At 43.2% G+C, this 72,089-nt stretch overlaps 1 protein-coding gene and 1 pseudogene across 1 annotated transcript; one reads left to right on the top strand and one right to left on the bottom strand.

Moving 5' to 3' along the window:
- Positions 1–19,290: 19,290 nt before the first annotated feature.
- LOC124779255 (piggyBac transposable element-derived protein 4-like) lies at positions 19,291–27,846 on the bottom strand. The gene is made up of 3 exons (XM_047253699.1): positions 27,749–27,846; positions 21,010–21,152; positions 19,291–20,906 (listed from the first exon to the last, which is right to left on the bottom strand). Exons 1-3 carry the CDS (start codon positions 27,844–27,846, stop codon positions 19,291–19,293), a joined length of 1,857 nt encoding a protein of 618 aa, XP_047109655.1.
- Positions 23,620–23,737, top strand: LOC124722668 (annotated as a pseudogene).
- Positions 27,847–72,089: the final 44,243 nt, after the last annotated feature.

A 72,089-nucleotide genomic window follows, 5' to 3' on the forward strand; every position in this document is an offset into this window, starting at 1 on the left:
GAGAGAGAGGCATCATCCCGACACTTCGTCTGAAGGTGATGGATACACAATCCATTGAAACGTTGCGACTAGAAGATGACGCCACTCGGCTGATAACCCGTGAAGATTTCAAAGGGATATCCTTTAAGTAAGAGACGGAACCGTGTTCTGTGTGACATTAAGAAACAACGGTCCTTGTGTCGGTCTTCAAAAACTGTCAGTACTGTTTGATATCGATTTATCGTTTCCGCTAGCTTTCACCGCCGGTGCGCTGGTGTGCCTGTCGCTAGAGGGCAGTTATGTTCGCGCACACATTGTGGACCCATGGTCGGTGTATAAAGAAGCCGCCGCGGCGTGTTTGATTTCTGTTCTGGCGAGATAGTGCGACGGCCTACGCACCTGAAGATGGCGGCCAGGTGGACCTTCGAAATATTGTGTCCACAGGACGATACGTTCCGGCTGGAGACTCGATATGAATACAACCAATTACTACGCCGGGAAAGTTTACCGAGCCACAACAGTCCAACGAAGTTTTGTGAGCTCCTCTCGGCAGCGCAGACTTGTGTGACGCGTTGTATTGTCGTGGAGAAGCAAAACTTCGTTTGCTTTTTATTTTTTTATTTTGGCAGCGAACATGTTCAAGTCGTTTCTTCAATTTCCTGAGGGTAGCATTGCAGGAGACACAGCTGTGTGTGGCCGGACGGTACAAGGGCTATTGGACAGATATGCGTGATCTTACTGCTATGATGACAGACGCCTTGCCCAACGATTCAACGTGCTTTAGTTCACTGCCAGGCATCCGTAGACATTCCGCAAGCGCCCATGGATATCTGCGATGCTATGGTTTTCCGCCAAAAGAAATTCATTGATAGCGCTCCTCTTGGAACGCACCCCCATTACAGACGCCATTTCGAAACGCCGCCATCTATCGGAACCTCGTGTAACTACAGTGACTAAAGCAGGAATATTCCACGACGTCTCCCTACAAATTACACATATTTTTCAACAGAAACTGACGAGAAAAAAACGTGTTGCATTCCTCATGGAATGCCTCTCGTACAGCTAGTATTTTGCATTCTTAAATATCTTCTTTACAAAATAGTATTGTACGCTAGGGTTACAGAGAATGAGTACGTCTCGCGTTAAACAGGCTGCTCCTGTATTCGAGAGGATAGGGCCTCCAACCTCGATCCAGTCATCTAGATTTAGGTCTTCTGTGGTTTCCCTGAATTACTTCAAGCGAATGCTGGGATTTATAAATTCGTCCTTGTCAAACTAAAATTGTAAGTAAATGCCCGTCTATATGCACTTTTTATGGTTCTTGATCTTTAATACCATATCATATCCAACGGCCTTGTAAAAATGATCCACAGATAAGTAAGACTATTATCACTACTACTATTTCTACAAATTAAGGTACTCTGGATTCCCTAAATCGTTCAAGTCGCCTGTGACGAGATTTCTTTTGTCATCATTTTCCAACACATACGTTTACACCGACTGTGATAAACTCGTGGCAATGTTCCTTTCTTTTCTGTTTTCCTGTGCGTATAACCCCAGCCTGAGTGACGAACGCGGGAAAACAGATAGAACGAACAAATCTTAATAATTGATATCTTTACAATGTACACACATCAAAAAAAGTTTTGCATCACCTCAGTTCTGAGAGTTCCGGAACCTGTACAGAAAATTGGAATAGAGATCAACATAAACATCATTTCCGCCCTTTTTATTGCTCAGGAAAACCACACATTGCATGTTGTACCACCATACAGCGAGACCTTCAGAGGTGGTGGTCCAGACATCTGTACTCAATGGTACCTCTAATACCCAGCAGCACGTCTTCTTGCATTCATGCATGCCTGTATTTGTCGTGGTATACTATCCACAAGTTCATCAAGGCACTGTTGGTCCAGAATGTCCCACTCCTCAACGACGATTCGGCGTAGATTCCTCAGAGTGGTTGGTGGGTCACGTCGTCCATAAACAGCCCTTTTCAATTTATCCCATGCATGATCGATAGGGTTCATATCCGGAGAACATACTGGCCACTCTGATCGAGCGATGTCGTTATCCTGAAGCAAGTCAATCACAAGGGGCGCGAATTGTCGTCCAGGAAGACGAATGCCTCGCCAATATACTGCCGATATGGTAGCACTATCGGTCGGAGGACGGCATTTATGTATCGTGCAGCCGTTACCGCGCATTCCATGACCACTATCGGCGTACGTCGGCTCCACGTAATGACTCCCCAAAACAGCAGGGAACCTCCACCTTGCTGCACTCACTGGACAGTGTATCTAAGGCGTTCAGCCTGACCTGGTTGCCTGCAAACACGTCTCTGTCGATTGTCTGATTCAAAGCATATGCAACACTGATCGGTGAAGAGAACGTGATGCCAATCCTGAACGGTCCATTCGCCATGTTGTTGGTCCCATCTGTACCGCGCTGAATGGTGTCGTAGTTGGAAAGATGGACCTCGCCATGGACGTCGGAAGTGAAGTTGCACATCATGCAGCCTATTGCGCACAGTTTGATTCGTAACACGACGTGCTGTGGCTGCACGAAAAGCATTATTCAACATGGTGGCGTTGCTGTTGGGTTCCCTCGAGCCACAATCCGTAGGTAGCGGCCATCCACTGCAGTAGTAGCCCTTGGGCGGCCTGAGCGAGGCATGTCATCGACAATTCCTGTCTCTCTGTATCTCTTCCATGTGCGAATTACGTCGCCTTTGGTTCACTCCGAGACGCCTGAACACTTCCCTTTTTGAGAGCCCTTCCTGGCACAATGTTACAATGCGGACGCGATTGAACTTAGGTATTGACCATCTAGGCATGGTTGAACTACAGACAACAGGAGCCGTGTACCTCCTTCCTGGTAGAATGCTTGGAAATGTTTGGCTGTCGGACCCCCTCCGTCTAATAGGCGCTGCTAAATCATGGTTGTTTACATCTTTGGGCGGGTTTAGTGACATCTCTTAACAGTCAAAGGGACTGTGTCTCTGATACAATATCCACAGTCAACGTCTATCTTGAGGAGTTCTGGGAACCAGACTGATGTAAAACTTTTTTGATGTGTTTATATTCTTTGTGTAGAGATGTTGAGTTTATAAGTGTGACAAATTTAAGTGAAATTGTGGGAAATTTTGTTAAGCGACAAGACTGTAGATGAGCATGATTTTAGTGACCGTTTCATTCCAGTTCTAAGTCGTATGTTGTCTGCGTTGGGAATCTCTAGTAAACCAAGTATTTTCTACTCAGTTGCCTCTGGAGCTTCACAAGCCAACCACTTCACACAACCCCACGGGAAAAAGTTCACTGTGGATATATCACATCTATAGGGGTTGGACAAAAACTTGGAAAGACCAAAAATACAACAATTACCGTACATAACACGGTATAGGAAACCCCTCCGCATTAAAACCCGGCTTCCTGTCTTCGCGGAATGGAGACATATTGGCGCTGTAAGGTTTTCAAGGGAACCTTACATCGTTCTTCCTGCACAAGAGTGTCAAGTTCAGGTAATCGTGATGGAGATTGATCGCAACCACGGGAGCTTCTCATCAATGTAGACCATAAAGGCCCAATAATACTGAGATCTGGTGACTGCGTGGCAAGGGAGATGCGACAATTTATCCTCGTGCTGACAAAACCAGTCTTGGACGATGCAAGTTGTGTCAATAGTGGCCCTGTCGTCCTGGAACATAGTGTAAGTAGGCTGTTTATGTTTTCTTATTGGCAACGTTACGTAGCGCTCTGTATGAAAATCACTGGCTGTGCTGTGTGCAGTCTGTGGCTAGTTTGCATTGTTGTCTAACTTTCGAAGATTTTGTCCCATTTGTTTCTGATTTTGTTCAAGCGTTGTGTCTAACTTTTGTAGCCTTTGTCCCATTTGTTGCATTAACTGTAATAACAATGCACTGGTGTCTGAAACATGTTCCTCCGTGCTTTTCGGCAGTGAAGTTGCACCGGCAACATTCACATTTTGACAAGCAGAAAATGTGTCTTGACTGATTTGAGAAAACGCTGAGGACCCAAAACCTGAATCTATAGTATTTGCAAGATTGTGTCCTGTCATTTCGGATTCCTGAGGCGAACTGTTGCTGACCGATCGATCGATAATGCTTCCCTGTTCACTAATTGTTTCACTGTCTACACCATTATTTGACGCCCGCTCCATTTCCCTATGCACAGTTACCAAATTACTACTTTGAATATTAGTTAATTCATTACATGGTGGCGCTAACACACTGCTTTCGTCTTCACTGTCATTTCTCAGTTTACTTTGGAGCCTAGTATTACGTTTTTCACACGCCATTATTGTCACAATATTTCACACGACAACACAGAAAAACACAATTTGAAGAGCAAAAATAAGAGAACACATTAACATAGCACTGAAAATAATATCTAGTTAATTGCAGCTGCGAAATACTTGGTGCAAATTTATATGCGTGCCACACCGGTTTTACTGTACAACAATGAAAGACTGCAGCTACAAAGGAAATTCGCTCTATAATTACGCGCTAGCAATAAACAATAGCTGCACTAATACACAAACTACAAGAAAAAATCAGAAGATTCCAGTGAGGTATCCTCGGCTAAGGGTCGACATATGAAACGTCCCCTTAGAAAAATTATTTACGAGACTGTGCTTAAACTCACACACAATATTTTTAGCGCAACGCAATCTGACATTCAAAAATCCCTACAAAAGAATGGCCCTGACTAACATTAACCTATACCTTTCACAAATCACTTACCTCACAAAAATCTTCGTTACTCGAACTACTGCAATACAGCGAGCGCCACTACTGCCAGCTAAATAAAAGATTCAAACTACGGAAGGCACTAACTACTGATAGGCATAGTTAGCAGATGAAAGATTTTAATAGAGAACAAACAATGTATTTACCTTAACAGTGTTGAAAAATCATAATATACATAGCAGTTCATGACATCCAGTCTTACAAATTTCAAAACTCCGCCATTTCTCTCCCCACATCCACAACTGCTGGCGGCTCACCTCCAACTGCGCAATGCTACGTGCTGTTAACATCCAGCTGCCCAACACTATAATGGCAGACAACAATGCAAACTAGCCACAGACTGCACACAGCACAGCCAGTGATTTTCATACAGAGCGCTACGTAACGTTGCCAATAAGAAAACATAAACAGCCTACTTACAATAGCACTGTCATTAGGGGAACGAACGTCGTACCACAGGATGGTCCTGATCAGCGAAAATGGTCACATAATCCATGGCAGCAATGCGAATTTGCATAGTAACCATTAGCCCCTTGTAATACCGCGATACGGCTGCCCAAATCAATACGAAACCCTGGGCACGTTTCACTCTCGGGACGTAAACTCGGCCGGCCGAAGTGGCCGAGCTGTTCTAGGCGCTACAGTATGGAACCGCGTGACCACTACGGTCGCAGGTTCGAATCCTGCCTCGGGCGTGGATGTGTGTGATATCCTTAGGTTAGTTAGGTTTAAGTAGTTCTAAGTTCTAGGGGACTGATGACCTCAGATGTTAAGTCCCATACTGCTCAGAGCCATTTAAACCAAACGTAAACTCGGAAGAAAGTTGCGGTCAGTGTGAAACAAGACTCATCCCTCCAAATGACCTTCTTCCATTGCTCCGTTTTCCGGGTACTGTGCTTTCGGCGCCATGTTTCAATGTAACAGCATTAGCGTCCTTCATGAATGGTTTTGGAATTCCACCTCGGTCTGCATTTCCCATCCTATGGGACTCACTTCATGTTGTTTTGTTGCTGTCGGGGTACACGAGTTAACGAGATTCAGCGCAGTGCTTTTGCAGCTATCGTCCTCTTATTTTTCGTCACTATCCTCTTCAGTCACGGTCCAGCACAATTACTCAACACACATGTTCGCCTGCGTTGTTACTTAGTGGAGTTGTCTTTCCGCTTTCCCCGCATGTGGTATAAAACTTCGATACGTTTCTTCTTGAAACAGTAAACATTTCGGCTCATTTGGTTACGGAAGTACCCGCCATAAAAGCACCAACAATTTGGCTACGTTGGAATTAGATCCGACATACTGCAAAAAAAAAAATGGTGCAAATGGCTCTGAGCACTATGGGACTTAACATCTGAGGTCATCAGTCCCCTAGACTTAGAACTACGTAAAGCTAACTAACCTAAGGACATCATACACATCCATGCCCTAGGCAGGATTCGAACCTGCGACCGTAGCAGCAGCGCAGTTCGGGACTGAAGCGCGTAGACCCGCTCGGCCACAGCGGCCGGCGACATACTGCACTCACAACTATACAGAACACTGTTTTGACCACGTCTCACACGTGGAATGTATTGAGGACATTGCAGTTCATCATCAAATACAAAAGCGTAACCTGCAGCATCTGTATTAATTTTACAGCCTAGATTTCTCGCGATGTCTCTATATTTCGTCTAACCCCTAGGCGACTATGGTTTCTCAAGATAGCAACACTGACGTCTATATAAAGCAACATTACGTTTTTTTTAAACTGTTCGTAGATACGTGTCTCATACACGTTGATTTGTAGTGGAGTCAGGATGGCTTGAGTCTTAATGACCTTTCTGTAGGCTGCGACGGGGCGGCAAATAAAGAAGTACGGTTGAAGCAGAGTTCACACGAATGTGCATTTATAAATGTTGGTTAAAAAATGGGATTGCAAATTTTGGCTCTCACATAAGTCTCAGGGAATGATTTCCACACTTGGTGCATTAGTACACTATGCCACACCCGCGCAGTTGTTATAGTTTTTGAATTAATTATTCCCTCAGGCAGGAGTACAGTTTATGCTAGGGAACAAAAATTAGGCGATTATTATTGCAAAATCAGTTTTTCAGGACACAGTTCAATCACTATTTATTGGCGTTTCCTTTTCTTTCACACAATGAAATTAGCACCGGTGAGACGGTTTACAGTTTTACTTTAATAATAATTTGACTCCGAACCCCCAAAAGCAGTAATGTAGGCTGCTATAAACGAAAATTACTCAATCAATTCGAACAGAACCACAAGTCCCACTGTCCTCTTTGTTCTAACAGTTTTGGCGTGAAATCACAGTTCGCCACATGTTCACTTACGACGATGTATACCTCGTAAATCGTACTCACACAAATAATCGTAGTACTTCCAGTTCACCAAATATATGCTTGCACACTTGCACTATTAAACAATACTCTTTGTCGAAATAAATCGGCGCGAAAAAGAATTCTCAAACGACCACATTGGCCACCCTCAAGTGGGGCTTGCTCGGCACCCACCCTCCAAAACGACTGACCAACGACTGACCCCTGGCCAAGATGGCCGCTCGCTTATATAGGCTCGGACGTCAACCCCCTGGTTATGCAAGTACCAATATCACCAGTTAAGGTTACAAATTTTGATACATACATCCCTCGACAGAAATAAGTACACCACCGGAGCCGCGCTAAAAAGTACATCTTATCTACTATGTTATATTAATTTCTAGGATTATTCTATCACCCGTAAATAAAGTTTTAGCATTTGCAAAATTTCGCCCCTTAGTGCAGATTTGTTTGTTCACATCTGTGCTGCAAAGTTTTAACATAGAACTGCATATAGCACCGTTTTTTGACGTAATCTATAGCGATCTACACATTGCGCTGCCCAAAATCTTCATATCAATAGTCATTAATTAACTATGGGCGATAAATGTTAATAATAATTTGCAAACAATGAAAACTATTGCAAGTTACACGTACAGTATAACTTCACTGATGCCACCCAAAATATTGTATAGTGCCGTTCTTTACGTCATGAATTTTCTATTGAATTTTACAAATAATTTTCCCTCAAACTTTATTTATTGCTCTTTACGGGGTTAATTATTTGCGAATCTTAACATATGACTATGGCACTCGATCTGCTATGACGAGACGTTTTTTATGAGTGCTCGCTCATCACTGTAAGTTGTTGTTTAATATTTTTATTAATCTTTCAGTATTCGTGTTATTAACCGATTTTTAGGCTACTATAACTTTTGCGTCTCGTGACTTGAAATAAAGGTCGATCTTTCAGAAGGTGCATATTGCTGACCATAATCCACTGGCGCATCGCTCTTCACCGTGAGTTACATAGTTTTTGCGTAATGCGTGAAAAACCAAACAATGCCCCAAGCTGCAGGCCATGAGGCGGCGGAGACCATCCCACCGACCGTTGCAAATCTCGCGCGGGCGCGCCACGCGCTTCTGCGAATCGCGCACCATGTAGCGTGCTCGCTCTCCACAAAGCAATCCTTGTATACTACGAGGGCAGTTCAATAAGTAATGCAACACATTTTTTTTCTCGGCCAATGTTGGTTGAAAAAACCGGAAATTTCTTGTGGAATATTTTCAAACATTCCCGCTTCGTCTCGTATAGTTTCATTGACTTCCGACAGGTGGCAGCGCTGTACGGAGCTGTTAAAATGGCGTCTGTAACGGATGTGCGTTGCAAACAACGGGCAGTGATCGAGATTCTTTTGGCGGAAAACCAGGGCATCTCAGATATTCATAGGTGCTTGCAGAATGTCTACGGTGATCTGGCAGTGGACAAAAGCACGGTGAGTCGTTGGGCACAGCGTGTGTCATCATCGCCGCAAGGTCAAGCAAGACTGTCTGATCTCCCGCGTGCGGGCCGGCCGTGCACAGCTGTGACTCCTGCAATGGCAGAGCGTGCGAACACACTCGTTCGAGATGATCGACGGATCACCATCAAACAACTCAGTGCTCAACTTGACATCTCTGTTGGTAGTGCTGTCACAATTGTTCACCAGTCGGGATATTCAAAGGTTTGTTCCCGCTGGGTCCCTCGTTGTCTAACCGAACACCATAAAGAGCAAAGGAGAACCATCTATGCAGAATTTCTTGCTCGTCATGTGGCTGAGGGTGACAATTTCTTGTCAAAGATTGTTACAGGCGATGAAACGTGGGTTCATCACTTCGAACCTGAAACAAAACGGCAATCAATGGAGTGGCGCCACACCCACTCCCCTACCAAGAGAAAGTTTAAAGCCATACCCTCAGCCGGTAAAGTCATGGTTACAGTCTTCTGGGACGCTGAAGGGGTTATTCTGTTCGATGTCCTTCCCCATGGTCAAACGATCAACTCTGAAGTGTATTGTGCTACTCTTCAGAAATTGAAGAAACGACTTCAGCGTGTTCGTAGGCACAAAAATCTGAACGAACTTCTCCTTCTTCATGACAACGCAAGACCTCACACAAGTCTTCGCACCCGAGAGGAGCTCACAAAACTTCGGTGGGCTGTTCTTCCTCATGCACCCTACAGCCCCGATCTCGCACCGTCGGATTTCCATATGTTTGGCCCAATGAAGGACGCAATCCGTGGGAGGCACTACGCGGATGATGAAGAAGTTATTGATGCAGTACGACGTTGGCTCCGACATCGACCAGTGGAATGGTACCGTGCAGGCATACAGGCCCTCATTTCAAGGTGGCGTAAGGCCGTAGCATTGAATGGAGATTACGTTGAAAAATAGTGTTGTGTAGCTAAAAGATTGGGGAATAACCTGGTGTATTTCAATGCTGAATAAAACAACCCCTGTTTCAGAAAAAAAATGTGTTGCATTACTTATTGAACTGCCCTCGTAGAAATATTCATCTAGTAACGGGAGTTTGTACCGTCACAAGGCCATGGTGCTGCTGGAAGATGGCTGGTCGGGCAGCAGGTACCTCGAACCAGATGGTCCATCGCAGTGTCATAGAAGCAGGGAGAGAACAATAGCGTATTATCAAATGAAACTATGTGGTTCCAGGGACCTTTTAAGTCTCAAACGTCCAGGATGTGTATACTCAGAGTGAAGCGATGAATGAAAATCTGTGCCACGGTCATGATTCGGGCCTGAATCTCCTGCTCATAAGGCAGATGATCTAACCATTCCGCCTCTCTAGCACAGCTGTTTTGCACAACTGCGCGAACTACCCTAGCAAACATCTGTCTTCAGTCCAACTTCCCAATCGTGCCTCAGCTCCTAAACACGAACACCATTGCAGAGACTCTCCATCTATACAGGAATAGCGTCCCAGCATCGATCGAAATTGGGGATCCTTCCTGAAACCCAGCCAAGGATACTCCGATCAAATGAAACTACACTCATGCTCATAAATTAAGGATAATCCTGATACATGGTGAAACAATGCTCTAGTGCAGGGCTTAACAACTGGCCGGTTTTGAGCGCGAGTACTCGCGTCTGCTCAGGCACGTGCTCGCGAGCAGGTGCAAGGTCCCGGAGTAGGGAGGGAGGGGAGGGAGGGGAAATGCGCGCGCACGTTTGAATGTGATCTCGCGTTCTTAGCAGATTTAACTAGCTATCTGAATGCTTTGAACATTTTACTACAAGGTAAAGATCTGCTAATTACTCATTTCATAGATAGAATACGAGCTTTTAAAATGAAATTGAAACTTTGGGTGAGTCAGCTGGAAACAGGAAACATAGCTCATTTTCCTAAATTATCATTCATGCAAGATGTTCACAAAGACTGTGAACGTTATTCACATAGTTCAGTTGATCAGCGCTTTCAAGATCTGACAGCACTAGACAGTGATTTTGATCTGTTCTCTCCATATTCAGCGAATATTTAAGAGATTCGTCCTGAGCTGCAGCAAGATATTGTTGACCTGCAGTGTTACAGAGAATACAGAGACAAATTTCAGAACAAGAAAAACATTTTGGAATTCTACAGACACTTCGCTCAGGATAGATTTCCTCGTTTGCACAAACTGGCGGCTACAATAATATCAATGTTTGGTTCCACGTATGTTTGTGAGCAACTCTTCTCTGCAATGAAATGTAACAAGACGCGCCTGAGAAACGCATTATCTGATCGAAATTTAAACTGCACGCTGCCCCTAAAATGCACAAGAACAATTACTCCGAACATAGACGCAATTGTAAAGGGCAAAAAGTACAAGATAATCGAGAATCCCACACTTCAGTGACACCTTTTATTGTGTAACAGTTCACAAATTAATGCGAATGTAGAGGCATACACTAAGCCAATAAAATTATGTGGCATGTGTACATTCTCCTTTATTTGTTTCATTTGTCGCAGTAATAATTCGTGAGTGATATCCCTGCAGGTGGCCGCGGATTTACATCGACTGGCGGCAGCTGTTGTGTGCCCCACGTGACTTTCCCCACTCTCCGCTCTGGTCCGGTAGTGGGGGTAGCGTGCTCGCGCTGCTCCGTGCTCGCGCCTTGCTGCTCACAGCTTGTTCCGCGAGCACGTATGTTGTGAAGCCCTGCTCTAGTGGGCGGTTTGCGGGTAGAAATCACCTCAGGGTATGACAATGCGGTGCATTTGACCTTCGGTCGTCGCACAACGGCGCTGGCAGCAGTCCACATATGCAGGGGTGTGTTGGTGCAGGTCAGAGTGTGGTGCAGCGAGTAAGTGTGCAGACGTTTACAGACGTGCTAATGGTGACTGTGTGTCGAAAATGGCTCAAAGAACACATATTGATGACGTTATGAGGGGAGGAATACTAGGGCGACTGGAGGCTGGTCAAACACAGTAGGTCGTAGCACGGGCCCTCCAAGTGCCACAAATTGTGATCTCAGGATTATCGCAACGATTCCAGCAGACAGAAAACGTGTCCATGCGCTACAGCACGGGATTTACACAGTGTACAACACCACAAGAAGACCGATATCTCACCATCAGTGCCCGCGGACGGCCACGGAGTACTCCAGGTAGCCTTGCTCGGGACCTTACCACAGCCACTGGAACAGTTGTCACCAGACACAGAGTCTACAGACGACTTAACAGACATGGTTTATTCGCCCAGAGACCTGCAAGTTGCATTTCACTGACCCCTGGTTACAGGAGAGCCCGTAAAGCCTGGCGTCAAGAACACAGTACATGGTCATTGTAACAGTGGTTCCAGGTTGTGTTCACGCACGAGTCCAGGTATAGTCTGAACAGTGATTCTCGCTGGGTTTTCATCTGGTGTGAACCAGATACCAACCCCTTAACTTCCTTGAAAGGGACCTGGATGGTGGTCGTGGTTTGATGGTGTGGGGTGGGATTATGATTGGTGCACGTACACCCCTGCATGTCTTTGACAGAGAAACCGTAACAGGTCAGGTGTATCGGGACGTCATTTTCCACCAGTATTTCCGCCTTTTCAGAGGTGCAGTGTGATTCACCTTTTCCTGAGGATGATAACGCACTGCCCCACCGAGCTGCCATCGTGGAGGAGTACCTTGAAACAGAAGGTATCAGGTGAATGAAGTGGCCTGCCTGTTCTGTAGACCTAACCCCATCGAGCACGTCTGGGATGCTCTCGGTCGACGTATCGCTGCACGTCTTCAATTCCTTAGGACACTTCAGGAGCTCCGACAGGCAGTGGTGCAAGATTGGGAGGCTATACCCCAGCAGCTGCTCGACCACATGATCCAGAGTATGCCAACACGTTGTGCAGCCTGTGTACGTGTGCATGAAGATCTCAAGATCATATCCCATACTGATGTCTGGGTACATGCGCAGAAAACAGTGGCGTTTTGTAGCACATGTGTTCCGGGACGGTTTTCTCAACTTATCACCAATACCGTGGACTTACAGATCTGTGTCTTGTGTTTTCTGTATGTGCCTATGCTATTAGCGCCAGTTTTGTGTAGTACCACGTTGTGTGCACCACATTCTGCAATTATCCTTAATTTATGCGCATGAGTGTATATAGTTCCAGAAACCTTTTCAAGTCTCAAAGATCTATGATGCATATATGCAGACTGAAGCGACGAATGAAAATTTATAGGAAGGCGAGGATTCGAACCTGGGTCTGTTGTTCACTAGGCAGACGCGCCGCGCATTAAGCTACCCTGGCGCAGTGGCTTTCCACAGCTGCACCAACCACCCCACCACGCCTTCCTCCTCAGTCCAAATTACCGTTAGTTCTGGTCTCTGGAACCACTAGTTTCATTAGATTAAAGCACCCAGGCCTTGGTTTGAGGCAGGATTTCTCATTTCGCTCGGTTCTCGGATGCTATTCCAAGACAGCTGGAGAGCCTCCACAGTGCCGTTCGTGTTTAGAGGGAATACCTTGTGATCTGAGACGTGATTGGGGTTTGGATTGAGAACTGAAGTGTGCAAGGGTAATCCGTGCAGCTGTGCAAAATCATTGTGCCACGGTGGTTTAATGGTTAGGGCGTCAGCCTAATGAGCAGGAGATCCAAGTTCAAATCCGGACTTCAGTACAAATTTTCATTCATCGTTTCGATGTCCATGTACGCAATATGTTATTAGTTTACTCCAATCAACACGTCGACTTACTGCGGTCAGTAACCAGCAGTGCTGGTTGGCAATGGCGGCAGCATTGACGGCAGGAAAAGCAAACGGTGAGAGGCAGTGGCCTTAGTGACCAGGCTGAGCACGACGTGTCGTCGCCATCTTGTGTTTTAACGTGTCCACCGTGCGTCTGTGTCAGACGTTGGGTCAGCACAGCATTATATTTTCTAGATATAGAAGCATGTCACGGCATTGGTGTTACTTCTAGAACATACTGCAGTGACCGGATCTAGAAGCTTTGTGTTCTGGCAAATGTTTCGCTGTAGATACACTGTGAGATCAAAAGTACCCGGACACATGGCTGAAAATTACTTAGTTGGTGGCGCCCTCCATCGGTAATTCTGGAATTCAATGTGTTGTTGGTCCACCCTCAGCCTTGATGACAACTTCCACTCTCGCAGGCATACGTTCAAACAGGTGCTGGAAGCTTTCTTGTGGAATGGCAGCTCATTGTTCACGGAGTGCAGCACTGAGGACAGGTATCGATGCCGGTCGGTTAGGCCCGCCACAAAGTCGGCGTTCCAAAACATCCCAAAGTCTAGGATTCAGGTCAGGACTCTGTGCATGCCATTCCATTACGGGGACGTTATTGTCGTGTAACCACTCCGCCACATGCCGTGCATTATGAACAGATGCTCGATCGTCTTGAAATATGCAATCGCCATCCCCTAATTGCTGTTCAGCAGTGGGAAGCACGACGGTGCTTAAAACATCACTGTAGGCCTGTGTTGTGATACTACCACGCAAAACAACAAGGGGTGCAAACCCCCTCCATGAAAAACACGACCACGCCATAACACCACCGCCTCCGAATTTTACTGTTGGCACTACAAATGCTGGCAGATGCCGTTCACCGGTCATTCGCCACACCCACACCCTGCCATCGGATCGCCACATTGTGTACCGTGATTCGTCACTCCACACAACGTTTTCCACTCTTCAGTCGTCCAGTGATTACGCTCCTTATATCAAGCGAGGCGTCGTTTGGCATTTACCGGCGTGTTGTGTGGCTTACGAGCAGCCGCTTGACCATGAAATCGAAGTTTTCTCACCTCCCGCCTGACTGTCATAGTACTTGCCGCGGATCCTGATGCACTTTCGAATTCCCATGTGATGGTCTGGACAGATGTCTGCCTATTACACATTACGACCCTCTTCAACCGTCAGTCAATAGGCGAGGTCGGCCTGTACGCTTTTGTGCTGTACGTGTCCCTTCACGTTTCCACTTCACTATCACATCGGAAACAGTGGACCTACGGATGTGTAGGAGTGTGGAAACCTCGCGTATTGACGTATGACACAAGTGACACCGTATCACCTTACCACGTTCGAATTCCGTAAGTTCCGCAGAGCGCCCCATTCTGCCCTCTCGCGATGTCTAATGACTACTGAGGTCGCTGGTATGAAGTACGTGGCAGTAAGTGGCAGCACAATGCAGCTAATATGAAAAACGTATGTTTTTGGGGGCGTCCGGATACTTTTGATCACATACTGTAGTTTCGTTAATGTCGCTCGTCTTTCCCAATGTTTCTTTCTCTCACAAAGTAGCGCAAAGTATGAAAATTATATGTGGATCAAAAACAGCGTCTACAAAGACTTCATGGTCTTTTCACGTGCACCGAAAGAAGACAAAAACCTGGTGGTCAGTCTCAGAGGTCCAGTGTTGGCTTTAAATTATTGTATGGCAGCCAAACTTGGTAGAATGGATTTACAAAGGGAAGAAATGATTTTAAATTTTGACCACCAGGCGGAAATCTGCCTTTACGAATGCAGAAAAGACGTATAGAAATGTTTCCATGTTTAAAGAATTAGGAACGAGATGTGGGCAGAAAATGTCAAACAAGAGACGAAGATATAACGTTGATTTTATTAGTAACCGCCGCTTACATAGTTGGTTCAATACGAGCAGCGGAGATATCGACAAGACGCCGCAACCGTAAAACGACGTGATCAGCAGTTGCTCGTAGCAGTCCCGGTGGAAACTGAGCAACGTGTTGTGTTCTTGTATACCGACCTTCAGATCAGATAGAGGTCGAACGTGTCCCTGGGAAACACATTCTTTTAGATATCGCCAAAGCCAAATGACACAAGGTGATTTTTCAGACCATGCGTCTGTGAATCTTTGTGGAAGGTTGCATTAGGCAGATCTTTGACTGGACGAGCTACAAGAGGTGTTCCCCCACCTTGGATTTAAGGGGCTCCGGAAAGGCTCAAAATCATGAAAAGTTCAATTTTTACTTTTTTGCGTTTTCTGAATCTGCAGACTATTACCTTTTAATAGATATATAATTTATTCAATTCCGAAGACTACAACTATTTTTAAATTTTTTTTTGGAATGTGTTCTACATGGGCGTGACCCACTGTGGCGCTGTTAAACTGCTGTCAAATGGTGTTATTATTAACGTCCGTGTTCATCAGGTACATTTTAGTGATGTGAGATAAAGTATGTGTTGTGGCTAACCTGTGATGGTTCAATATATATCGCTGGTGTGATTGTCGATTGTTTCATGTTTTTTTACTCTGTCGTTATCTCGAAAATATTCGTAATTAATTCTGTTTCTTGAGTCTCTGTTTTGTTGAAGTATAATAATGAGTAAAAGTAAAGTTATTAGAAATCTTCTGAAGGCTTTTAAGAAAAGGAGAAATGTTGGAAAGCCAGAGGTATGTGTTATTACTGTAAACAATAAAGACGATAACCAAGTGAGTGAACCTAACCTCTCAAGTACACCTGCCCATAGCAGTCAAAGTGGGAAAGAAAATACTTCACAGAAGAAGCTTGGTTCAATGAGTAAAAACTATGAATGTTTTATGGGCGAATCGGATGTGAATGAAATATTTGATATGTCGGTTCTCAAAGGAATTTTTTCAAACTGTGTAAGATGTATTCATTGTAGTGAAGTTGGTCTGGAACTCTCCATAATAAAGCACGTAGGACTTGCTAGTGAAATACAACTGAAATGTGATAAGTGTTCATACATGACCACCTTTTGGAACAGTGTTGCAGTAACTGCAACTGAAGAAAATGGTGGCAAAATCTACGAACACAACAACGAGCGATGCTTGCTTTAGACAAGGAACGCCTTCGGGCTGCAGACAGGGCTGTAAAGAGTCTAGAAATACAAGCAAGAGTAAACAGGAGGAGGAACAAGAGGAAGCTGGAGGAGGAGTTTGCAGAGGATGAAGATAATCCATCCTATGGACCTGGAATGCACTTAAAAGTTAATCCAATCTTTGTCGCTCGATTCCCAAAACTTTTATTTTCTCATACTAATTACATGTTTTCTAAGGATCTTCCAAACATATTTGTTTCAAACTTTCAGTAAATGTTACACAGTACCTTCTGCATAATTTAACACAGCCTTTTTCCAAAAAACTGTATATTTTTGAATATATAAATAAAAAATTGCAAAAAAATGTTGTGAATTTTCATTACAATTGAAAAAAAAATCATCTTTAATAACTGAACTAAAATTTTGTAAAATCCCTGTCTTAAGTTGTAGCCCATATTCCAATAAATAATCTGTAAAAAGTTCAACTTCCTACCTCAAATACTTTGTGAGGAAAGATGTAATTTATAAGCGTTATTTTAACATTGCAAGTATAGGGCGTTCCGGAGCCCCTTAAGCAGTGGTTTCCATATATTTGCACTCTACCAAAGCAGGAATCACATGTTGTACAAGGTCGTCTCGATAACACGCAAACGTCACGGTACGCCTCACAGGAGCTTTGAGTATTCTCTTCATAGAAGAACGAACCGAGAATAAAGGTGCTTGTGAATCCGCACCACACTGTCACATACGGTGAGCGCAGTGCCTCTTTGTGGGCAACACTCGGTTTAACATTAATCTCGAATTCGCTTGTTCTGTGTATTCACTGCATCCTGTAGTGTAAAATGTGCCGGCCACGGACCATCAACTTCGATTTGTGCCAGAAACCAGAGAGCAAATTCAGAACGTTGCTGCGCATCATGAGGGTTCAATTGCTGCACCGTCTGGATCTTACTCGGGTGTTGTTGTTGTGGTCTTCAGTCCTGAGACTGGTTTGATGCAGCTCTCCATACTACTCTATCCTGTGCAAGCTTCTTCATCTCCCAGTACCTACTGCAACCTACAGCCTTCTGAATCTGCTTAGTGTATTCATCTCTTGGTCTCCCTCTACGATTTTTACCCTCCACGCTGCCCTGCGGCACTAAATTGGTGATCCCTTGATGCCTCAGAACATGTCCTACCAACCGATCCCTTCTTCTAGTCAAGTTGTGCCACAAATTCCTCTTCTCCTCAATTCTATTTAGTACCTCCTCATTAGTTATGTGAGCTACCCATCTAATCTTCAGCATTCTTCTGTAGCACCACATTTCGAAAGCTTCTATTCTCTTCTTGTCCAAACTATTTATCGTCCATGTTTCACTTCCATACATGGCTACACTCCGTACAAATACTTTCAGAGACGACTTCCTGACACTTAAATCTATACTCGACGTTAACAAATTTGTCTTCTTCAGAAACGCTTTCCTTGCCATTGCCAGTCTACATTTTATATCCTCTCTACTTCGACCATCATCAGTTATTTTGCTCCCCAAATAGCAAAACTCCTTTACTACTTTAAGTGTCTTATTTCCTAATCTAATTCCCTCAGCATCACCAGACTTAATTCGACTACATTCCATTATCCTCGTTTTGCTTTTGTTGATGTTCATCTTATACCCTCTTTTCAAGACACTGTCCATTCCGTTCAACTGCTCTTCCAAGTCCTTTGCTGTCTCTGACAGAATTACAATGTCATCGGCGAACCACAAAGTTTTTACTTCTTGTTCATGAATTTTAATACCTACTCCGAATTTTTCTTTTGTTTTCTTTACTGCTTGCTCAGTATACAGATTGAATAACATCGGGGAGAGGCTACAACCCTGTCTCACTCCTTTCCCAACCACTGCTTCCCTTTCATGCCCCTCGACTCTTATAACTGCCATCTGGTTTCTGTACAAATTGTAAATAGCCTTTCGCTCCCTGTATTTTACCCCTGCCACCTTCAGAATTGAAAGAGAGTATTCCAGTTAACATTGTCAAAAGCTTTCTCTAAGTCTACAAATGCTAGAAACGTAGGTTTGCCTTTTCTTAATCTTTCTTCTAAGATAAGTCGTAAGGTCAGTATTGCCTCACGTGTTCCAACATTTCTACGGAATCCAAACTGATCTTCCCCGAGGTCGGCTTCTACCAGTTTTTCCATTCGTCTGTAAAGAATTCGCGTTAGTATTTTGCAGCTGTGACTTATTAAACTGATAGTTCGGTAATTTTCACATCTGTCAACACCTGCTTTCTTTGGGATTGGAATTATTATATTCTTCTTGAAGTCTGAGGGTATTTCGCCTGTCTCATACATCGTGCTCACCAGATGGTAGAGTTTTGTCAGGACTGACTCTCCCAAGGCCGTCAGTAGTTCTAATGGAATGTTGTCTACTCCGGGGGCCTTGTTTCGACTCAGGTCTTTCAGTGCTCTGTCAAACTCTTCACGCAGTATCTTATCTCCCATTTCGTCTTCATCTACATCCTCTTCCATTTCCATAATATTGTCCTCAAGTACATCGCCCTTGTATAAACCCTCTATATACTCCTTCCATCTTTCTGCCTTCCCTTCTTTGCTTAGAACTGGGTTGCACGGCTAACACTCTCTGTACCAGGCCTATTTTATGCACCCGTCCCTAGAAACCGGGCAATTTTACCAATATTAAAAAAATTACTGCATCAAATCTACTGTTTGGATTGTGGCAAATTTGGTACCATCTTGAAGCTGCACATTTCTACTTTAATTCTGAGTGAAAGAAACTACTTTACAATGCACAGCTTTAAGGTACAGTTATAGAAATCACTTAGATGTTTTAAGAATTTAGAAAAAGTCATACGAATAAGGGAATACAATTGTGATTTATTTTTAACCAAAATTGTGGCACTACATTACATGTTTCTGATAGTATACAGTATTACATATAAATTTCACACAGAATCATATTGTTTTTTAGTGTGGAAAATTTTAAAGCAAGGTTCCAGGCAGAGTGCAACGCCACACTGTTCACATTCGTATCGTGTCTCTTTGCGAGAAGCCTTGCCACTCTGTTTCTTGCTCCTGGAACTGCACACGTGACACACACGAGCAGCATACTTCTTAGTAGTTGCAGGTATGTGCTGCAAAAAATGTCTCTTTGTTAGCCGACCTACAGTTCCTTCATTTCTTGGAATGAATTCAAGTGTGTCGTCTTCAACAAGCTGAACTGCAAGCACTGTTATAAAGTCTGTTATTGTAATTTTCTTCCTGTGCACTGCATTGTACAGCCAAAATGCATTTGATACTCCCATAAGCAGCAAATGGAAATATAATTTTCGCCACCATTTCACAGTTCTGTGCTGGAACGGATTGTACTGCAGGCGTTGGTCTCCAATATCCACTCCAATTTTATTGAGGTTGTAATCAAGTACCTGAAGTGGTTTCAATACTACAGACCCATTTCTCTTAGTATGCGTACCAAATGTTGCTTGATGCCTTGTAGACAATGTATACACATCTCTCTTATCTTTCCACTTCATTGCCAATACATTATCTTTACGCCGAAAAGACATTTCGCCCTTTTTCAGCGTAGCAGATACTAAATCTTTAGGCAATCCTTTCCTGGATTTGTTCACAGTACCAACAGCTCCAGTGCCTTTCTCTGCCAGTTGCTGAAATAGCTCTGGACTGGAATAAAATCGATCTAAATACACAGTGTGGCCTTTGTTCAGCAAGCTGCTGTCAGACAACAATCGCAAAATAACCGCAGACGAAGAATTGTCAACAATATGCTTACCAGCATAAACTTCAAAATTTACAACATAGCCACTACTGGCTTCAGCAACAGCATATACTTTCAGTCCATACTTATGAGGCTTATTTTGCATGTAAACACGGAAACTCACACGACCTCGAAATGGGCAAATTCCTTCATCAATTGTCACTTTTTCTGAGGGACGATATGCCTGGATACATCGCTCCTTCAAATTATTATAATATGGCAAAACTTTGTAAAGTGGATGAAATCCATCTTCGCCTGGTTTTTTCTGATTTGAATTGTCAACAAGATGCAAGCATGACAGTATCTGAGTGAAACGCAAACGGCTCATGACATGGGGACAAAAGTTACAACTAAGAACAGGATTAGTGCTCCAATGGTCCGCAATTTTGGGCTTTTTCGAAACACACATGTGGAAAATAATACCCAAGAAACGCCTCATCTCACTTATAGTCACTGGCTTCCACGAACTCAAAACTGAATGGGGCTTCAGATTATTTCCTCTTCTTTTCTTCTGTATTGTCTGTGATGCATACAAATTTGTCTGTCTCTTGAGTTCATTTACGTCACTGTCAGTAAGGAACACTTTACTGCAATCCAGTACAGAACTCGACTCATCAATATCCACTAGTATCTGCCTGGGTGTCGTGTTGACAGGCAGAGGTCGGTAGGTGTCAACTGCAGTCCACTCACTGTCTTTCGGATACGGCACAGCTGCTGGATTTGAAGCAACACCTTCAACATCATTCTCGTCTTCATCTGAAGACAAACTGTCATCAATCTCGTCTTCTAAAAAGAATATCACATTATGTGTAACTACATACATCGTTTACACATGTTCAACAGATATGTGCGTACTGCACAATTACGTGGAAAATTCGGAAATACGTACCTTCAAACACACCATTGCATTCAGAATCGTCTGAATCACTCTCTACATTATCCAGAGTGTCGCTATGATTGATCAAATCCGCAATTTCTGCGTCTGATAAACCGCGCCGAAACATGATGACAAACAACTGAATGATATACAGACTGAGAACGCAAAGATAAGTTTTAACATGAATTACAGCGCTGCCGTGACATCTATGGACGCATTTTGTTAATAAACATCTGAAAAACGTATAGCGCTGGCCAAACCCGTAGAAATAACGTTGCAGTGTTTTGAATGAAATTAAATGTAGCGGCCCGTAAATTTTACGGGCTTGGTGATTTTCGCGCGATCCCAGGCCCGTAAATTTTACGGGCTTGGCGCTTAGAGTGCTAAAAGTGTAAAATATGGCGCAAAACTTTTGGTCCTGTTGACTGTGGGAAGGACAATTTTCGTGACACCGCCCGAGCACTACCACTAACCGGAGCACTTGCTGCATGGTCAGTTACAGGAACATCACCTCATCAGTTACAGGAACATCACGTCATCAGTTACAGGAACATCACCTCATCAGTTACAGGAACATCACCTCATCAGTTACAGGAACATCACCTCATCAGTTACAGGAACATCACCTCATCAGTAACTTCTACCGGCATGGGATGCAGTCATTTTTAGATACGACGCCAAGCTCACCCTTGTTTTCAGAGTTCATTTCCATAGTCTTTAAAGCGTTTAGTGACATCTCCAGTTCTTTCAGTTAGCGATACTCTCTCAAGGCAGCATTGTAAATGCTCCGTTCACATAAAACAGCTTCACGGAGTGGAACTCATACTGTCGTACAAACAGTGTACAGCATCAGATTTTCACCTGGAGGCCACAAATGGAACTAATTTGGTTTCCAACGTAAATACGTTCCGCATTAACTCATTAGCATATCTGCCTAGTTTCGTAGGCATACGATAATTATAATAATAGTACGTAACTGTACTCCAATTATAACTGTCCAGTACATGGACCGATATTTATTCAACTGTCTGCTAGAGCATATTAAATGTCCTATAGATAATTTGGCGCCGGCCGCTGGTGGCCGAGCGGTTCTGGCGCTAGTCTGGAACCGCGCGACCGGTACGGTCGCAGGTTCGAATCCTGCCTCGGGCATGGATGTGTGTGTTGTCCTTAGGTTAGTTAGGTTTAAGTAGTTCTAAGTACTAGGGGACTCACGACCTCAGCAGTTGAGTCCCATAGTGCTCAGAGCCATTTGAACCATTTTTTTTTGATAATTTGGCGAATTTTGAGATTTCACGAAATAGCATTTTTCTGAGTAACTATGTCTATTTCCTTGTAGATACAAGTTGTTCGGAAATTCCTCTTTAGGACCTGTAGAGAGGAGTGAGTAGACAATATTTTGAACTGGAACTCACGCACGAAAACGTGCCGTTTCCGTCGTTTGAAAAAAACGTTTGCTATGCAGGTATGTAACGTGTTGATCATTGTGGAGGATGCTTATGTCGGATCAGCTGATGTCATTTGACACGTATCCTACATTTCTGACCTGATGCGAGCCTCACTGACATATCCGTGAGTGATAGAGCAACACAGTTGAGAACACGTTTGCAGAATACACCGACATATCCTTCTGCAACGTCCAGCTCCATTGCATACCGTTTTCGCCACAATTAAGCAATGGCTTCGAGAAAGGGTATCCTCACCATCAGCAAGAGCGACTTTGGTGCTCCAAGAAGACGCTGCACACCCAAATTGGAACAGTATGATTCTTGTGAAAACAGATTAAGTTTCGTTTTGTTTGGCTCAAATGGCTCTGAGCACTATGGGACTTAACTTCTGAGGTCACCAGTCCCCTAGAACTACTTAAACCTAACTAACCTAAGGACATCATACACATCCATGCCCGAGGCAGGATTCGAACCTGCGACCATAGCGGTCGCGCGGTTCCGGACTGTAGTGCCTGGTACCACTTGGCAACCCCAGTTGGCCATTTTGTTTCTTTGGTTATTCATCATCATCATTTTCTTTGGGCCTGTGACCCACTTGTGTCGGTGTCTTGTTACTGTGGAGTTGGCGATGTTAGTTTCAGAGGGAGGCCGGATGCCCTTCTGGTCACCACCCCATACCCCACAGGATGGAATTAGTGTTCCTCAGCTGCTTGCGTCCAGTGTAAACCATGAAATAATGGGAAAGTTTTTCAGATGTCTGCAAGTCGTGTAACTGTGGCGGGACGTAGGGATGAGCCCATTATTCACCTAGTGCGATGTAGAAAACCGCCTAAAAACCACATCCAAGCTGGCCGGCGCACTGGCCCTCTTCATTAATTGGATCCGCCGCCGGCGCACCTACCCCAGTCGAGGAAGCAGCACAACAGCGCTGTCGGCTAGCCTGGTGGGCTGCTTCTTTGGTTATTAATGAGTATAATCGTAAAACGAGTGCTGTCCTGGGTCTTGCCTAATAATTGTAAAAGTTATCATCTTACCAACATCTTTTCAAATGACTGCAGCACGGAAACGGAAGGTTTCCGAACATGGGTTCCTATTCAAAATATTATGTATTCAGTAAACTTTACAAGTCCTACAAGGTTATAACGGGAATTTCCAAACACGCTGTATATTTTATGGCAACAGCCTTGCCGCAGTGGATACACCGGTTCCCGTGAGATCTCCGAAGTTAAGCACTGTTGGGCGTAGCCGGCACTTGGATGGGTGACCATCCAGGCCGCCATGCGCTGTTGCCATTTTTCGGGGTGCACTCAGTCTCGTGATGCCAATTGAGGAGCTACTCGACCGAATAGTAGCGGCTCCGATCACAGAAAACCATCATAACGACCGGGAGAGCGGTGTGCTGACCACACGCCCCTCCTATCCGCGTCCTGAACTGAGGATGAGACGGCGGTCGGATGGTCCCTATGGGCTACTTGTGGCCTGAAGACGGAGTGCTGTATATTTTATCAAAAAAATAACCTTGAAGTTAGGTTATACTAAAACAACAGTAGCACTGCCACACTACATTTTCATAAAATTAAGCCATTTACATATATTTTGAACTTTAAATGTACATCCTTGATTAATTTCCACGGCCCAGGAACCTATCCCCGCCAGATTCGTGGAATGCAATTCGTACAATATATATTAATATCTCGTTTTTGCAGGAAAAATGCGAGACATGCAGTACATGAAAGAACGTCACTTCAGCAGCTTTAGAAAGAGAAGTGTTTACGAATTTCTAGGGCAACGTGCTTGTAAAATATATGTGATTTTCAGATCACTATTTGAATCAGGGTAATGAAACGCATATAGTGTAGGAAAAAACTATCGCAGTACTCCATAAAGTAACTACGAATGAGGACTCAGACCGGTTGAGTTTTATTTCTATTAAAGCCGCTCGTGTACTTGATGCGCCAGCCGTTGAAAGACGCACTAGATTTTACATTACACTGACATTACTCTGCTATTTTAGTGCCGTGCGTCGTTTATGTACTGCGACGTAACTTTAAGGATGATCTTCCTTTTTTTAGGCCTGCCTTTAAACAGTGGTACACTAAAAAAGGCTTTAAAGCGAAATTATGGGGGAAGGATTAAGGAAGAGGAGCACGAGCGGTATAATTCCGAGGCTAATACGCAGTAATGCATGATACAAGGTCTTTAATGTTAACTTAGACTAAACAGCAATTCTCCATAGCTATGTGGGACACTGGTAATAGTAGCTGCTGCTCCGTGTTACATGTTTGCTTACACGCCCCCTGGGAGCATTTTTTCGCTGCTTTATTTGAAGAGTAAAAAGAGAGAAGAGTTTGCCGGCTTAGTATTTCCAGGCAGGTGACGTTAATGGCCGGCATTTATGTAGTGTTTAAAGCGTAGTTATAACGGACCGTGCGCGGGGAAAGGGGCGGAAGGTCGCAGGTGGCGCGCCAGGTGGCGAGCTGGCGAAGCAGCGTCGGCGGCTGCGACCGCAGCAGCAGGTGTATTATTACGTCAGCTACTTTGTATAATGGAGCGCGCCGGAGCACGTGCTGCGCTCTAACGGCAGCTGCGGCAGACGGTTGCCCCTGGGTGTGGGATGTGGGGGGGGGGGGGGGGGGGGGCATCCTTGCAGGGTGGCCCGTAAGCTGAGCGCTCAAAGCTCTGCGGGGTATGAGAGCCACTCCGTCTCGCTGCCAACCTAACCATCTCGGTTTAGTACTCTATCTCGATCTTCAGCCAGGCGCGGATCCAAAAACGAGTCGTAAAGGAGATAGATATCCACCGAAAAAAATATCTTTTTGTGTTATTGTTGTGTTCTTCAGTCCGAAGACTGGTTTTATGCAGCCCCATGGTGCTCTATCCCGCACAACCCTCTTCATCTCCGGATAACTACTGCAACCTACAATATTCTGAATCTGTATTCATTTCTTGGTCTCCATCTACAATTTTTACCCTTCCCACGTTCCCTTCAGTACTAACAAGTAAGCTGGTGATTTCTTGATGCCTCAGAATGTGTCCTACAAAACAATCCCTTCTTCTAGCCAGGTTGCGGCACAAATTTCTTTTCTCTCATATTGTATTCAGTACCCCCTCATTAATAACATGATCTATCCATTTAATCTTCAGTATCCTTCTATTCCCTTCTAGTCTAAACTGTGTATCATCCATGTTTCACTTCCATACACTGCCACACTCCATACAAATACTTTCAGAAAAGACTACCTAACACTTAATTCGATATTCGATGTTAAAAAATTTCTCTTCTTCAGAAGCGCTTTAGTGGTCATTGCCAGTCTACATTTTATATCCTTTCTATTACGGCCATTATCAGTTATTTTTCTGCCCAAATAAAAAACTCAGCTGCTAAGTTTCTCGTTTTCTAATCTCCTCAGCATTACCTGATTTAATTCAATTATATTCCATTATCCTTGTTCTGCTTTTTTTTTAATTTTCATCTTACCTCCTTCTTTCAAGATGCTGTACATTCCGATCAACCGCTGTTCCTAGTCCTTTGCCCTCTCTGACAAAATTACAATGTCACTCGCAAGCCTCAGAGTTTTTATTTCTTCTCCCTGAACTTTAATTTCTACTCCAAATATTTTTGTGGTTTCCTTTTCTGCTTGCTCAATGTGTAAGTAGGCTGTTTAGGTTTTTTTATTGGTAACGCCACCTCTGTATAAAAATCACTGGCTGTGCTGTGTGCAGTCTGTGGCTAGTTTGCATTGTTGTCTGCCATTGTAGTGTTGGGCAGCGGCAGCTGGATGTGAACAGCGCGCAGCGTTGCGCAGTTGGAGGTGAGCCGCCAGCAGTGGTGGATGTGGGGAGAGAGATGGCGGGGTTTTGTAATTTGTCATGAACTGCTATATATATTATGACTATTAAGGTAAATACATTGTTTGTTCTCTATTAGTATCTTTCATTTGCTAACTATCCCTATCAGTAGTTAGTGCCTTCCGTAGTTTGAAACTTTTATTTAGCTGGCAGTAGTGGTGCTGGCTGTATTGCAGTAGTTCGAGTAACCAAGATTTTTGTGAGGTAAGTGATTTGTGAAACGTATAGGGTAATGTTAGTCAGGGCCATTCTTTTATAGGGATTTTTGAAAGTCAGATTGCGTTGCGCTAAAAATATTGTATGCCAGTTTATGCACAGTCTTGTATAAATTGTTCAATTGGGACGTTTCAAATGTACAGACTGAATTACATTAGGGATAGGCTACTACCCCGTCTTCCCTTGTCAACCATTGCTTCCCCGGGATGTCCCTCAACTCTTAAACCTGCTGTCTGGTTACTGTACAAGTTGTAAACAGCCTTCCGCTTCCTGTATCTGTATTTTATTCCTGCTACCTTCAGAGTTTCAAAGGGAGTAGCCCATTCAGCTTTGACAAAAGGTTTCTCCAAGTCTACAGGTGCTATAAACGTAGATTTGCCTATTCTTAATCTATCTTCTAAAATAAGTAGTAGCATCGGTATTGGATCGCGTATTCCTACATTGCTTTAGAAATGAAATTAATCTTCCCTGAGGTTGGCTTCTACTAGTTCCACAATTCTTCTGTGAAGAAATCGTGTTAGTACGAGGATGAATCAAAAAGTAAGTTACTCTTTCAAGGAGTGGCCATTTAATAAACAATGTACACATAAACAACAAGGCTATGTCAACATACAATGGTTCAAATGGCTCAGAGCACTATGCGACTCAACTTCTGAGGTCATCAGTCGCCTAGAACTTAGAACTAATTAAACCTAACTAACCTAAGGACATCACACACATCCATGCCCGAGGCAGGATTCGAACCTGCGACCGTAGCGGTCACGCGGTTCCTGACTGAAGCGCCTTTAACCGCACGGCCACACCGGCCGGCTCAACATACAATGTAAGTTCACTTTTCCACATAGTCCGTGAGCGACTGTAAACATTTTTCGGGACGAGTAACCAACTTTTCGATTCCGGGTGCATAGAAATCAGCTCCAGCGTTATTTAACCACCTGGAAACAGCTGCTTTTAGCTCTTGATTGTTTCGGAATCATCGTCTACCAAGATCCCATTCAATCTTGCCGAACACATGATGATCACATGGCGCTAAATGTGGACTGTAACGAGGATCTTGGTGTACCTCCCACTGTTATCGATCCAGCAGTTCTGACGTTTGGTTGGTCGATTGCGGTGTTGCGTTAACGCGTAACGAAATCGCACCGGCGCTCAATTTTGCTCGTCGCTTTGCTTTAGCTGCCTTACGCAAACGGTGCAACGTCTGACAGTACGAAGCAGAGTTGATTGTCGAGACTCACGGCATAAATTTCACGTGCACCTCCAAGAACGCTGTCGCCAGAACCTTGCCTGCTGGAGCCTGGCCTTCTTCCGTCGTGATGATGTGGTGTGCAACCATTCTATCGATGTTCTCGTTTTCCACATTTCATCCCCAGTGATGATTCGAAGCAGAAACTCGTTGCCCTCCACAGAAAACAGTTCCAGAAATGTCAGTGACGATCGGAAAAGTTGTCCCTTCTGAACATCGGTGAGCACCCGTGGGAACCATGCACGCCGGCCGGAGTGGCCGAGCGGTTCTAGGCGCTACAGTCCGGAACCGCGCGACCGCTACGGTTGCAGGTTCTAATCCTGCCTCGGGCATGGATGTGTGTGATCTCCTTAGGTTAGTTAGGTTTAAGTAGTTCTAAGTTCTAGGAGACTGATGACCTCAGAAGTTAAGTCCCATAGTTCTTAGAGCCATTTGAACCATTTTTGAACCATGCAGTACACAGTGTACGGTATTCAACGTGCTGGTGAACAATGGAGAATACACTGTTGTGTGAAATTTTCAGCATGCTGCCAATTCCCTGCAGCGTTACGTGCCGATACTCTCTAACGATCGCATCCAAAAAGTCAACATTTGGAAGGTACCTGATGGGATACCACTTCGATTTTACACAGAGTACGCGAAGGAACTTGCCCCCCTTCTTGCAGCGGTGTACCGTAGGTCTCTGGAAGAGCGTAGCGTTCCAAAGGATTGGAACAGGGCACAGGCCATCCCCCTTTTTCAAGAAGGGACGTCGAACAGATGTGCAGAACTATAGACCTATATCTCTAACGTCGATCAGTTGTAGAATTTTGGAACACGTATTATGTTCGAGTATAATGACTTTTCTGGAGACTAGAAATCTACTCTGTAGGAATCAGCGTGGGTTTCGAAAAAGACGATCGTGTGAAACCCAGCTCGCGCTATTCGTCCACGAGACTCAGAGGGCCATATATACACGGGTTTCCAGGTAGATGCCGTGTTTCTTGACTTCCGCAAGGCGTTCGATACAGTTCCCCACAGTCGTTTAATGAACAAAGTAAGAGCCTATGGACTATCAGACGAATTGTGTCCTTGGATTGAAGAGTTCCTAGATAACAGAACGCAGCATGTCATTCTCAATGGAGGGAAGTCTTCTGAAGTAAGAGTGATTTCAGGTGTGCCGCAGGGGAGTGTCGTAGGACCGTTGCTATTCACAATATACATAAATGACCTTGTGGATAACATGGGAAGTTCACTCAGGCTTTTTGCGGATGATGCTGTGGTATATCGAGAGGTTGCAACAATGGAAAATTGTACTGAAATGCAGGAGGATCTGCAACGAATTGACGAATGGCGCAGGGAATGGCAATTGAATCTCAATGCAGACAAGTGTAATGTGTTGCGAATACACAGAAAGAAAGATCCTTTATCATTTAGCTAGAACAAAGCAGGTCAGCAACTGGAAGCAGTTAATTCCATAAATTATCTGGGAGTAAGCATTAGGAGTGATTTAAAATGGAATGATAACATAAAGTTGATCGTCGGTAAAGCAGGTGCCAGACTGAGATTCATTGGAAGAATCCTAAGGAAATTCAATCCGAAAACAAAGGAAATAGGTTACAGTACACTTGTTCGCCCACTACTCGAATATTGGTCACCAGTGTAGGATCCGGTTGATAGAAGAGATGCAGAGGATCAAACAGAGAGCAGCGCGCTTCGTTACAGGATCAATTAGTAATCGCGAAAGCGTTACGGAGATGATAGATAAACTCCAGTGAAAGACTTTGCAGGAGAGACACTCAGTAGCTCGGTACGGGCTTTTGTTGAAGTTTCGAGAACATACCTTCACCGAGGAGTCAAGCAGTATATCGTTCCCTCCCATGCATATCTCGCGAAGAGACCATGAGGATAAAATCAGAGAGATTAGAGCCCACACAGAGGCATACCGACAATCTTTTTTTCTGCGAACAATACGAGATTGGAATAGAGGGGCGTACCGACAGGGGTACTCAAAGTACCCTCCGCCCCACACCGTCACTTGGCTTGCGGAGTATGAATGTAGGTGTAGATGTTGCAGGCCGCCGCGCGGGATCAGCCGAGGCGTTGCAGTCATGGACTGTGCGGCTGGTCCCGGTGGAGGTTAGTCCTCCCTCGGGTGTTTGTGTGTGTTTGTCTTTAGGATAATTTAGGTTAAGTAGTGTGTAAGCTTAGGGACTGATGGCCTTAGCAGTTAAGTCCCACTAGATTTCACACACATTTGAACATTTTATTGCGGGCCTGCCTTCGCGATATTCATCAGTGAGATCCATGCGTTCGGCGTCAAATTGCTCACATCACTTTACAATAGATGGTCGCGAGATTGCACGCTCATCATATACAGCGGTGATTTCAAGGTGAATGTTCTAGCAATTGACCCGTTTAGCCCTTAGAAATCTGATCGTTGCTTGTACCTCCAATTTTGAGTGAATATCCAGTTGACGCACCATTGAGCCTCTCTGCTCGCGCGACAGGATACCACAGTACCTATCATATTGGTCGTGTCAGCAGTTACTGTCGAGTTCTACAAATTGGCGATGGTAACCATGACTTAATAAATTGATAGTTCGTAATATTCACACCTGTCAGCAGCTGCCTTGTTTGGAATTGGAATTATTATGTTCTTCTTTTAGTTTGGGGATATTTCGCTTATGTTACACATCCTGCACACCATGGAAGAGTTTTGTCATGGCTGGTTCTCCCAACGGTATCAGTAGTTATGGCAGAATATTTTCTACGCCTAGGGCATTGTTTCGCCTTAGGTCTTTCTGTGCTCCATCAAATTCCTTTCACAATATCATATCTCACATCTCATTTTCGTATATGTCTCAGCCGTGGCGGCTGGCGATAAGGTGTTCGACTTGCATCGCTGATATCGATATTCGGCTGCCTCGCTATCTTTTGGCTGCTCCCCCGGCGGGTTTTCCGAGTGAACGTGTGACGGAGAATTCTCCGGTCGGCGTTCAAAGAGCCAGCTTGTGTTGAAAACAAGCCCGCGTCCCTAACCGTGGTGCATGGGCCTCGCCGTGCTCGCCGTCCTTGCCTTGACCGAGCGAGGTGGCGCAGTGGTTAGCACACTGGACTCGCATTCGGGAGGACGACGGTTCAATCCCGTCTCCGGCCATCCTGATTTAGGTTTTCCGTGATTTCCCTAAATCGCTTCAGGCACATGCCGGGATGGTTCCTTTGAAAGGGCACGGCCGATTTCCTTCCCCATCCTTCCCTCACCCGAGCTTGCGCTCCGTCTCTAATGACCTCGTTGTCGACGGGACGTTAAACACTAATCTCCTCCTCCTCCTCCTGATCATTGGGTGCCTTGACGTGCAAAATTGGAGTGGGAATTGTGGTAGGTACGTAGTCTCACGCTGAACAGCTTCCCAGCTCCTAATGCAACACCTGGAAACTGTCCTGAGGAGCAATGGGTACTCCACAAATGACATTAGAAGTGTAACGGAGCCAAACACTCGGCGAAGTAAGGAACCAGAAAAAGAAATGTCGGGTACGGCCTTTCTGCCATACATTCCCAGAGTGACGGACAGAATCGGCCGTATATTGCGCAAACATGGCGTAAAGACGATTTTCAAACCGACAAGGAAGATCAAAGAGTGTCTTAGATCGGCGAGAAAAGAGACCCACTTGCAATGTCGGGAATATACCGTATACCATGTACATGCGGAGAAGTTCACGTCGGAATGACTGGACAATCCATTAACACCAGGATCAAAGAGCATAAGCGACATTGCAGGTTGGGACAGGTGGAGAAATCGACCGTGGCAGAGCACGCACTGAATGAGACCGACCACGTAATAAAATTCGCCGACACGGAAGTTCTGGCTGTAGAGAAGCACTATCACGCGCTCGTGTTCAGAGAAGCTGTAGAAATACAAAAACACGCGAACAGTTTCGACAAGAAAGAGGAAAGCCTTAAGGTAGACGGATCCTGGCTTCCCGTACGGCAGCGAACGACCGTCGCAGGTAGCAAGAGGAGAACCGCACCGGAAATGACCGCGGAGAAGCCCTCGGACGTTGGCGCGCCAGGCACATACAGTCTGCGGCCGCGAGCTCGGCTCCAGTTCACCACCGGCAATGGAGGGTGAAGCTTTGACAATGCCAGCCACTCGTGCTGGCGAAACGTCAGAAAAATCATTAAATGAACGTCGGCCGAAGAACCCGAGACAGAAGCCAATAGGCAGTTTGTCAACAAGTGGCCACGAAAGCCTTAACAATTTTGTAACTTTGTATTTTTAGTATAAGCATGTTTCACTGCGGACCTTTATGTTGGCAGTTCAGTTTTATTAAGCTTTAAGATCTCTATGTTCTTTATAAAGTTGTGGTATCATGTGGCGGTGTAACTTTGGTTGGAAGTGTATAATGTTATTAGTCGCTTGATATATGGTTAGACAAGAATGATTGTTTGTGATTGATCATTCACCGTGCCTACTATTAATGATTTTGGTTTTGGTGGCAAAATAATATGATTCTTATTCGTGTTTATGTAATTCAACCAAAGCGAAGATATGTATATTGCATCAGTAAGAGGCCAAATATCTGAACTGAAGTTTATAGTTGTCTGTTTTGACTCAAATTAAAATTGTAAAACAATCACAGGCTTGTCCATCACCAGTGATCCCAGGTTTCCTATTTCCTTTAAATAACTGTGGTGAGATTGTAAATTTGATTTTCTAAAGAATTGGGTAGTACCACGGTTCAATGTCCTCTTACATTTGTATTACATTACCTTCAAGGGTCCGCTTGTTCATCTGAGTGGTTACGTGGTTGCCTCCCATGCAGCAAGCCAGGGTTCGATTCCCGGTCTGGTTGGAGATTTTCTCCGCTCCTGAACTGGGTGTTGTGTTGTTCCGGTCATCATTTTATCATCAGCGACACGGAAGTCGCCCAATGTGGACACACCTGAAATAAGACTTGCAACCCGGCGGCCAAACTTCCCTGCAAGGAGCCTCCAGGTCAACAATGCCACACGATCATTTCATTTCATTTACCTTTAAGTTCATCTCCCTTGTATAAATCCTCTATATACTCCTTCCGTCTTTCAGCCCCGTTTGCTTTAGTACCAATATTTATATGCACACTTATAAAAATTTCCAGTTGTGTGGGCTTACTTCCAGGTAACAAAGGAATGAAAACTAAGAATATGGACAAGGACGGAGTACTCGAGAAATCACAAGTCATGTCGAACTCTAGAATACGTTTCATTGTGTGAGTGCCATCCTACATGGATGCACCTGCGGCAGAGAACATTCTAGCCATGAAAAGATATCCAATGAAAGGCTGATCACACTTGCTGTCGACAACAAATCCCCAACGGTTTGTGAGTGTGCTATCACATATCAACAACACCCGACTGGCGTATCACAGTTGGCAATGGAATTGCAAGTTTTCGTCCAACCCTGACAATGGTCATGCGGGCTCCGGCAGACCCAATGAAGCATGCCCACTGAGCCACGCTCCCATCGGCACTGAAACACGAGCGCCCTCTGCTGCTGCGGAATAGAATGGTTGGTGGTGGCCACTCAGCCCATTAGCACTTGCAGCAAATTCGCTAAGGGACGCTGTGCAGAAGCCGTCTGCACCTTCATTGCTGTTGTAATAGCTGTTTATGCTTTTTACTGTGTTAACTTGCTCGCTAATCATTTCTGCTACTGTTTAGGTTTCCTATGACGACGCTACCACACCACTCACTAGCCCACATCTCCTTACCATTCTGTATGACGTCATACACAACAGTGGCTACTCAAGCAGAAACAGAAAATTGCAGCAAGCTGATATGAGGCAAGATAATGTAAAGACAGACCCTCCAGTAATAAAGACGTTAAGAAATAACTGTCCTCTGTAATGACACATTCCAATGCAGAGACATACAATACCTTAAAGGCTGCGCCAAAGATTAAATTGAGAGGGATGTAGAATATAATCTGTGTAATGTGCATACTGGATTATCTTTTGTTTCATACTCCACGAAGGAGTTAAGAGACACTTTCGATTGTTGCCTTGTAGCGGATGGACGTAATTTTTGGTGTGTGCGGAAGGGCAGCCATCTTGTTAGTATTTATGGTTTGTGTGATGAGCAGAGCAAGTCTTATTGTGTTGTGAATAAAAAATAGTGAGAAGTATCTAAGTTTTACGAGAATTATTTAAAGCGACGTAGCATTGTATTCCTTGGTTTCCACCGTCTTCGTGTAGTGAACCGATGCCGACTCAGGAAGATACACACGGTCAACAAAGAGAAGAACATCGATGGCGACTAATGAATTAATATTGTGGCAGAAGGACGAATTATACGTCTAAGGTGAGAACTCTGAATAAATCAACAATGACGCTGAATTCAAAAATGTAATTAGTGGGAATGGTAAATTATATTACAGGCAAATTTCACACAGCACTGAATTTGTCCACATTCAAGCTGGTCAATACAGTCCGTAAAAAATCCTTTCAAAAATTCTAAATTTACAGTTCCATATCCATAAGTTTTTCTCTTTTCAAAAAAATCATTAAATTTAATTTTTTTTATTTATTTCGCCACACCTCTCATTTACACGATCGCATAGCCATACTGTACAGACCAAGTTCACAATCATAGTCCTAAATTAAATTGTGATGATGGATACAACAACGATTTTATGTTGATGTAAGTACAATTCCCTGGAGACGGATTGATTCTTAACTTTATCTTCAATGAAGATAGAAGCTGAAGTAACAAATTAAAATTTGTGCCAAGTCTGGGACTTGAACACGGGCTTACTAGGCAGATGTGCTGTGCGTAACACATCTGCAAGGAGTATTCTAGTATTGTTATTCCAGTACTAGAGAACATCGGCAGTACTGGAGATTTACAAACACCATCTCAACAGGCCTTGGAGGCTCAACGGTACTGACCAGCCTTGATGTCATTCTGAACCCTTACATGTCACCAGATGTAGATACAGAGGAGCGTATGGTCAGCACACTGCTCTCCCAGCTGCTGTCAGTTTTCGTGAATGACTGGCAATTTAAGATGGGTTAAATCAAGCTGGGCTGAGGTGTGAATTGAAGTATGTGTTAGGTGTTAGGGAGGGCAATGGGCTAGAGTATTCAGTGCAGGCTTGTTAGCCCCAGTGCCAGTGTGGTTTAGTGGATAGCACATCTGCCTAGGAAGCAGGACAACCTAATTTAAGTACCGGCCTTAGCACAAAATTTGATTCATTACCTCAGCTCCTATCCTTATCGAAGATTTTATTTTTGTGTAAATTAAAAAGCTGTCCAAGTCATTCCCGTTTGCTTCTGTTACAGTTCTTAAATCAGTTGCATTACATACCTCAAATTTTCGAACAACTGCTTTTCAAATGCTGTATTTTTCTGTATAACAATTTCTTGGTAAGTATGCCCTAAACGATGTAGTAAGAGCAGGTTAGAATAAATTATGATGATAATTGTATTAAAAAATTTTATACGGATTATTCTGATTAAACTGTTATTACCATTTTGAACAATTGTCGGGTATGCGACCGGGTAGCATCGTAATTTCTCCACAATATTTCGGCAGACGTACACGCTGCCATCTTCAGGTGGTTTCTGACGAATGCTGCGCTGTTCCTCTCGGCGCCCTATATATACTAGCCGTTACCCCCTCCACCGTTCCTCTCCTGGTGTCTTAGGTGCGGCCGGCGCGGCGGCTACTGGAGGTGGTGGGGGAAGCGGCGCCTAGGTCTGACCTGGGGTCTGCAGTCTCCCTGCTGCCGCCGTCGGGGGCGGTCCTCCATCTCTGGACCGCATCTTTCGCTCCAGGCTGACTGCAGGGTTCCAAGCCTGACAAAGTTGAAGGAAGCTGTCTTTATTAATTAGATCGTCCTGTAGTCGGATTTCGATGACCTCTTCGGTAACGCAGTCCCAGAAGTAGGAGGATTGACAGAATATTTTTGTTTTTTCGTAGTCCATAATATGGCCAGTCTTTATACAATGGTCAGCCTCGGCTGATTTAGCGGCCTGGCGTAATTCGGTATGGCACTTGTGTTCGCGGCACCTCTCTTCTACAGTGCAGACTGTCCCCCCGATGTATGATTTTCCGTACTGACAGGGAATTTGATAAACGTCTGGTTTTCGAAGGCCTAGGTCATCTTTCACTGAACCCAGTAGATTCAAGGTTCTTGCAGGGGGTCGCAATACATATTTCACACTGTGTTTCCCCAGGATTCTGCCGATTTTTCTTGGGGTGTTTCCGACAAACGGACTGCACACCAATGACTTGTATTCTTCTGTGTCTTCTTCTTATTCTCTTTGGCGCAGTCTGTCTGAGTGTATCTCTTATTTGCTTCTGGTTGTACCCATTTTTCCGAAATGTTGTCTCGAGGTACTGCAGTTCTGCTGGAAGACTCTCCTGATTGCAGATCGATCGTGCCCTGTGAACAAGTGTGCGCAAAAAGCCTTCACGCTGGGAGTTGTGGTGGCAACTGAAGGCATTTAGGTACAAATCGGTGTGTGTAGGTTTCATGTATACACTGTGTCCCAGCTTTTCCTCAGGTTTCCGTTTCACCAGTGAAATGTCCCCTTAGAAAAATTATATTTGACTGTGCTTAAACTGACACACAGTATTTTTAGCTCAACGCAATCTGACTTTCAAAAATCCCTACAAAAGAATGGCCCTGACTAACATTAACCTATACCTTTCACAAACCACTTACCTCACAAAACTCTTCGTTACTCGAACTACTGCAATACAGCGAGCGCCACTACTGCCAGCTAAATAAAAGATTCAAACTACGGAAGGCACTAACTACTGATAGGCATAGTTAGCAAATGAAAGATTTTAATAGAGAACAAACAATGTATTTACCTTAATAGTGTTGAAAAATCATAAGATACCTAGCAGTTCATGACATCCTGTCTTACAAATTTCAAAACTCCGCCATTTCTCTCCCCACATCCACCACTGCTGGCGGCTCACCTCCAACTGCGCAACGCTACGCGCTGTTAACAGCCGACAGCCCAACACTACAATAGCGAATATTACAACAATACCACCCAGCCACAGACTGCACACAGCACAGCCAGTGATTTTCATACAGAGCGCTACATGGCGTTACCAATATAAAAACCTAAACAGCGTACTTACATAGCCCCCATGCTCCCCACAAAAAATTTTACAAATTGTTTTAAGCACTGGCCAATATAGATTTGAAAAATTTTTCATAATTACAGTAAGAAAGATATCAAATGCACACACTTCTTAATACAATGTTGGTCAAAAGCTAAACTTTTCTCACAGTCCATAAAGACTGTCCTGATCATTCATCACAGTAAAACTGCCGTTTCTTTTCTCAAAGTCTGAGCAGTAAAAGACAGTGCACACGGAAGTAGTGGATTTCTATGCTGTCTTGAAGAAGTAGTGTTGTCCTTCCAACGGAAAGACAGTGCTGACTCTTGACATGCTCACAGGTAATGGGCCGCAACAGAGCAAACCCACAGCAGAGTCATTCGACGTTTTGAAGAATACTGGTAGGTAGGTCATCACAGAGCAGACCCACTGTAGTCCTGGTAGAGATTATGGTATTGGTGGTCCACCATAGGTGCAGACCCATTGCAGTGCTTGTAGAAATAATGGTACTGGTGGTTCATCAAAGATGCAGACCCACTGTAGTCCTTGTAGAGATGGCCAGCAGCCATCTGTTGTGACTGTGCAGGTGCACAATCACCATTGAAGAGTCTTGCCGATAATATAGCAAGTCCATAACCGCCACTTGTGCACTCACAAAGTTTTTGGAATTGTCCTTAGAACCAGCAACGCTGTTATCCAGTCCCTTGCTGAATTATTAACACACGTGCAAACACTAACAGCCCCTACTTCTCACATATTGTCCATATCCTATGACCAACAGAAACGTGTGCAGTGAAATGGAACTTACAAGTTAATAATATGATGAACTGGTGTCAATTACAATTTTATAACACAAGAATACAATTACAATGGTACAAAACAATACAGATAACATTTCTAGTACAGGCTTTATAAAAGAATCTAAATAACATATACATCAGTGTTACAGGAATTATGACATGAGTACATATACAAAAGATCAGAATAACTTTCGAAACATCAACTTCACACATGAGCATTAAAACAGAACAGAATAAATAATGTCTAAACATCTTTACAAAGAAAATAACATATCAGAAAAATTCTACAACATAACTCTTATTAGCTAAACACATTAAGACAGGAAAAACACAAATTCACATAGTGTAATAACACAAAAATACAGGACAGGGTTTGTTTTCAGTGTGACATTTGGTACTGCAGTCCACCTCAAAACTTCATTCCATTTATTTTTCCTCTTATTTCAACACTTGTTTCCACCAAAAAAATTCTCTCCAAGCATGCTTTCTGTATTTATATGTTCACACATTTCTTACCTCATTATTTATTTTCCATTATCTTACCTCATCATTTATTTCCAAGAAATTCCTACCTAAACCTGTTGTCCCTAAACTCTACTTTTTTGGTTTGTATCCTGTTTCAAAATACTTTTTTGGCCAAACCATTTTCTTATAGCTTCTCAATGCACTTCTTCCAATTCATCACAACTTGTTCTCTCATATGGCCTACCCCATCTTAAGCTAACTTAAATCTACTGAGCTCAGACGCTAAACTAAGGGACAAGGCAATGCAGCAGCACAAAACAATTAACACAAACAGCAATGACAAAAGAAATGCAAATTGGCAAAGCAAGCAGCAATATTACAACTAATATAAGGCAATGAGCAGCAAACAAGAAAAATAAATCAGTAGTAAAACTGGCTTAACAGAGTAATGTAAAGTGAAATTTAGTAGCACTATGCCCGGCAAACAGCAGCAGCAAATGCAATAACTTATATTTAAACATGACATAGCTCAAGCAGAAAAAATATTACAGTACAATTGGCCATGTTTAATACCTATGTCACATCTTAACACTAGAGTGATGCATCACAAAAACTTAATCTGCAAGAAAGTTACCAAGTCATTATAAAAATTATTTATGCAATTCCTGTGAAAGGAAATGACTATTTGTGCTCTCTTTTCTAGGAAAGTACATCATAAACGTATTCTTTACTGGATCTGTAGACAGAAAATAGTGATATTAGTACATCTATTAAATTTTATAATAACCAATGCTGCAGTGCAGCTAGAAACTAGATATTAAAGAAAATGAGCAAAGGAAGGCATGAAACATCATTCATTAGCCATATGGCATTTCATAAGGTAGTAAAAAAATCTCTAAACTAGAAAGACAGTAGTCATAATCAGGTGTATAGACATAAAAATATTTCTCGTCATTTCATTAGGCATTTCAGTAAATATCATAAATTAAGAGCTCCACAGTGTTATCATATGTTTTCAAGTTTGAGCGTGTCGTATTTGTGATGCTTTCTACAAAGGAATGTCAATAGCGAGCACCCCTCTTTTTTTTTCACCTGTGCCTCTGAAAGGCACACACTAATGGCTTTTTTCCAGGCGACTGTCGCGCAGCTGGGTGCCCACGACTCATTATGTGAAGGTGGTCACTTAACTTCCTTACTGAAATATTTACGACACAAGTTTGCATTACAGTGACAGTCTCATATAAAAAATTTCACAGGTCGAGAATTTGCGTTGCAAATGTGTAGAAACAAAATCCTATGAATATAACAGTGTTCAAAAAGTTTTCATCGGCATTGTGATACATTTGCGCATTTACACACATTTCATAACTCTTAAAGTACGATTCTTGGTTTCCATCATCCTTTTCCACAAATCAGAGTCCCTAACCACTACTCATTATTCATATACATATTCGTCGACACTTCTTCAATATCTCATCATAATAAATACATAGCATAATCAAGTTCCTCATATACAGTAGCATCATCTTATTGATCATAAACATACCTCAACAGCATAATACACATCGTCGTCGTAAAAATAACATCATAACAGCTCAGTCAAATCTCAAAAACGTCGTAGCTTTCTGCAATAATGTCAAAACCTAAAAAAATTCTCTGCTCATTTCAATAGTGTCATCTACCTCAAACGTACTTTAAAATCATGCTCCCTTACCAAATACACTCCTGGAAATTGAAATAAGAACACCGTGAATTCATTGTCCCAGGAAGGGGAAACTTTATTGACACATTCCTGGGGTCAGATACATCACATGATCACACTGACAGAACCACAGGCACATAGACACAGACAACAGAGCATGCACAATGTCGGCACTAGTACAGTGTATATCCACCTTTCGCAGCAATGCAGGCTGCTATTCTCCCATGGAGACGATTGTAGAGATGCTGGATGTAGTCCTGTGCAACGGCTTGCCATGCCATTTCCACCTGGCGCCTCAGTTGGACCAGCGTTCCTGCTGGACGTGCAGACCGCGTGAGACGACGCTTCATCCAGTCCCAAACATGCTCAATGGGGGACAGATCCGGAGATCTTGCTGGCCAGGGTAGTTGACTTACACCTTCTAGAGCACGTTGGGTGGCACGGGATACATGCGGACGTGCATTGTCCTGTTGGAACAGCAAGTTCCCTTGCCGGTCTAGGAATGGTAAAACGATGGGTTCGATGACGGTTTGGATGTACCGTGCACTATTCAGTGTCCCCTCGACTATCACCAGTGGTGTACGGCCAGTGTAGGAGATCGCTCCCTACACCATGATGCCGGGTGTTGGCCCTGTGTGCCTCGGTCGTATGCAGTCCTGATTGTGGCGCTCACCTGCACGGCGCCAAACACGCATACGACCATCATTGGCACCAAAGCAGAAGCGACTCTCATCGCTGAAGACGACACGTCTCCATTCGTCCTTCCATTCACGCCTGTCGCGACACCACTGGAGGCGGGCTGCACGATGTTGGGGCGTGAGCGGAAGACGGCCTAACGGTGTGCGGGACCGTAGCCCAGCTTCATGGAGACGGTTGCGAATGGTCCTCGCCGATACCCCAGGAGCAACAGTGTCCCTAATTTGCTGGGAAGTGGCGGTGCGGTCCCCTACGGCACTGCGTAGGATCCTACGATCTTGGCGTGCATCCGTGCGTCGCTGTGGTCCGGTCCCAGGTCGACGGGCACGTGCACCTTCCGCCGACCACTGGCGACAACATCGATGTACTGTGGAGACCTCACGCCCCACGTGTTGAGCAATTCGACGGTACGTCCACCCGGCCTCCCGCATGCCCACTATACGCCCTCGCTCAAAGTCCGTCAACTGCACATACGGTTCACGTCCACGCTGTCGCGGCATGCTACCAGTGTTAAAGACTGCGATGGAGCTCCGTATGCCACGGCAAAATGGCTGACACTGACGGCGGCGGTGCACAAATGCTGCGCAGCTAGCGCCATTCGACGGCCAACACCGCGGTTCCTGGTGTGTCCACTGTGCCGTGCGTGTTATCATTGCTTGTACAGCCCTCTCTCAGTGTCCGGAGCAAGTATGGTGGGTCTGACACACCGGTGTCAATGTGTTCTTTTTTCCATTTCCAGGAGTGTACATCATTCAAAGCTCTCATAGTATCACAATGGTTCCAAAAAAATTTGAACAGTTCACAAAGTACAGACAAAATACAATTTCATAAGTGTGAAGTTACCCAACTGTGTAATTACGCAAACATCTGTCACTGATGGAGTAAAAATGTTTGTCTCTCTTAGTTAAATGATCCGATAGCTGTGTAATTTATGTGTTAGAGAAATATGATACCTATGTGTAAAGTTGTATAAGCAAATACCTTATTAGCTAGGGCTCCTTGTGCTTGCCACACACATGGTACACAAAGTAAGCGTGTACCCCCCTGAGGATTAATGTAATTATACCCGCAGGTGTTACAGATTACAGCAATGGAATGAAATGTATCACAGAAAACCTTTGTATCATTGTACTTCAAATATCTTTAAAAATAAATGATTTAAGTGCTAAATTAATCACTCGAATACGTGTCCTGTAGCGCTAAATGTGCGTCTTGCTCTAAGATAATCTATGTGGAAGTGTTGTAGTTATTGTCCTCCGAAAGCTAAGTTCTGCAGACGCCAATGTACTTACCTCATGATAAACAAAAGTGAAATGCTTTGCGTATAGATATCTTAGTTACTACGCTTATTGCCATGATGAAGAAAGTACTGTGCTGTAACGTATTGTTGTGCTACAGAAAAGGCTGTCTCATTGTAGCTATACCACAAAAGTTACTACTAAAACATGTTTTACTTTCCAGAATAATTCAGAAAAACTGTGCAGATATAAAACTGAAACACAGCAAAAGCAACATTGTAAATTGTCACTCATTAGTAGCGTCGTGATAAAATCGTGTAGCTGTCACATAAACTAACCACTGTGTCATCTGGTATCTCACAGAAAGTACTTTAAATCCAGAATGTATTTTCAAGTAAACCAAAATGTTGCATTAAAATCTCATTAGCAGTACCAGTATATGTTCTAAGTATGTAAGCCTTATAGTCGTTACGTAATCGTGCAACTAACAAGCAAGAATGTACACACACAATAACACTGTAACGTCTGTTCATTATAACAATGCATTAGTAATTTCTGTTTAAATAAGTTGTCTTGGTTCTTGATTGGATATTTAAGTTCAAACATTCTTGCATGGTAACAGTTTCTAAGTCTGACAATGCTTACTAGAAATGTGAAGTACAAAGTTTTACGGCAAAGACAAAGTTAAAAAGTAGATTATCTTTCTATAAACGGTTTTACATGTGAAATGTGGTGTAAACCTTTACTCTTCCTAGTACGCAGAGTTTCGACTTCAACGCAATTATCATGTGGTATACGTCGGATTCTGTAAGGTCCATTGTAAACTAGAAAGAATTTGTGACTCAAGTGTTTCTTCTTATGTGACAATGAATGAGCTTTAATGAGAACTTTCTGACCAATATATATTTTCTTTGCATTTGCTTTACCGTGTAGTTTTCTCCTTTTGTCTGCCGCAGATTTTATATTTTTAATAGCCAAATCAATTATGTCTTTGTGTCGAAGTTTACATGTATTCGGGAAAGGTACAAGCTCTCTGATTCTGTTCGGTGGTTCTTCATTCTTCAGTACAAGAGTAGCTGGTAAAGCAGTGGAATCATGAGGCATTTCATTCAGCACATTTTGAAATAAGTGTAAATATCTGTCCCAATGCTGATGCTTTCTGTGACAATAAAGTCTGCAAAGCTTATTGATTTCTTTCATAATCCGTTCAGACGGGTTACAATGTGGTGAGTACAACGAAATAAAAACAGGTTTGATTTGATGATTCCGAAGCATGCATGACCAAACACCAGATCTTAATTGCGGTCCGTTATCTGAAATGACTTTACTAACGTGTCCAACTTCACGTATGAAATTTTTAGCAAAGGCGTTGGATAGAGACCGTCCAGTGGCTTTACGTAACTGAGTGAAAGAAACAAATTTTGAAGTAAGTTCAACAGCGACTAGAACGTACGAAAATCCATTAGATGTTCTGACAAGCGGTCCCAAGAGATCAACAGCAGCAAATTCTTTTAATTTAGAAGGAATAATAGGAAACAACGGAGCACGATGTGAGATAGTAGATGGTTTCGCCTTTTGACAAAGTTTACAAATAGACAAGACTCTTCGAATTCTCTTTTCCATATTGTTAAAATAACAAGCCGTTCGAAGATTATGATAACCAAAACGTGCGTAGCTGAAATGAATGTACCAAATGAGCCCATTAACAAAATCGTCTGGAATGCAAAGTACCCATAGCTTGTCATCAACAGTGCAGCGTTTGAAGAGTACGTTGTTTCTAACCAGGTAATAATGCCGAATCTGAGTGTGTGTCTTTTCATGGCATTTACTTTTGATGTCTTTCCAAATCGGATCTTTATCTTGTTCATGAGTCGAGGGACATGAAAGGGAAGCAGTGGTTGGGAAGGGAGTAAGACAGGGTTGTAGCCTCTCCCCGATGTTGTTCAATCTGTATATTGAGCAAGCAGTAAAGGAAACAAAAGAAAAATTCGGAGTAGGTATTAAAATTCATGGAGAAGAAATAAAAACTTTGAGGTTCGCCGATGACATTGTAATTCTGTCAGAGACAGCAAAGGACTTGGAAGAGCAGTTGAATGGAATGGACAGTGTCTTGAAAGGAGGATATAAGATGAACATCAACAAAAGCAAAACAAGGATAATGGAATGTAGTCGAATTAAGTCGGGTGATGCTGAGGGAATTAGATTAGGAAATGAGGCACTTAAAGTAGTAAAGGAGTTTTGCTATTTGGGGAGCAAAATAACTGATGATGGTCGAAGTAGAGAGGATATAAAATGCAGGCTGGCAATGGCAAGGAAAGCGTTTCTGAAGAAGAGAAATTTGTTAACATCCAGTATTGATTTAAGTGTCAGGAAGTCATTTCTGAAAGTATTCGTATGGAGTGTAGCCATGTATGGAAGTGAAACATGGACGATAAATAGTTTGGACAAGAAGAGAATAGAAGCTTTCGAAATGTGGTGCTACAGAAGAATGCTGAAGATTAGATGGGTAGATCACATAACTAATGAGGAAGTATTGAATAGGATTGGGGAGAAGAGAAGTTTGTGGCACAACTTGACCAGAAGAAGGGATCGGTTGGTAGGACATGTTTTGAGGCATCAAGGGATCACCAATTTAGTATTGGAGGGCAGCGTGGAGGGTAAAAATCGTAGAGGGAGACCAAGAGATGAATACACTAAGCAGATTCAGAAGGATGTAGGTTGCAGTAGGTACTGGGAGATGAAAAAGCTTGCACAGGATAGAGTAGCATGGAGAGCTGCATCAAACCAGTCTCAGCACTGAAGACCACAACAACAACAACATCTTGTTCATGAGAAATGTCCTTAGATGTGGTGACGAAGTTTTCAAAGTCGACTTTCTGAATGTAAAGAATACTGAAATTTTTCTCGAGGTTGCCTTCTGTGTTACTTTTCTCAAGCCCAGCCGGTGCGCGTGACAGTGCGTCCGCAACAATGTTCTCCTTGCCGGGAATGTAGACTATTGTGAAGTGGAATTCTTGCAGAAACAATGCCCAACGTTTTAACCTGTCATGATTTAATTTTGAAGACATAAGAAATTGTAATGCACGATGATCATTGTATACTTTTACGTGCTTACCAGAAAGAAAGAAACGGAATTTGTTAAATGCCCAAACGATAGCTAAAGCTTCTAATTCAGTAACGGAATAATTTTTTTCAGATTTTGTTAGCACTCGGCTAACAAAAGCAAAGGTTTTCTGAACAGTAGTGTCATTTTTTGTGGCTTCTTGAAATAAATGGGCATCAAGACCAACTTTAGAAGAATCCGTGCTAAGGCAGAAATCTTGTGACAGATCTAGATGAGCTAGTATTGGCACGTTAAGTAGCGATTCTTTCAAAGAATTGAATTCCAACTGTGCTTGTTCGTCCCAGTTCCAAATAGTATTTTTTCCAGTGAGAGAACAAAGTTTTGGTGTAACAAGAATTTGCATATTCAAAAAAGACGGTAAAAATTTACGAGACCTAGAAAACTGCGGACTTGTTTTTTTGTGGATGGAACTGGAATGGCTCTGATTGCTTCTGACTTTTCAGGATACGGCTGAATGCCTTCAGAAGAAATAATATGCCCCAAAAACCTCCCTTTGACCTACCGAACTCAGACTTTTCCAAGTTAACTGTAATTCCAGATTCTGCAAAAATATGTAACATGCTGTTGAGGATGCGATTGTGTTGTTCCCATGAGGCTTCTGCTATCAGAATATCGTCCACATATAAGGTGATGTGACGTTTTAAGAACTCAGGTAATATGGAATTTAGCCCGCGAATGAATGCTGCCGAAGAAATGTTCAAACCAAAAGGAAGTTTCCGAAACTGATAACAAACGCCGAAACAAAGGAAAGCTGTGTATTTCCTACATTCTGGATGAAGTTCGATCTGTTAAAAGCAGGATCTGAGATCAATGGAAGACAACACTTTTACACCATTAAAATTTTGAAGAAGTTCTTCCAACGTTTGCGGCCTGTCTGTTTCAGAAATAATGATAGTATTGATTTGTCTCGAATCTAAGACAAGCCTGATGGATCCATTTTTCTTCTCAACAACATGTAATGGATTGTTGTATGAGCTTACTGCAGGCTCAATAATGCCCTCGTCAAGCATAGATTGTATTTCTGTTCTAACACGGTCCCTATAATGCGCCGGAATTACGTAGGATCTAACACAAAATTTAGTATTCTCACGAACACGAAATTGGTATTGAAATCCCTTGATTATTCCTGTTTTGTGAGTAAAAACTGTGGAATGTGCTTGTAAAATCTCAAAAAGGTCCTGCCTATCAGTGACATTACAATTCTCAATTGTTTAAATATTATTCTGAGTTAACTCATCAGTTTCAAATATGCCGTCGATATCATCCCTGTCAGTACTTGCAGAGTAATTGTTAGTGTCTAGTTCCGTAGAAAATTCCGAACTGTTTTCTAACAGAAGGTAAAGCCGATTAATTTCCTCGTCATGGTTTGAGAGGTTTGAGAGCCAATCTTCAAATTTCAAAGCTATTGACCTACCTTCTTTCTCTGAACTTATTTCAGCATAGTGAAAGTTTAAGATTACTTTGTATTCATTCAAAAAGTCTACTAACAATATAATTTCCGTCGACAATAATGGAACAGTAAGAAAATTCATAGAGAAGCTGTGGTTTTGACAAAAGAATTCTAAGTTGGTTTGTTGGCGTACATCTACACTTTTTCCAAAGATTGCACCTTGTAATTTAATCTTACGTAACGGAAGTGTGGGACAATCGTTCGATTTGTTGCATTTGCTAAAAGCTGTTTCACTAATTACTGAAATGGGACTGCCAGAGTCAAGTACTGCTGTAAATGTTACGTCATTTACAGTAATGTGAACCACAGGATATGCAATGTTGTTATGTTTTACGTCGTGCTCCTGCAGTAAGATGTCCCTAATGTCTTCCATTTTTACGTAATTACTAGCTACGGCAGCTGCGTCGTCAGTTTCATAAGTATGTTTTGTGGCTGCCAGCGGTATGAGTCATTGCCTATTGTGTCTTTGTTGGCGCGCGTCGTTATTGGGATTTGGAGACCTAAATTCTACGAATTCACCTTGTCGAGAGGGCCCTGCTCTGTTTGAATCCCGCCAGTTCTGATGCAATTCAGGTCTGTCGTTACGATATATCGTGTGTCGTCATGTCGGTAGATTCCGTAGTTTCTTTCTTGTCGGTCACGTGGTGGAGAATTTCTCCCTGAATCGTAACTGCGTGCTGGACCGTTGCGTCTAAAATTATTCTGTCTCCCTTGATAATAATTGTTTTGGTTCCCAAATTGTCTGTTTCTCTGATTGTCTCTGTGATAGTTACTACCGCAGAGAGGTGATCTTTCCCTGTAATTATTACTACTCTGCCAACGGTTGTCATACGGGTGGTGTCTGTTTTGGTCACGATTTGTGTTCTGAGAATAGACTTGTCGTGTCCAGTTATTATTTCTTTCTTCATGGAATTGCGACGGATGTGACCTGTAATTGTTGTGTTCCTGTTTTCGCGTTCCGCGATTTTCAGTGTCAATTTCTAATTGTTGTAAGAGTCCCTGAAAAGCTTCAATGTCGTCTTTGCAACGTCCTGGCAAAATAATATGTCGTAAATGTTCAGGCAATTTGATTAAGCAAATGCGGATGAGTTCTGAGGGGCTGTATGGGTTTGACGGGTACTGATTCTTGTGCAACATGTCTTCAAAATATTTCACAAGACTGGAAGATTCAGATTGTTCGAAATGTTTCATCATTATGATGCTATGTTTTACTCGGACTTGTGTAGCTTGAGACCAATATACTGAGAGGAAGGCATGGTAAAATTCTCATTCACTCTGATAATCGTGAATCACCGATCGCATTCTTACAGCTGGTTCATTCTCTAAATAGCCACATATAAATTCTAATCTGTGCTCTAATGACCAGTTGGGAGGAAAACAATGAGAGAATTGATGGAGTCACGCTTGTGGATGAATGTCGTTGCCAGAATTCTTAAATGTTTTAAATTTACTTGTAGTAATGAACAGCTTATAGTCAAAATCATCATGTCGGCGAGTCGCATATCGGTCGTTTCGGCGGTTCCATTTCAAAATTCGGTGCACCTTGCCAATTTCTTTCATAATTTCCGAAATATCCTGTGTTATTATTTTGTGGTTGCTCCGTGTTTCTATGTCCCTCTTCCCGTACTGGAGCGCGAGTGTCCTCTGAAATATGTAATTCTTGTATTACTTGTGCCAACTGATCTTGTACTTCCCGGATTTCTCTTTTGTACTGTGTATTGATTTGATTTTGATTTTGTTTGAATTTTCTAATTTGTCCATATTCTTCAGTGTCCATGAAGGCTACAGGTCTTGTGTCATTCAGATCATCGTCTACCTTTGTAGATAAATTAGTGAACTGATCTGTTAGTTCGGCTACTTTATCCGATAGTGAAATTATTTCCTCTGTGTGTTTTTCTGAACCAAGTTTCAGAGTGTCCATTTGTGTTGAAATCGTATCTACTGTGTCCTTTAAGTTTTCCTGAGTTTTTGCAAGTTGCGTAACCGAATCGGTAGATGCAACTGAGTCAATTTTAGCTTGCAAGGTGTCGTGATTTTCATGAATAATAGTTTGCAGTTCTTTTATGGCTGCTTCGTGATTCTGTAATGCATTTTCATGACGCGAAAAAATAGGTTGGAAATGCTCACAAATTTGTGTTTTTACGTCATTACAGACTTTTTGACATTTCGATTCAATGTTATGTAATTCAGTAGTTAAACCTTCACGAGTTTGTTCAAGTGTGGTGTCTAACTTCCGATTATTTTGTTCCATTGTGTCTAACTTTCGAAGATTTTGTTCCATTGTGTCTAACTTTTGAAGCTTTTGCTGTGTTTGTCCCATTTGTTGTATTAATTGTAATAACAGTGCACTGGTGTCTGAAACACGTTCCTCAGTGCTTTTCGGCAGTGAATTTGCACCGGCAACATTCACATTTGACAAGCAGAAAATGTGTCTTGACTAATTTGAGAAAACGGTGAGGACCCAAAACCTGAATCTACAGTATTTGCGAGATTGTGTAATGTCATTTCGGATTCCTGAGGCGAGCTATTGCCGACCGATCGATCGATAATGCTTCCCTGTTCACTAATTGTTTCACTGTCTACGCCATTATTTGCCGCCCGCTCCATTTCCCTATGCACAATTACCAAATCACTAGTTTGAACATTAGTTAATTCATTACACGGTGGCGCTAACACACTGCTTTCGTCTTCACTGTCATTTCTCACTTACTTTGGAGCCTAGTATTACGTTTTTCACACGCCATTATTGTCACAATATTTCACACTACAACACAGATAAGCACAATTTGAAGAGCAAAATAAGAAAGCACATTAACATAGCACTGAAAATAATATCTAGTTAATTGCAAGCGCAGCTGCGAAATACTTGGTGCAAATCTACATGCATGCCACAACTGTTTTACTGTACAACAATGAAAAACTACAACTACAAAGGAGATTCTCTCTACAATTACGCGCTAGCAGTAAACAAAAACTACACTAACTACACAACTACAAGAAAAAATCAGAAGATTCCAGTGAGGTATCCTCGGCTATAACGTCCCCTTAGAAAAATTAAACATGACTGTGCTTAAACTGACACAATATTTTTAGCGCAACGCAATCTGACTCTCAAAAATCCCTACAAAAGAATGGCCCTGACTAACATTAACCTATACCTTTCACAAATCACTTACCTCACAAGATTAAAACTACGGAAGGCACTAACTACTGATAGGCATAGTTAGCAAATGAAAGATTTTAATAGAGAACAAACAATGTATTTACCTTAATAGTGTTGAAAAATCATAATATACATAGCAGTTCATGACATCCAGTCTTACAAATTTCAAAACTCCGCCATTTCTCTCCCCACATCCACCACTGCTGGCAGCTCACTTCCAACTGCGCAACGCTACGCGCTGTTAACAGCCGACAGCCCAACACTACAATAGCGAATATTACAACAATGCCACCCAGCCACAGACTGCACACAGCACAGCCAGTGATTTTCATACAGAGCGCTACGTGGCGTTACCAATATAAAAACCTAAACAGCGTACTTACACCAGGAAGTCAAGAAACGGTAGGACACCATCCTGCTCCACCTCCATCGTGAACTGTATGTTGGGGTGCAGCGAGTTGAAGTGTTCGAGAAATTCATTTAAGCTGTCCCGTCCATGTGGCGAAACAACGAACGTGTCATCCACGTAGCGGAAGAAACAAGTTGGTTTTGTTCGGCTTTTCTAGTGCCTTCTTCTCGAAATACTCCACAAAAAAGTTGGCTACAACCGGTGAAAGCGGGCATCCCATGGCGACGCCATCTGTTTGTTCATAATAACAGGAACAGCACAGCATTTGCCGGCCGAAGTGGCCGTGCGGTTAAAGGCACTGCAGTCTGGAACCGCAAGACCGCTACGGTCGCAGGTTCGAATCCTGCCTCGGGCATGGATGTTTGTGATGTCCTTAGGTTAGTTAGGTTTAACTAGTTCTAAGTTCTAGGGGACTAATGACCTCAGCAGTTGAGTCCCATAGCGCTCAGAGCCATTTTTTTTAGCACAGCATTCGTCAGGAACCACCTGAAGATGGCAACGTGTACGTCTGCCGAAGTATTGTGGAGAAATTACGACGCTACCCGGTCGGATACCCGAGAACTGTTCAAATCGGAAATACTCCGGGAAAACTTTAGATCGCATATCAAGTACCTCTACGGGGAGGAAATGCTTCAGCAGATAAAGATGCTGGAAAAGCTGCGGAACAAGAAGGAGCGACTGCTGTGCTCACTTGCGTCCCTGCTTAGATGCCGAGACGGTACTGCCGTGCCGCCTTTCGCCGAGATAACTCACTACATAAGGACTGCAGCGGATGACTTCGTGATGATGATATAAATTTTGAGGGATGAAAAAGGATAAAATCGGTTTAAAGTAAAGGACAATGATCCGTAAACGAACGATTCGAAAGTTATAAACGAAAATATGTCTGATTACCTCTGACAGTGATTTTTCCGATATTGTTGTTGCTAAGAGTGTAGGGTATACAACTTTCAGAGGTATAGGTCTAGACCAAAACAAGAAAAAAATAGGCTGTAAAACGCAAACCTGAGGAGCTATGGGCACCTCTTCATCTTTGCGACTGTGAAACACATCTTCTCTATTGAAGAAGTGCTCGTAGCTCTTGTTGTTGTTGTTTTTGTTGTGGTCTTCAGTCCTGAGACTGGTTTGATGCAGCTCTCCATGCTACTCTATGCTGTGCAAGCTTCATCATCACCCAGTACTTACTGCAACCTACATCCTTCTGAATCTGCTTAGTGTATTCATCTCTTGGTCTCCCTCTACGATTTTTTGCCCTTCACGCTTTCCTCCAATACTAAATTGGTGATCCCCTGAGACCTCAGAACATGTCCTACCAACCGGCCCCTTCTTCTTGTCATGTTGTGGCACAAACTACTCTTCTCCCCAATTCTATTCAATACCTCCTCATTAGTTATGTGATCTACCCATCTCATTTTCAGCATTCTTCTGTAGCACCACATTTCGAAAGCTTCTATTCTCTTCTTGTTCAAACTATTTATCGTCCATGTTTCACTTCCATACATGGCTACACTCCATTCAAATACTTTCAGAAACGACTTCCTGACACTTAAATCTATACTCGATGTTAACAAATTTCTCTTCTTCAGAAACGCTTTCCTTGCCATTGCCATTCTACATTTTATATCCTCTCTACTTCGGCCAGCATCAGCTATTTTGCTCCCCAAATAGCAAAACTCATTTACTACTTTAAGTGTCTCATTTTCTAATCTAATTCCCGCAGCATCACCCGAGTTAACTCGACTACTTTCCATTATCCTGGTTTTGCTTTTGTTGATGTTCATCATATATCCTCCTTTCAAGACACTGTCCATTCCGTTCAACTGCTCTTCCAGGTCCTTTGCTGTCTCTGACAGAATTACAATGTTATCGGCGAACCTCAAAGATTTTATTACTTCTCCACGGATTTTAATACCTACTCCGAATTTTTCTTTTGTTTCCTTTACTGCTTGCTAAATATACAGATTGAATAACATCGGGGATAGGCTACAAACCTGTCTCACTCCCTTCCCAACTTCAATTTAATGCCCATATTTGCTGCACATTTTTGCCTTATTTTGGCCCACACAATCTCCTCCAAAAAAAGGGGAAAGCAAACAGATTGCTGTAGAAGAGATGTAGAGTCGTCGGCACTTGTAACTTTGACACAGTGTTGTGCCGTCGCATGATGTTTTCGGACACGGGTTCCTATCCTTATTTTGTTCCTCAAGACACTTCTACATCCCCTCGAAGTTTGTCGGTGTAATTTTGAAATACACTATATATTTCGCATATATTTAACATATATCACACACATCTCTCCACAGATTTCATCTGCATCTCTAACGAATATCGCACTGCAGTTTTGTTTTCACTCAGCTGGATGTTTATGATATCGTACCTCCTGAACTACGTGCCCTACAATGATACAATTTTGTAGATACATTCAACGACATATGTGGATGTTGCCTGCGAAATTTGTTGCGAATCGGTTAGTAGAAAAGAAGTACTAAATTTAAACTTCATGCATCATGCAGCAGCTTTAATGAATGAACAGCGAAATTGTTGAAGGAATGGACTTCTTTCCTTTCGTCATTTTGTGGGATTTGTCAGATTGAAAAAGTTTCATAAAGATTCGAAATAATGCATAAAGTTTGTTGAAAGCCACTAAGTGCTCTCATTCTCAAATACTGGATGAATAATGTGTGGATAATGGTGCGTCGTGGTCTACAATTGTGCTTCACACCAACCCGCACCCTTTTGACAGGTAGATAGTTCTTATCCCCAAAGCGATTCGTGCACTACAGTAAGCAACCTGTGTGACTGGTTTCATTGAAACTGGTCTATTGGTTTAGGAGAACATGTAGAACTTACATACATACAATTATTTTTATAACATGTGTAGATTGCCACTATCTCGCTAACATCTGTTGTATGTGCTCTCCGGTCTGCAAACGTGGGGTGAATTTGTTGCTTCTTCTTGAAGAACTGTTAGCACAGATTGTGTTGAACCCAAGGAAAAAGGCTTCTCTAATTTCAAGAGTCCAAGACGGAGCGGCACATTGCTCTGCTACGTAGTTTCGCATACGAACTATAAATAGTGTATTGTACTAAGTCAACTTTTTACTCTGTTTCCTGGTAATTAAATTTACATTGCTAAAAACGTTTACGAAGTCTTCTCCTTAAATGCCTACGACGACAGGTATGGTTACAGCCTCAATCTCCTACCTACAAAACCATACTGCCCACTCCTCTATGTTTACGTATACTGTTTTGTAGCGCCTGTCACGTAAATCATTCAGTACCGCAAAGTTTAAATTCTTACTGTTGAAACAAACTTCATCCAAACCGCCATTAACTCTGGATGACTTTCCACTGAAGGCAAATGGTACAAAACAGAATTTTATGACGGTTCGGTTTCAGGATCGCCCATTCCAATGAAATTCATGCAATACTCCACTGCTTTAAACAACTGACTGTTGAGTAAGTTAAATGTAACACGGTACCAAGATACGAGAAGCATGAATTCTGTTTTTACCAACTTTTATTTGGGTGCAAGCCTACAAACTTTTCACCTTGAACACGTAGCATACATCGTAAAATAACTTTAACCAAGACAGAGAAATTGTGTCCGACGGCGTTTATATTCGGACGACGTTGTGTGCAGACGCCGCCGCTGGCGAGCGCAGTTTAAAGCCTCGTCTTTATGATCTCCCAGCGAACAGGTGGAGACAAAGCGGCATAAATGTCACTTAAATACTTTTCATTCTGCCACTGTTACTTCCTTTGAGTTTTAAACCGGAGCCAAAACGTCCCCCCCCCCCCTTTTCCCCCGCACCACCCCAACCTCTCCCCGAATTCCTCCTCTTTTCAACGGAGGGAGAAGTTAATTACGGATGGCTTGACAAAAGAGGATATTTCTTTTATTAGGTTTACCCAACTCTGATTCAGAGAAATGGACGAGGCCTGGACGGCTTCTCTTATTTAGGCACTCGTTTGACTACTATAGCGAAGAAAGAAAGAAAGAAGTCTTCTCTGTTTATTAAGTTCCTTTCCTTTCATACCTGGGGGTCTTTTGTCGTCGAGTATGTCAAGCAGGCATTAAAGACGACCTCTTCTTTCGCTTCCGTTAGCATCTATAGAATGACTTCATCTCTATCCCCACGTAAAACTGTCGAGTAATTCTTTTCGTTCGCGGATTGTAAAACTGATCTTCCAATCTACGTAGGACTCACATTTTTTGTAGTCTATGAATTTCTGTTCTTCTTGAAGTGCTTTCGATATTCGAATCCTGTAGTGATAATTTGTTACGTGCCACTTTAGGAATCTAATTTATCTGGTGATCGATTTATCTACCATCGAGCTTGAGAAGCTGATTTATATTTCTTACTGTTGAATCAGAATTGTTTAAACGAAATGAAGTGCCTCTAGTATAGCCGTGAAAAGAGATACTTCGAGACCAGCATCGTGGTGCAAATATCAAGTTTCTGGGACAACGCAATAAGAAATCTATCGGGATAACGACGTCGGAAAACCTACTAAATCGGGACGGACTTTGTTTCATGTTCCATGGATCATTTTGCACAAGTATTGTGACTATGTGCACCATTGTTCCTTTTGAACGTACTGGGTTATTTACAACAAACTTAAGGACGGAATAAATACACTGAAGTGCCAAAGAAACTGATATAGGGATGCGTATTCAAATATAGAGATACGTAAACAAGCAGAATACGGCGTTCCGGTCGGCGATGCCTATGTAAGAAGTGTCTGGCGCAGTTGTTAGATCGCTTACTGCTGCTAGAATGGCAGATTATCGAGATTTAAGTTAGTTTGAACGTGGTGTTATAGTCGGGGCAGGAGCGATGGCAGACAGCATCTCCGAGGTAGCGATGAAGTGGGGATTTTCCCTTGCGACCATTCACGCGTGTACGGTGAATATAAGGAATCCGGTAAAACATCAAATCTCCGACATCTCTGTGGCTGGAAGAAGATCCTACAAGAACGGGACCAACGACGACTGAAGAGAATAGTTGAGCATGACAGAATCGCAACCCTTACGCAAATTGTTGCAGATTTCAGTGGTGGGCCATCGACAAGTGTCAGCTTGCGAACCATTCAAGAAAAGTCATTGATACGGGGTTTCGGAGCCGAAGGCCCATTCTTGTACCCTTGATGACTGTACGACACAAACCTTTACGCCTCGCCTGGGACCGTCAGTAGGGACATTGGACTGTTGATGACTGGAAACATGTTGTCTGGTCTCGTTTCAAATTTTATTGACCGGATGGACGTGTATGGGTATGGAAACAACCTCATGAATCCATGGACCCTACATGTCAATAGGGGACTGTTCAAGCTGGTGGAGACTCTGTAATGGTGTGGGGCGTGTGCAGTTGGAGTGATATGGACCCTTGATACGTCTAGATACGACTGACAGGTGACACGTACGTAAGCATCCTGCCTGATCATATGCATCCATTCATGTCCATTGTGCATTCCGACGAACTTGTGCAGTTTCAGCAGGACAATGCGACACCTCACATGTCCATAATAGCTATGGAGTAGCTCCAGGAACACTCTTTTGAGTTTAAACACTTCCACTGGCCATCAAACTCCCCAGACATGAACATTACTGAGCATATCTGAGATGTTTTGCAACTTGCTCTCCAGAAGAGATCTCCACGCCCTTGTACTCTTACGGATTTAAGGCCCCGCAGGATTCATGGTGTCAGTTCCTCCAGCACTACTTCAGACAACAGTCGAGTCCGTGCCACGTTGTGTTGTGGCACTTCTGCGTGCTCGTGGGGGCCCTACACGATATAAGGCAGTCGAACCAGTTTCTTTGGTTCTTGAGTGAAGCAGTAGTTGGAATACTCAAAGTCTTAAACAGTGTATAAGGTAACCATGGGTGAGGCCCACTTATCGTTAGAGCAATGCGGCTTAATTAAGTTGTTCAGCTTAAACAAAGCTTGGGAATAGGCACTCGATTTGTTAAGACGACATCGACCTCCTCCTGCATCAGAGCTGTAAGAAGCTCAGAATGCGGGTATCACAGAATAACAGACCTGTTACTGAAAAACAAATGAGCATCATTAAAGGACGCAGCGGAGACCAGGTGCAATCATCGAAGGATAGGCAAAAATTCTGAACCCGCAGTGTAGTTAATATGTTGTGACTAATGAAAATTTGTCTAAGACTTGTAAGTCCTCCGTTTACACTGCTGTCTCTGTTGGGGGTAATTCTAAACTGGATAGCAATGATTCGTCACTGATGTAAAACCGAGTGAAAGACCACACACGCTGTATGTATCACTTTTCTGAAAAGTACGTCCATGTAGTTTGCATGTTAATGTAATCGGTTCATGGGATCTGTTCTACATACACTACTGGCCATTAAAATTGCTACACCACGAAGATGACGTGCTACAGACGCGAAATTTAACCGACAGGAAGAAGATGCTGTGATATGCAAATGATTAGCTTTTCAGAGCATTCACACACGGTTGGCACCAGTGGCGACACCTACAACGTGCTGACATGAGGAAAGTTTCCAACCGATTTCTCGTACACAAACAGCAGTTGAACGGCGTTGCCTGGTGAAACGTTGTTGTGATGCCTCGTGTAAAGAGGAGAAATGCGACCATCACGTTTCTTACTTTGATAAAGGTCGGATTGTATCCTAACGCGATTGCGGTTTATCGTATCGCGATATTGCTACTCGCGTTGGTCGAGATCCAATGACTGTAAGCAGAATATGGAATCGGTGGGTTCAGGAGGGTAATACGGAACGCTGTGCTGGATGCCAACGGCCTCGTATCGACAGTCATCTTATCCGTATGGCTGTAACGGATCGTGCAGCCACGTCTCGATCCCTGAGTCAACAGATGGGGACGTTTGCAAGACAACAACCATCTGCACGAACAGTTCGACGACGTTTGCAGCAGCATGGACTATCAGATCGGAGACCATGGCTGCGGTTGCCCTTGACGCTGCATCACAGACAGGAGCGCCTGCGATGGTGTACTCAACGACGAACCTGGGTGCCCGAATGGCAAAACGTCATTTTTTCGGATGAATCCAGGTTCTGCGTACAGCATCATGATGGTCGCATCCGTGTTTGGTGACATCGCGGTGAACGTACATTGGACGCGTGTATTCGTCATCGACATACTGGCGTATCACCGGGCGTGATGGTATGGGGTGCCATTGGTTACACGTCTCGGTCACCTCTTGTTCGCATTGACGGCACTTTGAGCAGTGGTTGTTACATTTCAGATGTGTTACGACCCGTGGCTCTACCATTCATTTGATCCCTGCGAAACCCTACATTACAGCAGGATAATGGACGACCGCATGTTGCAGGTCCTGTACGGCTCTTTCTGGATACAGAAAATGTGCGACTGCTGCCCTGGCCAGCACATTCTCCAGATCTCTCACCAATTGAAAACGTCTGGTCAATGGTGACCGAGCAACTGTCTCGTCACAATACGCCAGTCACTACTCTTGATGAATTGTGGTATCGTGTTGAAGCTGCATGGGCAGCTGTACCTGTACACGCCATCCAAGCTCTGTTTGACTCATCGCCCAGGCGTATCAAGGCCGTTATTACTGCCAGAGGTGGTTGTTCTGGGTACTGATTTCTCAGGATCTATGCACCCACATTGCGTGACAATGTAATCACATATCAGTTCTAGTATAATATATTTGTCCAATGAATACCCGTTTATCATCTGCATTTCTTCTTGGTGTAGCAATTTTAATTGCCAGTAGTGTATAAGAGCCTACAACTTGTCAGTGCAGGGGACTCAGTGTGAATAACTTGAGTGTATTTAATTTGTTTACTAAGTCTACAGTTTGCAATCAATGCTGCCGAAATAAATGTTATTGATTATATCTCGTTTTAAGTCCTCAAGCAGTAGGTAGGTGGGATTGTATTAAGTTCCAACACCTAGCGGGTATATCTTTAGAGACATTTTGTACTTTGTTTACTTTGCTCCTGATGTGTTGTTCTTCTAACCCAGTAAACGCTTCATTTTCTGGCACGCACTAACGTGCAAAATGAGCAGTGTAGGGTAATTATTGGAGTAGGGAATTTAGACGCGGGTGTGCGTTCTTTGTGTCTAATAAGAAAACCTACAGGTAATAAAATCTGTGTCAATTTTAACTTGATTCAGCACTGTTTATTGTGGATTGGTTGCCTGTTGGTGACCGTTGCGCTTTACTACACCATACCGAAATTGTTTCACTTGCTTCATGCGAAGTGCTGGGTCCCGTAGGGAACAGATGAGGGAACAGAGGTGCGTGCTGATTGTGTTTCCGTATCATGAAGGCGAGTACGGAGTCTATTCGGGCTGTGACGACACGCCACGCAAGCCCTTTCTATCGCATTGAGATCCTCGAAAATTTTCCTTCCTGCCGTGCTGAGAGTACTATGCAAAGACGTCACTTCCAATGCTCAAGATACGGTGGCACTGGCTAAAAGCCCCCCATCCATCATCTCGTCTTTTACATTTTGAAGGCAGTCTTTAACTTTGCTAAGCTGTGAGTGATCGCCACGTATCGACAGTTATTGGGTCCCTACCTGCTTTTCGGTCGAGAGGTTGAACGGAAGTCACCGAAGCACTTGATGGGTCCAACGTCCCAGCACAGTGTCAAAAAAGAAAAAAAGTAACATTACTAACTGAAGTATTATGAGAGTCATCACAAAAATAAGTTCTATCGCAAAGTAAAAGGAAAGAACACACACACACACACACACACACACACACACACACACAGTGTAATAACCACTGCAGACGGAAAACAGCAAATGATGTTCACCGTCACTCGAGAAAGTTTCGAGACTGGATTAATGAAAAGAAGAGAAAATTAAGATGTCGATTTTAATGCTTCTGCTGTTTTACCCAATCTCTTCCTGCTACTCCCCCCCCCCCCCCCCATCCCCCACCCCTTGTAAACCCTCCACTACACAGCCTTATGGAACTGTCAAAATTGTCTTTCTTTGAGATGTTGTTCAATTCCTGTTTGTTTTTGACTTGGTGAGAGGCCAGTGTGGATTGTGTCGTTCATTATGCAAAAGTTCATAAAGCAAATGTTACTTCCTTGATGTTTGTTATTAAGGTCAAGCACTGTCAGTGCAGCCTCAGAGGGCCTGGCTTTAACATGAACCTGCAAGTTTCCCCAGGAAGTCGCCTAATATAAACAATGCAACTGTTGACAGAATCGGTAATAAACACTTCAAGAAATTCATAACTTGTGTTGCTGATAACCATCTTATGTTAGTCACAAAATTCTTGAATTCATTCTTCCCAATCCGAACTCACCAGCACCCTTTTTACTTTTTTTTATTTTGCATTTAACAGTTTCACAAAACAACAGAGAATAAACTCATCTGAAAAATAATAATACAATTTACAACAGTTTCACATTTCAGTCTTTCATACGGAAATCTGCGGGAAACTGTCCATTGAGTTATTTCTTAGATGGCGCTCTTGTAGAATTCACATTACATTTCCTTTTTTTTTCCTTCCTTCCGTGAGGTTTCATGTCAAAATACTATAATAAGCTTTGCAGACTGGAATCTTGAGAAAATTCGCGTATGTAAGCCTGTTCTTACAATAACGAGTTACTTTCTCGTATTCATCCCGTAATATGTCGGGTACTGTAAGTTGAACATTAAATTAAGTCCTAAAATTATATGAATTGTGTGTGCCATGATCCACGTAGGCGAGTGTCGCTTTGCTTTGGGAAACGGTTTCCATTCGGGTGTAATGGCGTTAGAAACCTGCGTACTGCGTACGTCCGCTCTGTTGATCAGTCGAATCACGTCCCTTGCTGTTGCCACGTCTCGACATACTTAGCGCACAAGATAAAAACTAACACATAGAAAAACAACACAGATATGCTTTATACAGAGAGATTGCTTTTTAAACACGAAAACAACAGTTGCAACATCCGTTAGCGCTCATGCTAACTAATGCGAGAGTGAAAACCAACACCTACTCACAAATAGAGAATAAAACGTATCGGTAATTTGTAACAAAATACAAATTGCAGAGAAATTTAAACACGAATAAAACGTAACACGAGCCTCAAATATATATTTCGATTTCAAAATCAAAATAAAGCCACTTGAAAACGAAAACTATTTACTGCGAACTTTTGCTCACAATATTAATCAAATGTATCCAAAATTTAAGATATTCCACTAGAAAAAAATAATAATTGTACTAGATGGATAGTTGTCACAAAACTTCGTGTGCTCAGAGGGTTGGAAATTGTCCCGATGAATCGCTGAAAGCCATTTCCGACGCAGATTCACATCTCTCGGAAAGGAAAACAACATTACTTTCGGTCCAGTTCCGTAATTCCCACGACACCTTGGCACACAACTTTTGTAAACCATGTTCACAGTAGGTTCACTAGACCTAAACACTATAATCGCTAGTTTTAAGCACGAATGTAGCACTTGATCCAACAAACGGGGAGATAAACAAACACTTCGAAACACAAAATGGTGTCCCGCTTGGAGTGACGTCACGACCTGCTACGAATTTCACGCCGCGGCCTTGTCTCTAGGTAGTGGTGGTTCAGGACTACCTTCGTGACGTACTAGCCGTGGCCTGTCTTTGTAGTGGGCCTCGTCTCGTTTGCCAGTGACGTCACATATGACATATGAGGAGATGCTACATTCTCGAGGGTCAACGAAATCGCGGTTCGTGACAGCATGGCATGACCCACGGAAAATGATCTTTATGCTGCCACAATCATATATCTCGCCTTGAGATTATGAGAAGAAATTAGGGCGAAGGGTAAGTACGTGAATGGAATAGGAAAGACAGAGACTTGGGAGAATGTATGTAAATGTATATGTTCCAGTGTTCAAATGTTTGTCAATTCCTAAGGGACCAAACTGCTGAGGTCATCGGTCCCTAGATTTACACGCTACTTAAACTACACCACTGACCATCAAAATTGCTACACCAATGAGAAATGCAGATGATAAACGATATTCATTGGACAAATATATTATACCAGAAGCGACATGTGATTAGATTTTCACGCAATTTGGGTGCACACATCCTCAGAAATCAGTACCCAGAACAACCACCTCTGGCAGTAATAACGGCCTTGATACGCCTGGGCTTGGATGGCATGTACAGGTACAGCTGCCTACGCAGCTTCAACACGGTACCACAGTTCATCAAGAGTAGTGACTGGCGTATTGTGACGAGCCAGTTGCTCGGCCACCATTGACCAGATGTTTGGAATTGGTGAGAGATCTGGAGAATGTGCCGGCCAGGGCAGCAGTCGAACATTTCCTGTATCCAAAAAGGCCCGTACAGGACCTACAACATAGGGTCTTGCGTTATCCTGCTGAAATGCAGAGTTTCGCAGGGATCGAATGAAGGGTAGAGCCACGGTTCGTAACACATCTGAAATGTGACGTACACTGTTCAAGGTGCCGTCAATGCGAACAAGAGGTGAACAAAACGTGAAACGAATGGCACTCAATACCATCACGCCCGGTAATACGCCAGTATGGCGATGACGAATACACGCGATGTCGCCAAACACGGATGCGACCATCATGATGCTGTAAACAGAACCTGGATTCATCCGAAAAAATGACGTTTTGCCATTCGGGCACCCAGGTTCGTCGTTGAGTACACCATCGCAGGCGCTCCTGTCTGTGATGCAGCGTCAAGGGTAACCGCAGCCATGGTCTCCGATCTGATCGTCCACGCTGCTGTAAACGCCGTCGAACTGTTCTTGCGGATGGTTGTTGTCTTGCAAACGACCCCATCTGTTGACTCAGGGCTCGAGACGTGGCTGCACGATCCGTTACAGCCATGCGGATAAGATGCCTGTCATCTCGACTGCTAGTGATACGAGGCCGTTGGGATCCAACACGGCATTCCGTATTACCCTCCTAAATCCACCGATTCCATACTCTGCTAACAGTCATTGGATCCCGACCAACGCGAGCAACAACGTCGCGATACGATAAACCGCAATCGCGACAGGCTACAATGCGACCTTTATCAAAGTCGGAAACGTGATGGTACGCATTTCTCCTCCTTACACGAGGCATCACAACAACGTTTCACCAGGCAACGCCGGTCAAATGCTGTTTGTGTATGCGAAATCGGTTGGAAACATTCATCATGTCAGCACGTTGTAGGTGTCGCCACCGGCACCAGCCTTGTGTGAATGCTCTGAAAAGCTAATCATTTCCATATCACAGCATCTTCTTCCTGTCGGTTAAATTTCGCGTCTGTAGCACGTCACCTTCGAGGTGTAGCAATGTTAATGGCCAGTAGTGTAACTTAACGCTGCGGACAACTCTCACACCAATGCCCGAGGGAGGACTCGAACCTCCGGCGGGAGGGTAGATGTTCCCACACAGTAATTACACCGACTGTTCCCTCGCTGTTGTCAGGACAGAGAAGTACGTGGTCAGTGTCGGCGCCTGGTACAGTCCAGGGAAACAATGGCAGTGGCTGAGCGACGGAGCCTGGAATAGGGGACTCCTCCTTCACGTGCAGATAAGATTCCCCCCTGCCGTTCCCGCCCCTCCCCCGTGGGCACACGGCGCGCAGCTGCTGCAGAAGGGAGGCGGAATACGGCCCGGGGGAGCGGCTGGGTTAAGCTGATTCCTGGCCGCCCTAATCTGCATGTCAAAGGGACAGTCAGCCACACGCCAGCACCGGCGACCGCGCCCCGATTGTGGTTTCCGCAGCCTTCTCTTCACCTCCCTCCCCGTCAGCCACCGTGTGGCCGCTGCAGACCCGCTCATACACCGCGCTGCCCGGGGGCGGCCGATCACTGTTAAGCCGTCGGCACACGGACCGTGCTGTCCAACGTTAACGTTGAACGTGCCAAGTTCAACGTGCTACTGAACACTCGGGAACGATGCGACTTGTGCATACGGTACGTGGGTCCCAACGTGGTATACGCGATCGCAACGCACTCCAGCGGCAGTTGAGGGATGTTTCTAGTTCGTAAATTACACTGTTTACTCAACAGGCGCGCATAAAATTCCCACGTTAGCTCCATTAAAACGGACGTTTCCTCCATCGTTCACGAAAAGAAAAATACCATGTCCAATCAATAAGGACACAGGCTTATAAAAGTGCCATTACAAATCTCTCTCTCTCTCTCTCTATTTGTTTAGTCGGTTCCGACTTTTCGTGACCCCATGAACCAAATCACGCCACTTTTTCCTGTCTTGCACGTTCTCCCGCAGACCTTCCAGGTTGGAACACATTGCTTCTGTGATGCCATCGATCCATCTCATCCTCTGACGTCCTCTTCTTCTAGTTCCTTCAATCTTCCCCAGTGTGGTAGCCTTTAAATCGGCCGCGGTCCGTTAGTATACGTCGGACCCGCGTGTCGCCACTATCAGTGATTGCAGACCGAGCGCCGCCACACGGCAGGTCTAGAGAGACTTCCTAGCACTCGCCCCAGTTGTACAACCGACTTTGCTAGCGATGGTTCACTGACATATTACGCTCTCGTTTGCCGAGACGATAGTTAGCATAGCCTTCAGCTACGTCATTTGCTACGATCTAGCAAGGCGCCATTACCAGTTACTATTGATGCTGTAAAACATGTACCGTCAAGAGCGATGTTCACCAATTATGGATTAAAGTTAAGTATTCCGGCAGCTACGTACGTTCCTTGCTACTATAACTTCCTTGTCCCGTTCCAGACCTCACGACAGCCTGCGTGAGCTTAAACGCGTGCCTTTCGGCTTCCTCCTAGTGGATTGGCTGTCTTGCCAGTCCACAACACCCAGAATTAATGTTTTTTCCAGCAAGGCATGCCTTCGCATTGTGTGTCCAAAGTAGGTCAGCTTTTGTTTTAACATTAGACCTTCCAGGGGGGAATGTGTTTCTCAGCGGCCTCCTGGACAGTATTAGCTACTTCTGTCCACATCTCTTGCGAGCTTTTGTGCTCCAGCTGTAATACATTAAATCTGTTTTGTACCTCTACAGCGTAGTCAGAGGATATAGAGTTAAGGTCGTATCTGCAAGTTGGGACACTTTTTGCTACATTCTGAAGTTTCAGCCGAAATTTTGCAATCAGGAGCTCATGATCTGATCCGCAGTCAGCCCCAGGTCTTGTTGTAGCTGACTGAACCGCGTTCTTCCACCTCTGATTACAAAGTATGTAATCAATTTGGCTCCGGTTTTGGCCATATGGCGAAGTCCAGGTATATAGGCGTCGTTTTGGTAGTTGAAACAGTGTATTAGTAATTATCAATGAATTTTCTTGGCAGAATTCTAGGAGTCTCTGTCCAGCTTCATTTGTTGTACCAAGACCATATTTCCCTTTTATACCTTCTACAGCTTGATTTCCCACTTTTGCATTCCAATCTCCAACTATGAAGACGATATCCTTTTTTGGTGTTGACAGTAGTAATCCTTGTAAATCTCCATAGAACTGGTCAATAATTTCCCTTTCCATTACAAATAGTGCGGTACAAATTTGGAATTCTTCTCCGCATAAGATAAACATTATTTCGTCATTCCTACATTTTAGTAAAACCCCAAGGTCAGTCTTACTCGATCACTGTTCCTGCCCAGCAGCAGAATCTTTGCAACATGTGAATTACGAAGCGTACAAGAAAAAGGAGCAAAATATCTTTATACAAGTAGCGCAAGCTGTCCAGTAGATTAAGTCAATCGAACAAAGTCACGCCTCAGACAAAAGGTGAACATATATTTACATAACATCAAATATTATAGTATATATTTGTATTAAACTAATAATAAAGTATCGGAACCTAATAAAACGCGAATGTTAGGAAAAAATTCTAAATGTGCGAAGACGCGCCCCGGCGCCCCAACAGCCAACCACTTACCAGTCGGTGACGCCACCCGTTACGCTAAACCAACAGCACATCCCTGGGAATTAATCTTTGTGTACTAGCCCTTGGTGAAAACCTTAATCGTACATATGTTACTAATTGCAATACAATTATAACAAATTGTGCCAAGAACAATGTGTTTTAGGTGGATCTTCAAGTGTGTCGCTGCCTTCAAACAGCCTACTCTCATAAAACGCAAGTTACAACAATTCTTTTGCCACGAATATGATGTAGCTCATTATTTTATTGGAAAGAATCACACAGTTAACAACGGGTTTTCCAGTGATTCTCAATTTGCAGGTGCTCAGAAACGGCACATACACATATAGGCTTGAAATGAACGTCAATATGGCGCCTCACAACTCTGTACTGAAGGGAGACGGCGCTCAGACGCACGTTCCGAATATCTCACATGCCAGATATTGCTCTGCACGTTCGGAAAGACTCCCGAACGTGCTATTCCACGCTATGACGTCAGAAACTCGGCACGCTCAACGCTCAACGTTCGGATGCACGATCCGTGTGCCGACGGCTTTACGCCAGCCAAACGCGTCAGGGCTAATTTCCAGTAAATCAACACGTATTGCGTTTTTTTTTGTTGCTGTTGCGCGTTTAGACGAAATCTTTATCTATGAGTGTTAATCATGTACTTTTAATCATTACATTATAATACACATAATTAAATTTTTGTTTGTCAGCAGCGATACTTCTGTAGTCCTGATAAACATGGAAATTCGCGCGCCACAGTACTGTGGCAAGCTATATAGAGGAGATGAAACGAAATGTCACAGACCACTGTGTCGTTTTTTGCGTTTGGAGGGGAACAATGCTGCAAACCAAGGTAGACACAAATTTAACAATTTGTACTCATGTGGGTTGTAATGGTTCTTTATTTACGTGACCATTATGGCACTCCAACCCCAATTCTCGATACCATTAATATCGCACTACTTTTCTGCGAAGTAACATACATATTTTTATGACAATATTCACATTTGGTATTAGTAATGTATAGGTACTCCGATGTATCGATATATTACAGTGATATCGTCTTGTGTGTATTCATTTCTGTGAGAATGTCATAATCTTTGACTTACTTGTAACCGTTTTGACGCGAATGCGCACAGAGCAGTCTTTGTTTCACTTTGCAGAAGTTAAGTTGTTATTTCGCTTTGCAAAGGAACAGTCAAGTCTTGTCTATAGTTAAAGTGGAAATTAAATATATGAAGATTGATACAAAAATGTTTTCTTGATGATGTGACGATTAAGAAGAAGTATATGTGAATTTACAAGGAGTTTAATAAAAATGTGGATCGTGAACACCAAGTCAAAAATTATTTCTACCATACCATTGTTCTGATCTAGGATTGTTTGATCATTAAGAATTCCCTGAAAAACGCATTTGTTAGGTCTTCAAATATTGCTAAAATACAGATCTGGACCTTCTAGCAGTCAAAGTGGAATCACCCTAGAATCAACAAGATGAGCCATAACAACTTCGACGAAACCTACGTGGGAATCTATTCAAGATAAGTGCAGAAATTAATGGCTTTTTTACAGAGACTTCATTATTTCCATTCTGACGATACCATTCACAGCCAATAACTTTGTTGTTGGCAGATAAAGCGAACATATGCTGCGTGAGCAACATTATTAATCTAATTTCTAACCTACTTTGCAAGTGGTGGTATTGTTAGAGGGTCCACTGCGTCATTTATGTCACATAACGGCGTTATGTATAGTACTATGAAGCAAAGAATCTGCTGTGTTCGATTACATTGTTTATTACAGTAGGCCTACTTCGGAGTGACTGCCGCCTTCACGTTGTATCAGGTAGTTTTGCTGTCCAGATGACATGCATGTGTCAATTGCTGCCACACTTCTGTATACGTTTGCTCCTTTGACGTTACTTGACTATACTTGGCACTTGTACTGACAGGCTGACTCAAGTGCCAATTCATAATTCGAAAACTTTACAAATAACTACTCCAGCAAAAGCTTTCACTTACTATAGATCCGCCAACATCAAAGATGCTTAAAGTCGCGAGCTCTATCTTCTTATCTCGTGTTTTCTGCTGAAAATCTCGCGCTTGTACTCTTGTTAAGTTTACTATTACAGAGATCGCCTGAACTTCATTATTTTTTTAAATTGGTCCTGTGCATAACAAATAACTTACTTGGTCTTTCTGGTGCCACTGTTTGATCTGCTGCATTCCATTTTTTAACAAAAACATAAAAAAAACCTATTATTCATGCTGAGTGCAATGCATGTTCTGTATGGCGGCTCCTGCTGTTGCTGCGGCTCGATAAATGATAACCCAACAAGTAATTCCTTTTTTCAAAAACTATATTCTGAAAGCTAGTCTTTCTCATTCAATTAACAAAACGCGGGACCTGTAGCCACCTTTCGTTAGTCCGGTAGCCCATTTCCACAAGCATTTCTCTTTCTTTTCCTTGTTTCTCTTATCTCATAACTCTCATAGTGTGTGACTGAATGAATGTGGTTGTGTGTCACGTTGCTATACGGTGGCGTAGTCTGCTGCAGAAAGTCTGCGATAGTCGTACAGATTCAGCAGCAGTTGCACAGAATAGCCAACTCTCGTAGTGGTCAGGTAGGCAAAGAGGTTTACGCTCCTTGTGAAAAATCCACCTGCGTTAGGTTGGTGGCGGAAATGACATCTTTGGGTTTTCCGGGCCACGCAGAGCGTGGAAAAGGCTGGAGAAGGAAAACGGAGGCAGTCTGCCGCCGGTACGGGAAGCGTCCACAGCTGTGCTCCAGTCGGAGAAGGGTGAGTTAGACTGACCGCGTGGTGCGTTGTTACTTGGCGAGGGGAGAGCTGTTAGCTTTTGGTCTCGCTTTTCAACTCTGAAAGATTGCTTTGCCTCATCGCAGCAAGGAATGCAAAACTTCGGCAGATTTTTATTTTAGTAAATTTCTGTAGCAGACTTTGATCCGCCGGAAGAGCGCCACACAAAGGTGTCGATAAGAAGTGAGCACTCGCTTCTGTATGAATGTCTGTTTGCCTTGAGCTATGCCTGTATACGCTTTTATTTTTCTACTTTATTTTTCCTTACTTTATGTGTCTTTCGTCCGTGGGGAGCCAACCTCGTGGTAGAACACTAGAGTTTGTTGGGCTACCGTCATCGCTAACTGTCCGATCTCATGCTTGTTTTAAAGAATGTTAACTGTTCATGATCGTGTGATGTGACATTGTCGCAACTTGGACACGATACCTAGAAACTGCGTCTCCACAAACCACGTGGGCACGCGGGTGTACTGCGAAATGTGTACCGTTTCACGAGTTATTGCAATCAGTTATCAGGCAACAGCAGTTGTACGAATGATTCACACCAACGATTTTAGATGTAGATTATAACGGTGAATGTATCGATGCTTTTCCTTAATGTTTTAGGAATTAATGTTATCCGGAATTGTGTACATGCCTCACATCCATATCATAGGAATAGTTGATTTTGTCCACAATTTTCTCTTGTGTTCCGAGGTTACGTTCTTGCACCTAAGCCACTCACCTCGTAGCTTTCCTGTTAGCACATCCAACGTGTTTCCTTACGCACAGGTCCAGTGATTAATTTCCCCTTTTATTTTAAAACGAATGCTTTAGATTAAGTCTTATCTTCAGGTGTGTTGCTGGGAGCTGCTCTTATGCACAGTGTTCATCTATTTTCTAGTTTATTTTAAATGTTTGATGCTTGTGAACAGTGCACGGGCAGTGCTGTTAATTACATCGCATCCTCTATGAGCAATATCACGACGTATGCATTTTTATGAGTTTTTGGTCTGCGATCAAATTAATTTATTTTCCGACTCGGCCAAACCTTTGATTATTGGTATGGTTAGAGTCGGTGGCGACCCTAATCTTCTCACGTTAATTTCACAAGCAATAAGTATTTCCATTCCCAATAATCTTAACGTAATAACCCATAGAAACAGGTTAGTTACATTGGATAACAGCAGAGATTGAAGAACAGTGTGAATTTAGTAGTAGTAGTTCTTTCACGGATGCACCCGTTGTCTACGGGGTAGCGTCTTCGATTAGTAATCAAAATGTCACCGATCCAGGATTCGAAAACCGCTGCCACTTAAAATTTGATTAATATCCAGCATGGGCGTCAGAACGTTTCCGGGATAAGAAGTCATCCTTATTCTGTCAGCGGCCTTGTCAAAGCGGGCAGAGGAGTGGACAGAGGTTCAGGACATCGGCAAAAGATTCCGGTACAGTCCCCCATTCGGATCTCCGGGGGAGAACTGCCAAGGGGGAGATGACCATGAGAAAAAGCATGAATAACCAAGGAAAAGATAAGGTTCTGCGAGTCTGAGCGTGCAATATCAGAAGCTTCAACGTGCTGGAGAAGCTAGAAAATTTGAAAAAGGGAAATGTCAGTCTAGATATAGTGCGAATCAGTGTTACAATTCGTTACGAATAGGAAGGTAGAACAGACGGTGTGTCATTGTGAACAGATCAATGAAAGGGTTGTTATCGTCAGAATCGACAGCAAACCAACACCGACAACGATAGTTCAGGTATACGTGCCTGTATTGCAAGCTAAAGTTGAAGACAGAGATGAAAATCTAATAGTCATGAGGAACTGGTATATGGGAGTAAGAAGGAGTAGAAGAAAGGAGTGTGGATGAATATTGGCTTGGTACTACGAAAGAGAGAGGAAAATGACTAATTGAGTTCTGCAATAAATTTCAGCTAGCAATAGCGAATACTCTGTGCAAGATTCACAAGAGGAGGAGGTATACTTGGAAAAGGAAGGGAGATACAGGAAGATTTGAGTTATGAAAGGCAAAGGTCCCTAGTTCGAGTCTCCGTTCAGCACGCAGTTTTAATCTGCCTCGAAGTTTCCTATCAGCGCACACTCCGCTGCACAGTGAAAATCTCATTCTGAAAGATTTCAGTTAGATTATATCATGGTCAGGCAGAGATTCCGAAAACTGATACTGGAATGTAAGGCGCACCCAGGAGCAGACAGATTCAGATCACAATGTAGCACTAATGAAGAGTAGGCTAAAGCTTAAGAGATTAGTCAGGAAGAATTAATACACAAAGAAGTGTAATAGGGAAGTATTAAGGAATGACGAGATACCGTTGAAGTTCTCTAAGGCTGTAAATACAGCAATAAGTAATACCTTAGGCAGTATAGTTGAAGAAGAACTGACATCTACAGAAGGGGCAATCACAGAAGTTGAAAAAAAAACATAGGTACGCAAAGAACCCGTGGGTAACAGAAGAAATACTTCAGTTGATCGATTAAAGAAAAAAAGTACAAAAATGTTCAGAAAAATTCAAGAATACAGAAATGCAAGTCTCTGAGGAATGCAATAAACAAGAAGTGCAGGGAAGTTAAGACGAAATGGCTCCACATAAAATGTGAAGAAATTGAAAAAGAAATGAATGTCGGAAAGACTAACTCAGCATATAGGAAAGTAAAACAATATTCGGTGAAATTAAAAACAAAGATGGTAACATTAAGAGTGCAATGGGAATTCCAGTGTTAAATGCAGAATAGAGCGAGTATGTGGGAAGAGTATATTGAAGGCCTTCATGAGAAGGAGATTTGTCTGATGTGATAGAAGAAGAAACATGAATCGATTTAGAAGGGATAGGGGATCCATTACTAGAATCAGAATTAAGGGAGCTTTGGACAACTTAAGATCAAATAAGCCCGAAGAGACAGGTAACATTCCATCAGAATTTCTAAAATCACTGGGGAAAGTGGCAACAAAACACGCTTTTGTGTAGAATGTATGAGTCTGGCGACGTACCATCTGACTTTCGGAAAAATGTCATCCACACAATTCCGAAGACTGCAAGAGATGACACGTGAGTAAATTATCGCACAATCAGTTTAACAGCACACTCATCCAAGTTGTTGACAAGAACAACATACAGAAGAATGGAAAAGAAAATTGAAGATGTGTTAAGTGACGATTAGTTTGGGTTTAGGAAATGTAAAGGCACCAGAGAGGCAACTCAGACGCGTTTGATGATGGACGCAAGACTAAGGAAAAATCAAGACAGGTTCATAGAATTTGTTGACCTGGAAAATTCGTTAGACAGTGTAAAAGTTATTGGTAGAGATAGGTAATATACAAAATGTACAAGAGCTAACAGGGAACAATAAGAGAAGACGACCAAGAACGAAGTGATCGGATTGAAAAGGGTGTAAGACGGGGATGTAGTCTCTCACCACTACTGTTAAACATGTACATCGAAGAAGCAATGCTGGAAATAAAGGGAAGTTTCAGGAGTGGAATTAAAATTCAAGGTGAAAGGATATCAATGATGGATTCGCTGATGAGATTGCTATCCTGAGTGAAAGTAAAGAAGAATTAAATGATCTCCAAAATAGAATGAACAGTCTAATGAGTGCAGAATATGGACTGAGAGTAAATCGAAGAAAGACAAAAGTAATGAGAAGTAGCAGAAATGAGAATAGCACGAAACGTAACATCAGCATTGATGGTCACGAAGTGGAAGAAGTTAAGGAATTCTGCTACCTAGACAGCAAAATAATTAATGACGGACGGAGCAAAGAGGATATCCAAAGCGGACTAGCACTGGCAAAGAGGACAATCCTGGACCAGAGAAGTCTACTAATATCCTAAATACTAATTTGAGGAAGAAAGTTCTGAGAATGTACGTCTGGAGTACAGTATGGTTGGTAGTGAAACATGGACTGTGGGAAAACCGGAACAGAAGAGAATCGAAGCATTTGAGATGTGGTGCTACAGAAGAATGTTGAAAATTACGTTGACTGATAAGGTAAGGAATGAGGAGATTCTGCTCAGAATCGGAGAGGAAAGGAATATGTGGAAAACACTGGCAAGGAGAAGGGACAGGATGATAGGACATCTGTTAAGACCTGAGGGAATGACTTCCATGGTACTGGAGGAGCTGTAGAGGGCAAAAACTGTAGAGGAAGACAGAGATTGGAATACATCCAGCAAATAATTGAGGACGTAGTTTGCAAGTGCTGCTCTGAGATGAAAGGGTTGGCACTGGAGAGGAATTTGTGGCGGGCTGCATCAAACCATTCAGAAGAGTGATGACTCAAGAAGAAAGAAAATTATTTCAGGTGATAGTAAAAGCCAATGAAATCGTCAAGAGAATCCTAGTTAGACGCGAAGGGGTCAGGCCACATCACGCCCACGATACCATTGTCACCGTTGGAGATCGGTTCTGAGAATAACAGCTTGGGATCTAAAAGGTCGTTTGGTAACAGCACTAAACACTTGTCAGAACTCACAACGTGGTCACACCGATGATTTAACGCAACTCCTTAGGTCTACATTTTATAGTAA

The sequence above is a fragment of the Schistocerca piceifrons genome, chromosome 1 (assembly GCF_021461385.2).
Source record: "Schistocerca piceifrons isolate TAMUIC-IGC-003096 chromosome 1, iqSchPice1.1, whole genome shotgun sequence".
In the NCBI taxonomy this organism is placed as follows: Eukaryota; Metazoa; Arthropoda; class Insecta; order Orthoptera; family Acrididae; genus Schistocerca; species Schistocerca piceifrons.

What these genes read in the sequence shown, in the direction of transcription:
- LOC124779255 (XM_047253699.1), bottom strand. Translation starts at nt 27,846, where the DNA reads ATGGTTGCACACCACATCATCACGACGGAAGAAGGCCAGGCTCCAGCA. An exon ending in GTGCACGTGAAATTTATGCC is followed by an intron (nt 21,153 to 27,748) that starts GTGAGTCTCGAC and finishes TTGCGTTCTCAG; the next exon opens with TCTGTATATCATTCAGTTGT. An exon ending in ATGCAATGGTGTGTTTGAAG is followed by an intron (nt 20,907 to 21,009) that starts GTACGTATTTCC and finishes TATTCTTTTTAG; the next exon opens with AAGACGAGATTGATGACAGT.